This window comes from Myiozetetes cayanensis, unplaced genomic scaffold (assembly GCF_022539395.1).
Source record: "Myiozetetes cayanensis isolate MyiCay16 unplaced genomic scaffold, myiCay2020 scf24, whole genome shotgun sequence".
Taxonomy (NCBI): Eukaryota; Metazoa; Chordata; class Aves; order Passeriformes; family Tyrannidae; genus Myiozetetes; species Myiozetetes cayanensis.
The window spans coordinates 3,299,778-3,371,866 of record NW_026087456.1 but is presented as its reverse complement, the minus strand read 5'-3'; positions in this window follow the sequence as shown (position 1 = coordinate 3,371,866).

Sequence of the window (72,089 nt, the reverse complement as noted above, 5' to 3'; positions counted from 1 at the left end):
TGTGTATCTTCAGTGTTGTTTCATGGTCTAATGCATGTTTGAGGAAGATAAGGAAAAGCAGAGGAATGAGGAGGAAAATCATTGCTTGTATAACGAAGCCTTGGTATATTGGAAAGAAAAATTAGTAATCTTGTTTGATGGAGTTCCCATATTGTACAGCACTTAAATACATAGGTAAAAGCATAAGCTAAACACAAAAATATATAATGTCATTGCTTGATTAATTAATTTCTATCATTTTTGGAAATAACAATGGTATCAGTGACATCACATCAGAAATAGGCTAGACACATGAAACATCTTTAATAGGCAGATGTAAGACTGAGAGGAAAGCTCATAAAGGCAGAGAATATATATTATAAAAGAAAAAATCTCATTCTTCAAGGGAAGAAAATGAAGCCCAAAATCAGAATGAGTTTTGCTTATAATGCTGTCTGTTCTTTTCCCTTGCTACTGCTTAGCCACAAAGTAAGTGTGCTGAAAATGAAATTAACTCTGACATCAACCCTTTGCATCATCTAAATACAAGCTGACATGAGATAGCCAATAGAATCAATTGAATCAATAGTCTCTTTAAAAAAGTACTGAAGAAAACCAAGAAACTGAATTATAAAAAGGAATATCAGCATTGAAGAATAAAGCCTATTTCTGACTGAAGTGCAAAAAGGCTTCGTTATGTGTTTTGTCTGCTTATTTTGAGGACGTGTATTTATATTTATGTTCACTATGAAGGATACTCTAATTTCTAATGTTCTAATTGTATTTCACTTTTAAGGCAGAGAATTTACAGCAAAAGTAGACAGAGTTCACACTGAGATGCTGCAGTGACTGGGAGCAGCACAAACCACAAATATGTGTAAGATACCATTCCTTTTCCTCTCCTGGCCTGTAACAGTCTTGCAAGCTATTTTGCCATCTCATCTCATTCTGCTGTTCACAAGCATGTTGTGTGAAGCAGGCATGCCAAAATCAAAGCAAAAATGTAGGTTGTAAAATGTGTACATAAGATTACAATATTTTTCCTAGCTAGTTCATCTAGCAGCAGAAAAAGACCCTTGGACTGTCTAGTCAAAAAGGAACAGGTAGAAAGAAGCATTGTCTCAGAATTCAATAGTCTAAGTTACATTACCCTACTTAAAAAAATAGTTTTTCAATAATTTTTTTTCTGGACAAAGATTTGGGTATGTTTTCGCACATTCAGGTATTCTGGTGACTACATAGTTTCTAAATTGTAATTGTTTCACTATACACACATTCTGTAAAGTTACTCCTTAATCTTACTCTTCTCACCTCATTTTTCTACAATTACTTTCTTTTAGATAAGATCTGTTTCAGTGCAGAGCAAAAACTGCTGCTAAAGATAGTCTAATAATCATAATCCTTACTATGCTTGCTATGTTTTTCTGTATTTTAGCAATAAGGCTGTTTGTAGTCCTTCAAAAACCTGATTTGTTTTAGAAGGTTGATGTATTTCAGGAAAGTGGAAATGAACAGAAGTCCTTCATATTAATCCCTTTTAAAGTCTGATCTCCTTGTTAATTTTTTTGTACAGTCTAGCTGAAAATATTGTGCCATTTTGACAATAAAACAAAGGACATTTTCATAGCTGTCTAAAGTGTTTAATAATTCTTGCCTTCTCTGTGAAATTAAGCTGATCTGACTTGGGCTGAAGAAGAGATTGAGTGTTTTGTTATTCCTACTGACGGTAGTTGTCCCTTGCAGAGAGCCAGGCAGAGTGGTCAAAGAAGGAAGCAAGCTTAAAGCTGCTCTGCTCACAACTGTTACGTGACTGCTCTCAGTGGGTGTGGGTTCTCCCTTCTCTTTTATACTCTTTCTTGTTTCCTTTTAAAGTTCTTGTAAGTATAATGTCCAAAACAAAGCAAAACACACATTGAGGTCGAGTTAAATGTATAGGAAGCCTTATCATTTTATTTCTGGGTGAAAAACAAGTGAAACACCCCAAACATCCAGTAATGCTCATGGTTGCTTTTTCATGTATGCTGAAGAAACCTTTAATTGTAACAGGAGACCCAGAGACAATGACAACAAGCACTTCTTTTCCCGAAGGCTGTGGCACAGATGATGTCTGTTATTATTAAGGTCTAGCTGTAACCCATCCATCTGTTAATCTTCTTGTGTGTGCCATAGCAGGTTATTGGTAATTGAAGGCTGAGCCAAAAACAAAAAAAGGCTTTCCTTCTTTATAATAACCTTGCATTACCACAGAATTATCTATTTATTATTGTCTTCTATTTTTTGAAAATGAGAGATTTTGTACATTTATGTTGACCTTTCATTTAGAGAAACAGCCTTGTACTTCCAATGGATTTTTGCACTTAGTGGGTCCTTAGAGAATTTGATCAAAATGAAGCATCATGCTTAATACCTCTAAGATGCATCCTTTAAAATTCATTTTAGTAACTCTTAATGAAATGTATCTTGGGCATCTGAAGGGGGGGAGAAAAACCAAACAAAACAAGTCATGAGAAACAAGCCATAATCTTTCAACATATTTTGCATCCCATTCAGGCAGATGTTTGGCCTTAAGACATGTAAAGCAGATGGATCTGATCCTCTCTCGATCTCCCTGCAATTTGATCTGGGGAGATGAGAGAAGCTCAGCAGGAAATTAGCTAAATATGGGAACTAGATAAGCAAATGCAAAGTGCTCTAGAATATTGTAACATGTATATCTAAGACTAAATATTTTCACCCCAATTGTGTAAATTCTACTAAAATACAGACATGACAACAGCTGGTGCCTAAATGGCTGTGATAACCCTATCAGGATGTAATAAGAGCACTTCTATTTCATTTCCAAATTTAATTTTACAAATCTAAGACTATAAGTCTAGTTTGAGACTAAACTGTAGAAGTCTTTTCTTCCATGTTGCTGTACACTGGATACATTATTTAATTGCAATATGTTCTTTCTTACCTTAACAAAAAGCAACTGTAGTAAAGAGTCAGTTGAACCTGACAGCTGGTTTGAAGATCCAGGGCAAAATCTGAAGCATCTTAATTAATTCTCCCAGTGTAATAGTTTCAGTGCCTTAAAGTTGTACTTTCTACGTTAGGCGCCACTGTTGGGGGTAAGAACAAAGATTTTTTTTTCCTCCTTCTTCCAAATTTCAAATGATATAATAAAAAGGATCACAATAAGTATTTTTTCCGCTGGATAATTATTTTTGACAACTGTCATTTGAGATTATCGAAATATTCTTAATACAACTTCTGGTGTATATTTTATTTATGTAATAGCAGCAATAGAGAAACCTGGAAGACAAATTAAAAGCACTATAGAAGGTGAGAAGAGAATTGCCTTTTTTTGGGGCAAGAGCCAAGAACGGCACACAGACCATGAAAGTTGCCAGCAGAGCCCATCTGTTAAGCAACAGAGTAAATCAGATGCTGCAAGTTTCCAGCGATTGCAGGAAAAGCAAACACTGAGAAGAGGCAAAGAAAGGCAGGAAGGTCATTTTGTCCTCAAAGGTCTAACAGAGCTTCTTTTCTTTATAACCTGCTCTTAAGTTGGTTCTTTCCTGCACAGGACTGTGATTGATCAGTCTACTTAAAATGGACCCAGTCTTTGTGTCCCTGGTTGTGTCTGCAGCTTCAAGGGCAATATTGTTGTGGGTGCAACCTTTTGTTGGAGGATGGTTTATGACAGATTTCACTGTCTGGGATCTTCTGAATACTTGTTCACATGCACAAATACTCCCTTGGTACTCTGAGGAGCTAGAAAACGTCAGGTTTTTAGTTAACTTATTTGGACAGAATTTTTTTTTTTTTTAAGACTAGAAATTCAGTCTTGAGCACAGACACCTTACTTCATACACATGAAGTGAGAGATCTTTGAAAGGCACAAGTCCTGAGGGGATATATTTTTTCTAGCAAACCCACTGTCTTATTAATCCAGTCTCTGTCACTTTCAGATCCTGCATTTACAATAAGCATTTCTGTGAGTGATGACTGAAGACTCAAGTCCTTGTTTGGCTTTTCTGTGTGAGTCAGGTACGTTGTCTCTATTATCCAGTTGCTTTAACAGAGTAAGACCTCTGTAAAATATTATGCAGGAGAAGTGTTGCTGCATCCTACAGTGCTGGATTGATTCAGTACTTTTTCTTAACTTTGATGTGACTCCAACTACTTTGGTATATTTTAAGACAATAAATATTCTTTCTAGAGTAAAACAGCACACTGGAGTACTGTTCTTTTATTCTGACATGACTTATCCACAACATACACATCTAATGTCAAGAGCACACAAAAATTTGCGTTGTCAAGACTTTACTATTGGACTTTATAAGCTTTTCCTGACATGCAATTTAGGCCATTAATTGTCATGAAGAGTTGTAGTACAACATATAATTTATTTTAAATAATAAAAAAAAAAAGAAGGAAAAAAATCAGCTCTGTTTGATCAAGTCACAGCAAGGAGCCAAGGAAAAATTTCAGTGCAGAAAAGAGAGTCAACTGAAACTAATAAATGTATAATTCCCCCAATGCATTGCATATCTGAGCCTCAAGAAATCTTGGAGTTACTTTTAGAATTAGATTCCTTATCTTAATACCTAGCAAATTTCAAAAGTTATATTACTGCCTTTTGTATGAAAAATAGTAGCAAGGAAAAAAATATCATGTGCATGTGGCCTCCCCAATGGAGAAAAAAGTAATAATATAGTAGAGCCCTTTCCTATTGAATTGTCTGACACAGTAAATGTTTCTAAAACCCTGCATACCTTTATTTAACTTTTTGCTGCCTTTCAACAGAAAAGAAATTCCTATTGCAGATTATGAACAATAATTTTACAAATCCTACTCTAAAGCACATATAATTCTATGCATTCATAACCTTCTAATTCTCTTTGCAAACCAAATTCTGTAATTCACAAGTGCATCAAGCAAAACATAAAAGTAAAACTCTGTGTGTGTATATATATGTATATATATGTATATATATATATGTATATATGTATATATATATGTATATATATATGTCTACAATGAAGCATGCAACTGTAGTTTTCACTGCAAATGTGTGGTTTGTTTGTTTGTTTGTTTGTTTGGGTTTTTTTTGGTGTTTTTTTTGGTTTTTTTTATGGCATGCCCTTCCCTTTTCATCATGAGCTATGCTGACATGTACTTGCCCTGGACCAGGTTCTCAGAAAATGGTGACCAGAAAAATGTGGTGCAGCTGGAAGTGGCAATGTCTGTGATTTATTCTGGTTTTACTAAGTCAGAGTTGAGGAAAGCTATTCTGCAAAGAAATTTAGAGTGAAAGTAATACAACTAGCCGTCATTTTGTTCACATCTTGAAAACATGAACAGCTTTTTACAGAAATAATAAAACAGTTGTTTCATTCAGTCAATTAAAATATTGGAATGAGTGTATTCCATGAATACTTTGTGAAACCCAACTGTCTAGTTTCAGCCTGCCTGATGGGGCCACAGATGTCAAAGGTCAGTTCTGCATCTCTCTGGCACATTTATTTTTATCTATGCTGAGAGCCCAAACCACAGAGTAGACTGTGGTTTTCAAATCTCTGGCAAAATACTGACTATCTTTACCTTTCTTTTGTTTTTTTTGTATAAAAATTGGAAGACTTTCTTAGCTCTCAAAATGTGTATCGGTCCCACACTGCTTGTGTACCCTGAGAACACTGATATCAAATACTGAAGTAATATTAAAGGAATGTCACCAATTTCTGCCCTAAGGGCATCTTGTTTTGTGAGCCTTTTATTATTCAGTAAATGCACAATATAAATGTACAATATCAAGTATCTTGTCATTTGAAATCAGAGAGAGTAGAAATGCCCGTACTCACCGTGCTTGTCATAGTTCCCCATTCTATAAGTTTACAGTTCAGTGTTCCTACCATTTATTTCTCTGCCTATGAAGTTAATTTTCAGCTGTTTTCTAGGAATGTGTACTTAGTATACATTTAGAAAATTGCTACTGAAATGAGGTTCAAGCTCATACAGTTTAACATTAAGCTTATTATTTAGATATTTGTAAGAAAATTAGAAATTGTCTCAACCTAGATGATCTGGAGCAGCTGCTTGTACGTGTCTGGCTCTAATAAAAGTTAGAAGTTGTATAAGTTTACAGGAAAAAGGCTTGAGTAAATGAAAGGTGAAATTAAAAGAATATTGTTTACACTGTATCCACTATATTGAAGTGCATAAAGCTGGATTAGCAGTGTGTGTTACCAGTCTCTGTTCATATTGTTTGACATTTTGTTAGAAAATGCTTTTTCAGAGTCTTAAAGCACTAAAGTAATCTTTTAATGATGAGATATCAGAGGATATTTTAGAAAAAAAGATAAATGTTTAAAATCTTTTCAGTAAGCATAAGGATTTCTAAATTTTTCATCTGAAAAAGTTTTTGTTAAACAGTAGTTTTAATTAAAATACACTACAGTAAAATGAGAAAGGCCATATACATATATGTGGATTTAAAATATGAATTAAAATGTATATACTTTAAAATGAACCTAGAAAAGGCAAATATTCACTCATCTAAAATATTTAGAAGAATAAAAATGAACATCTATGAAGATTTTTTAAGCAGTCTTCCTTTCACAGGTAGTTTTTGGGCATTTGCTGAAAAAGTAAAGATAGGAGGAAAAACTGAACAGTGCAGCTTTCCTCTCTCTTTTCTAGGAACATTTTTTCCTCTATAGCAATATCCAGCTCTTTTATGAGGGTCCAGTGGCTTCTCTGACAGAGACTTCTCCTGGAGTGAAAGGTATAGCTCTCATATCTATTTATGTGGAAAATTCAAATAAAATTTCCTGATCAGCTGTCACTCTGCATCTCTCGTTCCCAAGCATCGAGAATCCTTTCGGAAGATGGAGCACAGTGCGTGTGGTTTGGGGGAATGCACTTTTTAAACTCTGTGACAGCAAATCGAAGGGATTAAATACAACCATAAATAATTCTAGATTGTAAAGAAACTTAGAATTGTCTGAAGTATCCAAGGCATGCATGCAGATGCTTGTATGGTAACAAGACATGACTCAGACCTATTACATGTGGTTGCCAGCTCTTCCTTGCTCTAAGGGATCTCTGAAGAGAATCCCTTTGAATGCTGCTGATTCTGTGCCACTGGTTTCTGTTAGAAGAGGTTGCAAGCAGGACCTGTGTGCATTCCCAGCCTCTCACCTCTGAATAGCACCCATTTCAGTACTGCTCTGCCTGATGAAATTCAGACTGAACTGCAGAGCTGAAGTGCCCAGCATGATGTGCTCCCTGCCTTGGCTTGGGTTCACGCTTCTGAGCGTGACACCAATAATAGCAGTCCCATCAGGGTGCCTGCCCTTACTGGCTTCTGAGAAACCCCCAATATCTTAGGGACTGGTTTCTTTTCATGGCTGATTTCATGGAAAAAAAACCCTTTCCCTGGAGTAAGATTTATGCAGAGTGATGCTTCACCACCTAAGAATTTTTGCATGTGTAAGAGCCACTCTTGAAGAAAAGACTGTAAAATAATGCATATCGCTCATAACGATAACACCTTTAAACATAAAGATCCAGAGAAAAAAAGCTAAGCATTAAATCCCCCAAATACTTCCTCACTTTACAATACATCTAACAAATATATGGGCTTGTGCTTGATTGTCTGCCTGTGGTTTTTATTTATCTATTAAAATTAAAAGCAGGATAGCTTTCAGTAGTAGCTCAGACTTTATAATACACTAAATTTTACATCAGCACAGTTCTGCATTCTCAATCACATCCTCATGCTCACTCAGTCCAAGCAGTTCCACTTGAGGGCATGAAGACGACCAGCTTTTGTCTTCCTAGTGCATAAGATTGATCAAAGTAAACCATTAATCAAATAGATATGCAAATTAGAAATAATAATATGAGGTGTTAGATAACCCAATCTGCATGCAATAGCAGCTTGATCTCTCAGGAAATTAAAATAATTTAACAAAAAGTCCATATTTAACAGACTGCATGGTGGAATTAAGAATGAAAATCTAACCTATTAATCATGCAAGAAATTGCAATTAAATTGTATTTGTTAATTTCATAGTGAAGAGTTTTTAAATTAAAGCATTAACCATTTGCTTGAATCTTTACTCCCAGGCAATTATAATTCAGACGTGAGTGAAATACAGTCTTTAGGGGTTAAAAACTGTTTTCTAGACAATATATTTAATTTCCTATAAATACTTTCTTCAGAAAAAAAAAAAAAAAAGGGGCACAGACCTCAAATTATGTTTTGGTTTGTCTCTCCCAATATTTTTCTCTTGGTTCTTTTTTTTTTATTTTTATCTCATCTATCCAAGAAGTATGGTGGTTTTGTCTTTTATTTCAAATGCAGAAAAATCAGGCCTTTTCCAGATTTTTTTTTCTTCTGTGATGAAAGTATTTGATTTGTCTATGTTTATTTTGAAACAGGATGTTAACATATAAATGTAAAACCTTGAAGGGTACTGTATTTATAAAGGTAAGTGGTCCTCTGGAGCTAGTCTTAGCTAGTTCCTCCATATTTTTTGAGGCATAAATATTACTCTTAAACTTTGCCACTACAACGTGAACATTGCAAATGTAATCTGAAAAGTACCCTAAATTACGTTTCAACTTTGAATAAAAAGTTAAAGAAAAATTGTAAAATAAACATTTATTCTCAGTATTTCTGTTGAAACATTCAGTGTTATCATTGTTATCAAGTAGGTCACCTTTAGTCTTTAGGGAGAGCTGTGAAAGTCCATCCATACTAACTGGAGATAAGATTAGACAGATATGACCTCAGAGGTTTAAATTTCTGAGGAGGGATTAAGTTAATGGATGATCTCCAAAGAACTTTTATATACTTTAAACTTATTGATCAGACAATATACTCATTATGAGTCAGTGAATTTAGCGTTTACACACTTTATCTGCCTTGAAATTAGGAATCTAGTCTAAGGAACTATGATTTAGAGAATATCTCAAGGGAAAGATTCCTTCCCCTTACAACTTTATTTCAAGGTGGGAGAAATTGTTTCTGTGAAGTGCTCCTGTCTCTTTTCTGTATGGAGAGAGCCTACTAATGAAAAGAAGCTGCTCAAGTTTCTAGATAGCAGAAAGTAGATGAGCTGACTGCCTCCCTTAAGAAACCTTTGAAAGTATAATAAAAAAAAATATTTTCCATACCAGAATCTGAGCCAACTTCTGTATTAATTTCAGGTTTACCTGTAATTGTCTACAGTTTTACTTCAAATAATTTCAGTTATACCTTGAAAACACATATGGCTTCCTCATACTAATGAAATCTTATGGGAAAAAAAAAATCCTCATCAAATTACAATAGCAAGGTACTTCATTAGGAAATTGAATTTTATTGTAGTGTATGAAGTTGTAGTCCTACATAAATGTAATTAGTGTAACTTCATGGCTACCTTATGAGGATCTGCTCTAGTTGCCTTCCAAAACAGTTGCCAAACCTTTTTAATTTTAATCAGTTATAGTATTAGGAAGTTCAAATCATTTTATTATTTGTGTAATCAAATATATTTGTTCCATTCTATCTGTTATGTTATTTTAAAACATGGTGGTTTGGTTTTTTTTAAATTTGCTTTTTTCTAAAGGCAAGTGTAGAAATCTCAGAGCTCCAATTTCATACTTAGGGAATAGAACTGAGTTAGAACATGCATTTTTAATGTAGACAGTTTTGAAAGCTACACCTTACTTTCCTTCTTACAATACTCTTCAATGAGATTGGATTCAGAGCAACTGTTTATTACTAAGTGATTTCTTGTTTTACTAATGGAATGTGAAGATTAGCTTTCATAACATCCTCATATATCTTCTGGATTCTGTTTAAGGAGTATTCCAAATTTTCTCAGCACCAACATAATTTACACATTTTTGTTATGCTAATAGGAGTGCAGCATTATGCATTGTGTCCTTTATCCTGGTGGATTTTGTTCTATCCATTTTTCTTGTGTTTCTAATCTGATAACAAGAGTATATTAAAAACATCTGTCCTTGTGTTACAAGTATTTGTTATTTGTAGGAGATAGGAAATAGAAATATGAAATTAATTTTCATTATGAATTGTACTTGCCCTCAGAAGAAGTTGCTAGAGATTGCATATTTTTCTGCTTCAGAGTAAGAAATGAGATTATATCATATTACATTGATTAGAAATTCACTGTTAATGTGAAAGCTGTACTTGGAAAAAAGCACTCAGCATTTGCTTTTCTGCATTGAAAGAGTTAGGATTTCTCTGGCTCTCTGAAGGCAAGTAGAGTCAGGATTTCAATCAACTTTAGCATATATGACAATTGAAGTGCATAACGAGTTATATGAAACAACTCAGACAATGGTTTACTTTATGGGATTAAATTTATGCATCAGTTACATTTGAATGTGTCTGGAAACTTTTGACATCAAAGTAGATAAAACAAGTTTAGGTAAGCCAATATAAAGATTGGTTTTGGTCAAAATTAAGAGTATCTTCTTTTTCATGATGTTTGTTTGCAAAGATTAATGAGCTTCTGTTGTTATAATATTTGGGAAACTTATTCAAGGCAGAAATAAGCCTAATAGTACCTGTTCTAAAAGCTTTTGTACTAGTCAAACTTTGCAGCCCTCCTCAGAAAACTTGCTCAGAGTGTTTCTGAGTTGTGAGGGATTTTTAATTGTAAAGAAGTAATTCAGGATCAAAAAGAACTGTTGATGAGATTTAAAAGACTGTTGCAATTTTCAAGTTTTTCTTCATTTGGAGTTCAATTTTGGTTTGTTTTGTGGGTTTGTGTTTTTTTCATTCTTGAATCCTATGGCTGCTTTTCTTGACATCCTAATGGTAAATTGGCTGCACTTATCCCATGGGCTTTTTTTTCTGGTTTCTTCATTTTGTTTTATTTTCCTGCAGAAGAAAATATATAAGAATGATTAACTCATACTTGTCATTCTTTAAGTCATTACAGGCTTCTTGAAATGGAGTTATGGACTGTGGGGAACAAACTGAACTTTAACTCTTTTGTAGGAGATCATGAGACCTTTATTTCTACCAAAAGGAATTCATTATCTCTCTCCCTCCTAAGACTTTGATTTCCATATAGAATTTATATGCTGTGGCAGCAGAGCCATGTGAATACTTTTCTTACTCAAGTAGTCATGAAAGTAATTTTTTTCCAACAAGAAGTTTGTTATGCCCACATAGTCTGTTTCCAGTAGAGTCTTTTTGTCTGAGTTAAATTTTGTCACTGTTCTCTGACTCCAAGAGATAAGTCAGAATGTATCAAACTCAAAAATATTGAAGTAGCTACGCCACCTGATTGACAGTGCACTAAAATGTTTTAAAGTGCTCTAAAATAACAAATTATCTAGGCCTCTATATTACATGATTTAATAGTTTATTTCTTGGAATTTTGCAACAAGAATTAATCCCTTCATGCACACCATGATACAATAGGAACAATGTCTTAGAAATCCTGTCATACGAATCTTTAATTCATATTAGCCATGCTGGTCATATTGCTGTGCTGTCCTGGGAAATGACTTTGATTAGATATAGCTACGGTTTCCCAAGTTTCTGAAATAACTACCATCATGAAAAATTCTTTGTCTGTTAATATGGAAATAATCCTAAGTTAATATTGGTCAAAACTATAATCTTGCTGTGAAATCTAAGGCAAGTAGTAACAAGAGAAGACTAGAAAATAGTGTGGATTCTTGATTATAATAAATAAATCTTTTTGTTCTGTTTGAGCAGCTTTTATACCAAAATCTTTTCATTGTACAGGCTGGTAAACTTATTTACTCCCTGTTAGTTGCAAGCCAGAATCTGAATTTACACCAATACACAATCTAACTAAATGTGGCCAGAGGACCTCAGTGTCCATTTTATTCTGCATGTAAGTATACTGATTGTATACTGCTGTGGGATATTAAAAGACACTAATCAATCTAATTTCCATATGAAGTCAATCATTTATGAAGTCAAACTGCAAATCTGAAGTCAATTTTCAAAGAGCTTCCTCCCGCGTACTGCTTAAGTCAAGGAGCTCTGTTCTTCATGGTGGTGCTCTCCTGGGAGCTCACAAATTCAGCCCCAAGGCAGGAATTAGGAAACCAAAGTTACCTACAATTAATCCCCTTTGATTTGCAATCCCACCAGCGCCACTGACTAATGTTCATATATGTATATGTTAATGTGAACAGGGACAAAGGAGGAGGAAACACCTCCCAGGTCTGCAGAGGTACCTGTCTTTGTGTGTCCTACTCTCCAAATAAGAGGAAAAAGTTAGAGTATTTGTATTCTGCTGTCATGTGGAGACATGAATGAGGAGAAAAGTCCTTCTAGGTCCAGCTTCCTCTTTATACACCTGTGAGACATTTTGGTACGAAGCGTGCTTGCAGTGAGTTATCAGGAGAGTGGATGGGCAGGAGCAGGGCTGAAATGGAGATGATTGCTAAAGAGGAAGAGAATTGTATGTAGAGTCAAGTGTGGATGTACAGGCATATTCACTAAAACTATATTAGCCAGTGTTATGAATGAAACTGCTGTAAATAAAAATATGTATGGCTAAAAACATTTATTCACAGAATTCTTGGAAAACAATATGGTTTTAAGTAAGAGGAACTGCATAAATAAATCTAAGTGACATTTCAAATGGAAGAAATTGTTTCCTTACTCTGGCATTTCCAGTTTACTGAATACTTTGTAACAACAATATTTTCATAATATACTGTAGCATGTTCTTATTGTCTCAGCTTTAAAGGTCAGATGTTTTACAAGACTTGACTGTTTCCATAGTCATGATAGCTTGAGAAAACATTTAGTATATCAGTAAAAAGGTATCTTCATATAAGTGCAAGAGAATGCAGAAGAAAAAGAAAATAAAGACTGACAAGACTGCAAATGAATCTTCACTCAGTAAATGGAGTCAGTCTTGAAGTTTTAAGTTAACAACAATCTAGTACTTTTAGAAATTGAAATATCAGAGAAAAAATCTACAGTTCTTAATCACTTCTTAGCAGTTAACTGATACAAACTGAAAATATTTAAAGGTTATTTTACTCTTCAAGTAAAAAGTGATCTGATAATAAAAATATTAAACTTTTATTAATGAATGTAACAATCTATCAGCTTTTAGTTAAGACTACAGCAAATTTCTGGGGAATTACAGATTTGTATGCGTACAATGGAGTTCACATCAGTGCAGTGTGTACATTGTACTCCGTGACAGAAAGTGGGGGACCCAAAAGCCAGATCCCAGCTGTGGCTAATTGATTCATCATTAATATTTGGGATATGAGGTTTCACTCATGGCAGAAAAACGCAGCTGCCAGGGAAACTGAGAAGTGCCCTGAGGGTGAGCATAAAGCAGGCGGCTGACAGAAAGATGACTGAGGACCGAGACTGCCAGGAACAGAAGGGTGGAAGAAAAGCTGCTTTTCTTGGCTTTACACGTCTCTCCAAAATGCATCTTATTTGAGACACAAAAAGGACCTGGTAGTCCTACTGGAGCTCTTCCCATTATGGTTTTTGTCTTGTTCCAAAGGCAATTGATATGGATTACAGCCAAAACATGATAAGAACAGCAGGAGGAATAACAGATGCAAACACTGATGCTGGATACTTAGTCAACCAAGTCAGGCTGGCAGTTATGTTTAAAGGGATCTATATTAGCCCAAGTGCAGTTCTGTGCTTTTCTTCAAGGTTTACCTGGAAACTTTCTTAATCACCAGTTCTGTCCTAAATTCTGGACTATTCATTATTATGCAGAAATAGAGACAAAGGTTTGACAAAAGCAAAATGTCATTGATATTGTGAGACACTGCACCAGTAAAAGTATTATTTTATTATTGAGTTGGAACCCACTTGTGGAGGGTGTGGGGGTAGAGCCATCCTCAGAACCGATATGGCGCAGCCTCATGGAGCAGCTGTCAGTCAAAAGGGCAGCCTGGGAACCTGTCCACAGCACGTCCCCCGGGGCCTCTGAGTGGCTGCACCACCCATCACTCTGGCCTGGAGGGCACTGAATGGCCAGTGAGCTGGACATCCCACCTGGGAGTGGTGGCCATGGTGGCCAAAGCACATAAATAGAGGAGCACAGGTGCTCCCTCTGGCCTTTTCTCTTGGAACCCACCATCAACGTGTGGAGCCGACCTTCCATAGGATTCTTTGGGAGTAGCTATTTTTCTCTTCATGTCTTTTCTTAATCTCTTTTCTCTCTCCTCTCTCTAGCTATTTACTCCTGTTTCTTCTCTTAATCTCTTTCTTTCTTTACTCTTTTCTTAGTCTCTTTTGGGTAACTGAAAATCAGCAGTTTGGATTCTGCTAAGTCGTGTGGATTGGCGTATGTTGGGTTGGTGCTTTGTGGAATGCTTTTCCTAAACCTTTGCCAAAATCCTTATTTCCTCCCATATCAAAAGTGTCTCCTTGGAAAACACGTGGAGCATTTCTCTCTTTAGGCTGCCTAAAGGTATTTAGAACTGAAGGTTCTGCAGAAGTGTGGTGAGAGGACTCTTGGAGTCTTGTGTATTTTAAAGTAAAATGCCTGGGTGAGCATGTGGCTGGCTCTGTGTTCTTACAGATGTTTAGCCAATTAAAAAACAAAACAGTGTAGGCTTGCAGATAAACTTCAAATAAATAGAGAAATGTACAAATACTCTATGTTCAGACTAATAAAATAGACATGTTATGGGTTCATTACTTCCCTGTTTCAAAGACTTAGACCTCACTTAATGCACGTGAAGTTAAATGTGATCCTGTTTAAGAACAGAAGTGATTTTAATTCTCTTAGGAGTGTCCAAGGATACATAGAAAAATTTCATCATAAATCATTGAGCTGGATTATGCCAAAGTGAGATCAACTCTGTAGTTGTTTTACCTCTTTTTTTTTTTTTCATATCAACCCCATTTCTAAAAATTCTTTTTAGAGGAACTTTTGCTCCTATTGTTAAAGATCCTTCCTTTTCTTTACTTCTTTAGATGAGTCACAGAAGAAAGGGGGAAAAGAATAGAGAAAAGCTAATGGACATCAAGATCGTGATGGGTGGCAGACATTTACAAAGCTGCTATAGAATTCAGACTACAAATTGATTTTCCAGTATCTTGATTCTTTAGCATATGTCACCTCTAAGGTAGAAGTAGAATACAGTAGAACACAGCCACAGAATAAAAAATTATGTCAATGAATGTAACAGGATGGTAAAGAGCTTTAACACTAGAGAGGGGAGCTTCTTCTTTTTGTCCTGGAAATTTCTCCACTTAAATTTGAGATGGAATGTCATGTTGAATATTTAAACAAATCTACTTCCCACACTTTTCTTGGGAGGATCTATTGGCATTGGCTAACCAGACATCTGTGACAGGACTTTTAAGGTAAGAAAATATGCCATTATATTTGCACTGCAGTTTACTTTTTTCAAGCACTTGAGAAGGTGATCAGTTTTTCTGATGCATTGGGGATTTACTGGGTAAGCTGTTGCTCTTACCTACAGAGATGCCGGTGACTTCTTTATGAACAGGTGAAAGACTAGAAGTCCCAAAGGCTGCTTTCTTCTTGCTTCCTATAACAGAGAAAGCCCTGTGAGCAAGAGGTCTGATATGAAAGTAGTGGGCTTTATTTTGAAAGGTCAGGGAGTATCAGATAATCCAAGATGTTTACATTATTCTGACACATTAACATTTTCTGGAAGATTCAGAGTTTTGGTTTCTACTTTCTAATTACCACAGCAAGTTAACAGATTTAAAAGAAATTGTTAGCTTTCCTACTAGGTCTGACTGGGATGGAGTTAACTCTTTTCAAAGAGTTAACTCAAAGCACAGCCCTTATGGTACTGTGCTTTACATTTATGGCTAAAAGAGTGTGATAACACACCAGTGCTTTGCTTACTGAGCACTGTGCACTGTGCTAAGGTGCTCTGTCATCTCCCCACCCTGGCTGTTGGCTGGGGTCACCCTGCCACACCTTTTGTTAGCATTATAGAAGGAGGAAAAAGCCAAATTTTTTTCAAATGTAACTATTCAAGAGATAGTACCATTGTATTTAAAGAGAAGGCAAAAGAGGATGAAGAAATAATATTAAAATGAGTGAGCTTTGGTAACAGGAAAGAGCAGAAATCCAATTCTGCATAACAGAAAGAGGAGACCCTAAGCCTCTCATTCAATGCATTATTTGGTTTTCATGTAAAACTAGAACAAAAAAACCTGGGTTTTAAAGTAAAATAGTTAATGTGAATAAACTGTTAATGCCGTCAGATGACTGAGGGAGATGATCTGAAATAGCCCAGAAACACTCAGGCCAGCAAGGAGAGTACAGCTCTCCGTCCAGACTACCCTTTGTCTGAATACTTTGATCCACAGTCCAGAGGAATTTGTAGCTGTTGTCACTTATATATATAGCTTAGAGCACAGTCTCAATCACTTTGGATGAGACAGGAAGAGGAGCAAGTTATTAATTATTTGCTTACTTAGAAGTTTGATACGTCTTTTCTGAAGCATCTTGAGTTGGTAATTCTCAAAAATACAGTTCTCAATTAGAGGAAGGAGGATTGCAAATCCATTAATGTGTAATATGTTATTGCATATGTGGAATTCATCTCATTATCACTTACTTTAATATATTAATCATTATTAAAGACCTGAAAATAATTATTTTCAACCTTTAAGCAAAGGAGATGGCTTGTGAAAGTACAGAAAAGTAGAGAAAATAAACCTTTCCTTCAGCTATACTTTCATTTCACAGAATGCCAAATGCAAAGCTGATCTTATTTTAATCAGCGATAAAATGTAGCTTAAACTTAGAGTGCCTGAGAAACAAGATTGTTTTTTTTCTAAAATGAGGGGCTGATCATTATTTATATTTGCGTATAATCTTTAATCACTGTGGAAAGGGTTGTGAGTGATAAAAGAGCTAAGATAGAATAATTTATATACAGCACAGAAGCTGGTTTCAGAATTACTCTGAGAACACAATAAGCACCAACATGTATTTATAAAACCTAAATTGTAATGTCAAAATAGTGACATTATCAGGTTAATGTAGTCTGCGTGTAAATGACCAAAAATGTCAGTATTTAGCAATGGCCGCACATGGCCTTCTTAGATGGAAATTGGATTCCCTTTAATGTTGTTTGGTTTATGCAGCTCCAGGGGGTGCATTAATCTGAAGCCACAGGCTACAATCTTACTAGATCTCCTAAACCAGAATAAGTTTAGAAGGTACCTCATGTGGAAAACTCAATATTAATGGGATTGTGCACTGTCAGTACAGGCTTAATGGCAATAAGCAGTCAGTAAAAGCAATGTTTTTAATGTTCTTTCATATATTTTGATGCTCTTTAATGGGAGATATTAATCAGTTCAGTTCCGTGGTGCATTTTCTCTTCTCAAACAATGTATTGCTTCATCAGGTTAAAAGGAGATTGTTGACCTGTAATGTCCAGATAAAGTAGGATGGGAATGCACAGTGAAGAAGCACCTGGTTAAGAAAGGTGAATCAGTTGTTCTGCTCTTCCTTGTTCATTCATCAGGACAGTCCCTCACTGGGAGTGTTCCTACCTTTTCACCTTCAGTTCTGCTGTGAAGTTAAGAGGATATTTGAAGTCTGGGTGTCCAAATCTATCACCAGTTTTTGGAAACAGAAAATCTTTTCTGAGACAAATTTATTAGGGTCTGCCTGATGTGGTTTGCTTTCTGAGAGATGGGATGTACAATAAAGCAAAGCATAAGGAGGAATCTTAACGAGATTTTAACATATGAAGTGGAGCCTGCAATACTGATTTAACTTACAAGTGCAGATCAGTGCTGGAAAAAAAAATAATGGCTTCAGGATCAATAAAAAATTTGTCTACTGTCTTTCCATCCATGTGCTTGAAGAATGAATTAATCCAGGTGTAGAATAACTCCTAGGTATGAAGGAAACCCAGTATCAATATACAACATCATACACCAGAATACTCTACTAAACCCAAGAAATACAAAGGCACGGGAAAGGATTTTGAGGTTGGATATGATAATTTCTATCACAAATTGATGGATTGCTATGTGACAATTTTATTTTAATTAAAAAGTCTCTGGTATTAAGGGCAAGACAATTTGTCTGGGTCTCAGACAAGGTGAGATTTAGTGTGGTCTCAAGCAAGGATCTGAGAGGACCGGAAAAGAGTCTTTCAATTGACTTAAAGTACGAATGGAAGGATATGAGAGGTGAATAAGCACAGACTTGGAAAAAACTCTGGGAAACAATTAGATTTCTCAGTATGGTGAACAGGGGGGAAAAAAAAGTTCTCTTTGACAGCTGAAGTGAAGTGAGCTCATCATGTAATAGCAATGTAATATTGCACAAAACCCACATGTAATAACAGCAGATGTAATGAAAAGCTATGAGAAAGGATGGTCTCAAGGCAATTTTGGATCCCTTGCATTTCTAAATTCTGCTATAGCAGAAGGACTTCTGGAAGTGGGACTTCTGACCTTTTGTTTTTCTGTGGGGAGTAGGATTTTACAGTTCAATGTGCTCTAAGAAAATCAGAGCCAATGGTACATGATGGTGATACTCCACAAGGAGAAAGCTGGCAAGTGATCAGTTTTAGTTTTTCGATTGTGTTTCATATATTTGTTACTGAAAAGTGAAATTGTATTATTAGCCTTTCATTAGATATTAGCATGCTTACATTTTATGCAGGTGGGTTTGGTTTCTAAGTTCAGAGAAGTAATGGGATTTTAGATGTACTGTTGTTAAGAGTGGGCTTGAAAGATTTGATCACTAAATGCTATCAGTTGTTTAGTTTTTTAAATTAAATATTTTTCTCTTTTTTGTAACTTTTTTGTTATTCTGCCATATTATGTGAGCTTTTCATTATTTTTTGTGATCTTTGGCTGCCTCATTTTAACATTTAAAGGAAAATTCAGAATAACAAAATAATTTATCTGTGTTGGATTTGATTTGATTACTCCACAGTCAAGTCTTTACTGTGTTCTTCATTTTTGTAACAGTTTTGAGAACTGGTTTTGTTTGATTTTTTTTTCTTTGAAGGGAGAGAGTGATATACTAGAAGATCATGAATCTGAACTTGAGAAAATTCTTCTTATTCCTTTTGATAGCTAAGTGTTACTCTGTTCTTGATAAATGGTCCCATAATAATTATTGAATGATGAGCTTTGGATTTTTATCCCTGTGCTTGTGCCCTGACTAGCTTATTTCAGGTGGGATACTGTTGAGTAACTGAAGTTAAGAATTGCAGTTCAGAAGTCTGTGAAAAGATTTTCCATCTGAATCCTCTCTTTTTCTAGATTTCACTACATGAAGTGGTATTCAGTTTTCTAAGCATATATTAAAAACAGAACTGTAGACAAAAGTCTTCGTTTTTTTACAGATTTTATTATATATTTTGCCATTTGATTTTTTAAAACCTCATTTTAACATGGCGATTTAGCAATGATTCCAATTAAAGCATAGTTGCTTTGTAGTGAGATATAACAAAAATATCCTAAACTACTCATCTCTTGACCCATTCATTGGTGAGAGAAAGATATCAGGTGAAAAGCTGTTAACTGGAATTTTTGTACTTGGCTTGATGCCATTGTAGTCCATATGTATTTTTGAGAAGAAAGAAAGAAAGGCATGATTCTCTGCTACGTCTGGAGAAAAAAATGGGTTTTTCTGTCCATCTTTATTTCCCAAAAGTCATAGGTTGCATAATGTACCTCTGCACAGATTCATTGCACAGGAAGTAAGGGCTGCAACTTGTAACGCTTTCTCCCAATGAGACTGTGTTTAAGCACATGATGCTTAAAATAGCCATGTGGTCCTCATCAAACATGAATGTTCCCATTCTTATTTCAGTAGCTAACATTTCACTGTACACTGTTAATATGTTAAGAGTGAGAGGATAGTTTTATTTTTCCATTTTGTTAAATAAGCAGCTCTTTTTCCTTCAGAAAAATACGTAACAGTGAAAAAGGAGAAGAAAACACTGCATTTATGAAGACGTCACTGAAGTCACTGACATGTGTTTCTCTTTGCATGCTGGAGAATGTAGAGATCTGTTTTGGTTTGATTTGGTTTTTTCACATGTGAAAACTGAGCAGGTGCGAAACAGTAAATCTGAATTCTTTTACAACCAAATACATAATAACTAAAATCCCTCTCAGTTAAATGACACTTTGTACCTCTATACCATTTTAATTTCAAATACAAAGCAATCAAAAGCATTTTTCAAGAGTGCATTTTGTTAAGAAAACCAACTTGGTTTCTCTCTTGAGAAATAAAATCCTAATAATTTTTAAGTATACTTAAATTATTAAGACCTGATCCATAGTCAGTAGAAGTAACTTCCTAACAATCAGAAAGATTTGTTTCTGATTCCACATCTGAGATTTTAGAATTAATTTTAGCACAGCCTTGTAGTAGTTGAACAACTTGCCTATTTTTATTTGCTAATGTTGAGGATAGGTAGGATCACAATTAATTCGGGAGCTTTATTTGGTATGTGGCTAACCAGTAAGGCTAAGCTTTTGTCAGTTTCTCTAGAAAGAGCAGAGTTAAAAAGTCCGAGTGCAGACTTTCATTAATCTCTGACTAGGAAAAGCACCAGCCACTGCTTCCTTATAATTTTTCTAGGTTAAGATTTTAAAGCCTTTGTTAAATCTCCAAGATTAATAAGTAAAAGACAGAATATAAAATGTTTCATTGCAGTCTCTGCAGCTGGTCTTCCACACTTTTATCAATGTTTTAAGGCATACTGCTATTGCTAAACACGCACTGTTTTGTCAGTGTTCCACCTATAAATCTGACAGGGGGTTATTCAATGAGAAGCTATAACACCCTGTATTATTTGGAAATGTGATTTTGCTACTGTGGTCAATTGCATCATCTGAAAAGGAATCACATACTAAAAAGTGCTTTGGAGGACAGTTTTATTTCCTTTTCATTTCCTTGACTGACACTTTTATAAACAGCCTCAGCGTTGGAGCTAGCTGGATGCTTGCAGGAGTTAAGCAAATATATCCTATTTGGGGTAAGGTTTTATGTTCCATTTATAGCAGACTGTATACAGCAGAAAAAGTGGGAAACTGGAATACTCTGGCAGTAGGAACAGTCATTGTGCTGTGTTATATTTCAGTATGCTTCTGTTAGCACAGGATAGACGTTCTGTTAGCATAGAATAGATGGATATGGTAAGATGAAAAGCCATTGAACCATTGGTTGCCATTCTTTAAGGGGTGTTGATGCTGGTATGGCTAACTTGAGTCAGACTCCTCTTGAAGCTGTGATTTCTTGTTTGTTCCTTCCTTTGTACTTCAAGCATTTTGCTAATTAATTACTACACAGATTCCTACCTGCAACATCTTATCAAGAGAGCAAATGGCTCCGCATTGTGTTGTTTATATTTTGAGTTAATTAGTTAAAGATGTTATAACCTTCACTATTGGATTATAGGGCAATCTGTGACAGAGAGGCTGTACCAAAATTGAAGAGCTTTTTCTATTTTTATCTTACCTCATTTAAGTACTGTCTGATGTTGAATCAAGTAAGTGAAACTGGTAATGCCCTTGTGATAAGAAGGCATGGGTAGCATCTTAAATACCTTGTTTTCTGAAGAGATATATGTTATGTTATGGAGAACAACTTGTTTTCCAGATGCATGGAAAATAGATGACATATTGGAGGAATTCTATTTCCATCATTGTTTCTTCCCTCCTACTCCACTTTACTTTCTATCTAGTTAAAAAAGGCCGTACACCAGGTGAATAAGTTATGATGAATGTTAAAAATGAACATGAATTATTGATCTTTTCAGTGCTCCAGTGCTAAGCATTAGGTGGAGTCAAAAAGACTAATTTTGATCCTGTTGCAAAATAATATGAGTACTATAGAAAACCTTTACCTGCCATCCTGTGTCTGACAATAAAATATATTTTCACTGTCTAGCTGTCCATGCAGCTATACCACAGAGTCCCTGCAAAGAGGCTTTGGGATGTTTTCTCGAAAGCTTTGCTGAAATGAAGGTGCTGTTGTCCCCTCACCCACAGACCTTGTCATTTCATTTAAAAAAGGCAGGGTGGTCAAGGACGACTGATTTTCTCCAAAGGAGTGATGGTAGTACCAAGTTTAAGAGCAGAATCGTGGTGAAGCGTTTCACTTCTCACTCTTAAAATCTCAGAGCCAAGTAAAATGATGAATTATTAAGTAATTTCCAGAAAATTGGAAAAGCTTCAACTCTTCCCCTTCACTAGTACTATAGACTGTTATAACAACATTCCTGCAGAAGATGAAAAATGAACCATTACTGTCTTTATCCTGATGAATTCTGTGTGTAGTGAATGGTAATATTTAGAGGGGCCTTCCTCTGTGAAACGTATAACCTTGTGAATAGCAAGAGCAGATATTTCCAGTAGCTTTTTAAGTTTAAAATAAAGTTCCCCTACAGCTTGCCTTTCAAATCTTCCTTGCAGAGTATTCACACTTCAGGCAGGTGCCTGCCTGTTTGCTTGATAGGTTGTGATTCAGGTATGACCCATTCTCCAGTGTCCAGAATTCTGCTTTCACTCTGGGTGCTGGATGCTTTAAATATATATGTTGGAATAGCCAATATTTTATGTTTAAATGAGATTTTGGAAATAGGCCTATATTCCTAATATATGTAATAGCTGATTTTTTTAGCATTCCTGACAGCCCTTCTGTATAGCTCACATAAAAACCTGAAGGCACTTAAAAAAGAATAATCAGTTCTAAGTTTTTTTTATGACAACTCTGTGAAACTATTAGTGCAATGATTTTTTAAACTTTGAGCTTAAAGACATAACTCTGAAAACGCAAACCAAGAGTAGTGCCAGATAAATGATGTTTTATAGTGAATACAAAAAACCTGTATGTCTTCAGTGAATTTGCTTGTATAGGCTTAAGAATTGCTAATACTCATTCACACCTTCAGAGTTGGGAAGCTTGAGGTAGTGTAAAAGATGAGAACCTCTTGATGATGCAAAAGAGGATGGCTGAATGTCAACTGCATGTTTGACAACCACCCCTCAAATGGAGTAGAGAATGAAATGTGGCAGCATTTATTAAACATTAGATAATAGTGCTCAATATATTTATATATTAAACTTTTTATCTTTTTTTTTTTTAGTTAGTCCTTTGAAAATCCCTGACAAATTTGTAATAGGGGCCTGGTTTTTTTTAGAGAATTTTTACAGTTTGTCTGAAGTAGGTTCTCAAACCTTCTGGCTGAAACACATAGGGAAAAAAATACAAGAATGTGACATATGTGGAAGGAAGGACATTTGAGCTTAAAATTTTTATATATATTAAATTGCTTTTATATTCTTAAAGAAGGACACAAGTATTTGAGATCATTAAAAAAAAAAAAGGAATTATCATGAAGAAAACAATTCATTTGAGCTCCTGGGACTTATAATGTACAGATAACCAACACTGACCAATTTTTATAGGAGGAATTATAAGTAAACTGCAGTCTGTACAGTAAATCTCATCCTGAAAAAACTTAGATGGATGAGTCATAAGCCTCTGAAAATGAGATTTCTAATGGAAACACCAAATCAACTTTTACTATAGTGTCAGGAATATGACATTATAATAAAGTACACTGATGTATCTGCATTTGCCTTTTGCAAACATAATGACTCTGGTTTCAGTAGAGAGGGTGCCAGGGTATTCCATCCACATCTGCTGTTTTACAATATAATATAACAATATTCGGGCATGTAATGCGCTAGGATGGAAGATAAGCGACAGAATTCTTTTAATCATGACTAGAATAGCTCTGCAAGTTGCTGTATGGAATATGGCATTGACTCTCAGCCGCGTGGGGACAAGTTGGAAGTCATCGATGCTTTTTATAGGAAATATTGATGACAACACCAGTAGTGCATACTGGGAGACGATTTGGCTCATCTGCTGTCTGACCCAGCAAAAGCTCAGTGTGAACCCATCCATCCTGTGCTGCTTTACTGCTGGCATTTAGTTTTGAATGTCTGCCACTGTACTTGGCAGGACCTGGGCTTTTCGTTGTCCCACGCTCCCAACTAGGAAAGGCAGTTCAGGAATCTGAGTCCAAGATGTGGCTGAACACACACAAAGAGCCATGTTCAGTCCCACTAATCCTAAACAGGGACAGAGGACAGGAACTGAAGACAAGTGTTCTCATCCTTGACTGACCTCAAGAATTCATGGTGACACCTTTGTGTTTGCTAGCTTTAGATAATTTTTTTCTTCCATCACATCACATTTTAAAATCACATTTGAAACGTGAGGACTTGGAGCTGTGCCCATAAGGCAAAGTGAGGGCCAGTGCCCAGGGAGAGAGGGTGCTGGAGAGAGTGAATGGCTCCAGATCTGCTGCTTGGATAGATCAAGGCTCTTTGCCACCATCTGCAGAAAGAGCAGACACCCTCCCACTGCCTTGAAGAGCAGACTAGTTAGATCCCAAAGCAAGTTAATGCTCTATAGGTCAGACAAGCTGAAAAAGTAGGGAGGCTTAAAGGAGGGAATAATTTTCATGTGGAGTACTAAATACAGGTACAAACCAGATTTGCTAGCAAAAGATGTTGGGATATTGCTCACATTTATTTTATTTATGAGTCATTTCTGTTAACAGAATTCAGTTACTGATTATTATACTTAGCAATTTTTTCCTGCTTCTGTCTCTATACTTAATCTGGCTGTTCCTTCTTTTGAAACTTAACAAAATATTAATTTTCACTCTGTATTTTGATTTTCTGTAACATATTCATGTTTGCTTACGGAGAAGTTGAAGATTTTTATTACATGTTTGAAATGGTACATAAAAATCAACAAAAAATGAGGTATGTGGCTAAGAACACCTACAGTTATTGATATCTGAGAAATCTAGAAATTACTTTCTAATCAATCTTGTAAAATGAAAAATATGTGAAAACTCTGTTGTAATTGTTTAGCAGAGAGAAGAACCTACTTCAGTTAATACAATAAAAAGAAGTTTAGGTCAGACGATGTTTGCACCAGCATGTGCTGGTCCATTACAGTCCCAATGAGAAAGGCAGTCACTGCTAAGTATCATTGAAAATTCAAAATTTATTAGAGCTAGTGCTACAGAAAAAAGGGAGGGTATTTAGATAATCCCACAACCTTTTAGATTCTGTAAACTGCAGCACCCAACATTTGATATAGCGGGGTGAAGAGTGCCAGGAAGCTCCTATCCCCATTTGGTCAGCTCTTGCATGATTTTTTTAAGAGAAAGTGACCCTTGGTGATTTCTGCTGGTTTTTTATGGTGCTCACAAGGGAACTTGTGCCAACTTTGTCACTTGGATAATTTTAAAGGTTTTTATCGAGATACCTTATTTAATCTATATTAAACTAGGATTCAAAACCTTACAGAGTAATTGCACTCCTAGTTTTTATTTATGGAGAAGACAAAATATCATGTTCAATAGACTTCTGTTTTCCAGAGTTAATCCTGTCCACAGACTTACATCGACATCTGTGGAACTACTGCACATAGCTGTTAAGTGAGAGGAGAATCATCCACTCCTCCTTTATTTTGGCCTAGGAAATCTAGTTTCCCCTCCTAGCTAGTAATCATGATGAACAACTGTGTGTTAGGTTGGAACCCAAAATGTATAGCCTTTCTCTTAAAGGAATCCCAACCCTGCCAGAATGTTGTTTCTTCTTCCTTTTCAATTTCAGAAACCACTGGAGTGATTTTAAATACTTAAAACTTTTTCAAGTGGCCTGGGGCATCCTAGGAGCTGGCAGATAAAAGGTGGAACTGACAGAACACGCTCACTCTCGTGGGGCAGCATTTGGTGAACTGGCACCAAACACATTGAACACACACCATGTGCTCATTGGTGTTTCTGTTGTAACTGAGTAGAACATTTTGGTTAATGTATCCAACTGAGTTTTTGAAATGAAGCAGCTTAAGGCATATCATACTCTGCACTTTTGAAAATTGTGGTAGAGGGTGCAAGTTGGGAAAAAGTCTGGTTTCCATTCATAACTCCAGCTGTGCAATGGTTATAAGGGTTGTTGCTTGTTGGTTGCATTGCTTGCTGCATTCTGTCTCACACTACTGTGCTTTATTTAGTGACTTTTGCGATTAGCTTAATTTTGCACAGCACTGATCCAGGTAAAAGATTTCCATTGGTTAAAATAAAGATATCTTTTAAAGAGGTCAAATACACAGAAAGTTAGAAGAGCTGTACTGTTTTCATCTTTTCATTCATATGTGTACTGAAAGGGTTTGTTTTTCAAAAATTTATTTGTAGCTGCATAAGCTTAAAAATGCTACCAGAGAACAAAATGTCAAAATAAATACTTTTCCCATGTACACAAACATGCAGAGCCGTTTTTTGAATTCAGATCCACTTGAGAACCAATATAAGATATCTGGAAGGCAGCAAATGCAATTACTTCTTAACACCCCTTCCTCTGGCTCCAAATGTCAAAGATACATGGAAACAAATGTTTAAATTAACTGAGAAATATTTTCACTTCTTCTGTAATATTAACATTTAGACCTTTACTGATTCTCTTATTTTGTTATGATTTTATTTGTTTGGAAGCTCTGGAAAAGATGGTTTTATGATCAAAACTTTCAGATCTTAAGTAATATATTTGAAACAAGTGTCACAATGTATTAGTCTGAGAATGACAATGTTATTCTACTAGTAATCTGAAGCATGGTGTTATTCAACTGCTTTCCTATTAGTGAATTTAATTGAGCCCAAAATTATGAGACAGTTGGGTAATTCAAACACTTTGGTAATGCTGTGGAATTATTATATTCTATTTTTATTGCCTCATCTTGACTTCACTTGTCCTTTATAGCTGATCAAAGCACAAGATTTCTATTTTTAGGAACTTTTTGATGAACAAAAAAAAAAACACAAACAAAACCATTTAAAAATAAATAAGTAACATTTGTTTTCATTTCTTGAAAAAGCAAGGATTAGGAATTATGTATAATTTAAACTCTACATGTTCTGCTCTTCCGTACTAAGGTAGACATCCTGGGATTACAGCCCAGTATTACTGTGGTCTTGGAAAATGCCATACCAGACCTCACCAAGAAGTTCTATCTGCTTAGGTAATTTTAGTGTTTATCTTGGCCTTTCTTAACCTTTTATTTCTACGAGACTGTCCAGAATCTCGGACTGATCACTTTGAGAAGAACCCACCAAGAGCTCCACTTTGATTTCCCGCATGCAGCACAGAGTTCTGTTTCTCTGCAGTAACTAGCTCCATGTCTCAGTGGCAGGTATCAGTTTCCAGCACACTGAGGGTAATTTTCTACGCATCTGTCACAGCTGCAGGGTGCAAGAATGCTCAGATGCAGAGGCAGCCTGGTAACTTACTTTTAAAATCCCCAGCTGTGCATCAGTACAGCTGGAAAAGTGGTAGTGGTAAAAGTGAGTAAATTAGCAACAATCAGTCACTTGGCTATTTGAAACAGCTAGGCATGGAGCTTTTGAATATGGCTGGGTACTGTGAAAGATTTGTAAAAAAAGGTTGGTAATTCTCTCCACGGCATTAACTCGTGGTTCAAGGAGTCATATTAACGTTCTCTGTGAGGCTCCTGCATGTCCTTCTTCTGAGGTCTGTCTAGAGACAGCATTTGGATGGAGAAACTCTGGAGGCTTTAACCTGGATGGAGACACTGTAATGCTGCTTTTATAAACATATTATATATAGCATGGCTTTTATATATTCCCACACCCCTAAAGCTCCTGAGGAAGGTAAGTCATAAACAGGGGCTTTTCTCATGAGTAAATCAAGCCGGAGGAATCACGCTTGCATGATTCTGCTGCCTCCAGATTGCTATATTTTAAAAGTTTTGAAAGTAATTGTTCACAATTTAGGCTTAACAAGAGTCACAATAGCTCCATTTTTCCTTTGATTACTGTACCACATAATAATGAGGTTTATAATAACTCCTGTGCCCTATGAATATAACTTATAAACATAGATTCCTTACCTCTGTTCCATCCTCAGTCCTATCATGCCTTGATAAATTTGACATGCCTGCTCTTGCTAAAATAATGGAATTTCCACTTTTGCTAATACAATGAACTTTAGAAAGTGTTTAATCATAGATGCTGTGCTCTGGAGGACCTTCAGAACTCAACTAATTTGGAAAGTTGATATTCTGAAGACAAAATAGTGTCTTAGTTATTAAAGGAAATTATCTGTACAGGGAGAAAAAAGCTCTAAGACTTTTCCTTCCAAATCTCAAGTGGTTAATGCATGACTCTGCATGAATCAGAAGGATTCATTTGATTCATGTGCTGACCTCTTTCAGAAAATTTAATTTCTCCATCTCAAACATATTATTTTTCTCTAATACAAAAGAGCACTAACCCAAACCTTACTGCACCCTTTTACAATTAGTTACCCTTTTGTTGCATTAATCTTTAACAGTAAATGGAAGGATTAGTGTTTGAACACAATACAAAGTCTGAATACAAAATCATTGCAAATGCTCTCTGTATTTTATTTTGTATTATAGTGGGCTACTGAAAAGTTTTTGACTTCATTTAATCTCTGATTTTGGTTACGATCCCAAGGGTCAAGAATTAAACCAAGCATTCTGTCTCTAGACTTAGTAGAGATCAGGGGTATGTTGTAATTACATCTGAGAATAGGAGATAAGCTTTTATCCTTATTAAGACTGATTATTAAAAGGATGCATATGGCTAATTGACTAATAATAATTCTCAAATCTTAGTGTCTACTTAAAATGAAGATTTAGATACCTTCTACCACAGTTGCTTTCAGAAAGGTCCAGAATAAGTTTGCTTCCATAAATCCCTCCAAACAGGTACAGTTGACACCTTCTTCATTCTGCTTTTAAATGAGTTTTTTTAAATTAATCCTAAGTCAAAAGCTAGAAAATAAGACAGAAATGTTTTTAAACCTGTAAATGATGGGTCATGTCTAAGTACACATTTGTTAAACTAATTCAAAATGATATTTTTCTTTACCTAATGCTGAGAAAGAAGGAATTTTAAAATGTGGGTGATATCACTAGATCTTTGTTTTTCATCTGCTTGTATGCAGTTGAGATCCTCTTTGGTAGGTAGATTTTAAGAACTGTCTTATTTTGATTTGACTATAAATGTTTTTTTCTATTTCTGGTATAAAAAACCTTTGAAAATCTCTTTAATTTCAAAGCATGTCCCCATTTCACATGTTGGGAAAGTGAGTCCTTTTTCCACCTATTCCACTTCTGTGATGATTCTAATAGATGTTAGCTGAGGACAACTTAGAGAAAATACAGTGACTTCATTAGAATTTTAAATTGTTCTATTTATACATGACCAGTTATTTACAAGCTTGTAATTTTCTGTATATATCACAATGTAGTAGGTGCGAGAATATAAATTAAAATCAGAAACTACATGAAATTTGATTGAGCTTCCCAGGAAGACTTTAGCAAATCTTTTAGGAATTTTAGCAGATCTTCAATCTGTCGAAGGGATATCATAAAAATTATTTTGAGTTTCAATTTGGCCTCAGCCCTAACTGTGTTGCTTATTGATTTTAATATTTGAGGGCAAACTTGCTTCATAAGGTTAGAGCTGATTAGGGCTGTATTTTGTCTGTTAGAAAGGTACCTTTCTGTTCCCTGGAGTGCTGGAAAGAACTTCTGCATTGAAACTAACACAAGCCAACACAGCTCACATTAGAATATGGATCTATACTAAAAGCTATAAATTTTAGCTTATCAGGAGCAAAATGCACTGCTGCTTTAGTGATCAAATGAATTCGGATTGTAGACAAATAACTGAAAAGATGTGGAGAAATTGATAGGATGAAATGTCTCTACTCATAATAGTGGAATACTTGGAATTGTGAACTAATTCATAAAAACTGTGTACCATTTGTAGAAAATTAGAAGAAACAAAAAGATTGCATTTATCAAATAAATAGTTTTTCGCAGATCTGTTTCCAAAGAATGGGTATTGTTAGAAGAAATTAATGAATCCATGAATACAGTACAGATATACAGAAATTATAAATGGTGATGAGTTCATCATTTTAATGAACTGTGTTAAATATGTTTCCACAAATTGCCTTGTTTGACTTAGCTATAATAGTACACCAGAATATGGTTGTTATTGAAATCTGCAACTGAAAGGGAAAAGATATCAAAAATTAATAATCTTCACCGAAATGTAAAAAGTACAGTTGCTGCCAGTCCAATCAGCAATAATGCAAACCTGTTTGAAAAAAAAAAATCTATTTTATTTTTTAATGTATTGGAGAAAAGTCTAATAGATGAAAGTAAGAGATGAATTGTAAGAACAATTTAGAGGCAACAAGATGCATTGAGTTTTACAGTCAGTTGTGAACCTAATAAGATCAAGTTTAAATACTAAATATGCAGTAAATTCAAATGTCACATTGATCACCCACTATTAAGGATTAGCAAAGATGATGTTTTTCATTCATTTGGCCAATTGAATTCCAGAATAAATACTAAAAATATGAATGTCTCTTTTATCTAAATGAGCTTAAATTTGTGAAGTCACCTGCCTGCTCTCTCTAACCTCTTAAAAGGATTAGTTAAATTAAAAGAAATCTTAGAATGTTTGTGTCAAACAAATATGCTTGAACTAATACCTGATTTTCCATGCAGTATTATTACTGGAAAGGCTACTAGTACTCAGATAAATGATGTCATTTTCTGTAATAATGTGTACTAAACTCTTTAGAAGATAGATGGTGTATGAAATGGTCACTTCTGTGTATTGTTCCAAATCCAGCACAATCTGTAATGCTTCATTATTGCTAAAAGACTGCCCCTGAGTTCAGCCTTGAGGGGATAAACAATGTAAAGAAACACTAACTTGTTTCCAGGAAAAGAGGGAACGGCTCTATTATATGTAACTTGTTTTAATAAACAAATAGCCACGGCAAGCATGTTCAGAGCAATTGGCTATCATGTCTGTAACCTTCCAGGGATGGGGGTGAGACCTCTGATCACCAAACTCTCTCTCTTAATCACCTCAGCTGCTCTGTGTCCTTTGACTAATCATATTATACTAGTTTCATCTTGGCCAGCTAGATTATTGCAAAGCTCCAGAAGGCAGAACTGGGATAAATGTTCTGATGCCTTCAAAACTCGAGGGAAGTTATAAAAAAAAAAAAGTGTAGTCAAAGTATTTCTAAACCCAAAGAGAAGATTAAGTGTGGATTCCAGCTATTTGGTGTAAGGGCTGCAAGGAGAGTTGAGATTCTGGCATTCTGGAAGTGAGGAGTTTTATGTTTGGGAGCGTTAATAACTGTGGATGGCAGCATTCTGTGCTGGTGCTGTAAAGTACTGCATCTGCCAGTAAAACTCTGAGAGACAGCACAAATGTATATTTAGTTTTATTAATGAATTTTGCAGTGAGTGAATGAAAGAAATGTATGCCCAATCCCAAAGTATGTTTGTATTGAAATTGCTATAAAAACGAATACCTTTTGCAAATGTTCCTTAATTGCAGCCAGAGGTGCTCTCTGATAATGAAGCATTTTCTTCTACAGGTGTCTAAAAGCTATTGTGTGAAAAAGCATGCATGTTCTCATTTCCTTTGACTTAGAAGCAATGTGTTCTGAACTTTGCCAAGTATTAGTTATCTCTCTAATTAAGGTGACAATGATCAAAAAAGCCTTTTCTGAGGGCTTCTCTTTCTGGGTCCTTCTATAAAAGACAATTTGTTAACTTTACAGTTCCACATTTCAAGAACTCACAGGAATGCCCCAAGAAACTACAGGATCTAGCTAACCAAGCTGTGCTGATTATATTTATTCCTTCATTTGCCATTACTGAAGATGTTTTATCAACATGAAAACTTATAGTATTGAATGGTCAGTTTATAAAAATCCACTTTACATGAAATACTAAAGAATTTGCATATAAATAGATTTTTATATTTAAATGCCCTGTGGGTGAATGTGATCCAATACCCCTCAGAAATCAAAATCCTGAACTGTCTCATTTAAAGTTTGCCTGCTGAAAATAAGGTGAAGTTGGACAGCTTTTGATTAGCATGACATTCCTTTCTGGAGAGTGCTTACAAGACCAACAAATCACAATTCAATTAAACTGTGCCCCATGCAGTACTTTCAATGTATTCTTTGCGGTTTCTTTTTCCGGCATTCACAGTTACCTTTTTTTTTTCTTGATTCATTTGGCAAGGCTTCACATGTAAACTCCCGTGAGAGAGACAAATGAGGGACGTTTCAGAAACCTGATTGCAGATCTTGCTGCTTAAGGACAAAAGCATTTCCCACCTCTGCCATTATGTCAGTGGGCTCTTTAACAATTAAATAAAGAGTAACTATTAGGCTTTATTTACATTTCTGCAGTGGCTTTGTTTCCTATTATTAAAGGATCTGCCCGTTTTTTCATTATCAACTCCTATTTTTAGGGCAAAAACTTAACACAAAGCCATGCCAGGGTTTTCCAAACAGTGAAATCCAGACCACTTTATGCAGATGATAAACTGATTTAAGCCAGGGTGACGTGGCCCTGAACCCAGGAAGCTGTGGTAGCTTCAGACTCTGCTTCAAGGGAAGCATTTGGGTACTGCTACCCTATTCTTGCTGCATCCACAAATGCACTTGGACTAATATTGTCCTCAGTCTTCTAGGACCTTTGATTAAAATCAACCATCTCTCCTGCAGCTTGCACCTTTCAACATTAAACTGTGAATTCTTCAGTATGTTTTTGCAAGACGTGTACGTGCACTCACACACATGCCCTGAATAACTATATAGACTCTAGTGTAATCTCCTTAAAAAGAGATCTTGGCAGCAGGTGCCCATTTCCCATCCCAAAGAAGCCAGTGGGTGTGTTCCAGTAAGCCTCCTCATGCTGAGCTGCTCTGTGTGTTCTACGGGATCTTCTCTGGCTCCATGTGGCCCCTTTATTAACACCTGAAGATCATTTGAGAAGAGTACAGTGAGAAAACTCACTTCTCTAGAACAAGTAGTTTAACGTGGCAAGACAATTGCATTTAACTTTTAACACTAACTAAAGTCTTATAAATTGGATTATCGCCTTAAACATTTTAGGTATTGCAAAGTAAATCTAAGTAGAAAAACAGCAGCTGAGGGGAGGTTATAGGAAACTTCCACAGAGGTGTTTTCTGAGAGGAAGGGCATCAGTATTTTGGTTGATTATCTCAAGAATGAGATACTCAGTTTTCCAGTGACCAGGTGAGGGATGTGTTTCCTATATGCTGTAAGCACATGGAGTGCTCACAGTGTGTAGTGCATGGAGCTGAGTCTCCCAGGTGTTTTGGTTCTGAGAGCCATTCCCACTAGTTCCAGGGTGCATTAAAGGCCTAAAACAGTGCCAGTGCTAGGAGGAAATCAGTGATGGGAAATACCCTTCCTTCTGCCAGCTAAAGTGCCAAATGCATCTGAAGTGACCTTAGGTCAGATGAAGCAGGAGCAGGATGAAGGAGCTTGTTGCCATCAGGTGGGAGCCTGACAAACACCAGTAGGATGAGGGGTAAGTACCTTCCCAGTACATGTTTGTCTGTGGGAGAAATGATTGCAAAAAGAAGGAGGAAAAATTGAGTAATATATGTTAATTTGGAAACTAATGAATTACATGCAATTATTTTTAATTCAACTCCATTAGGCTGTTAGGTATGAGTGTCTGTGATGCACCCCCGATGGACTCCTTTAAATGGATGCAAAGAATGACATTCATCTTTAATCTTTGGATCTGTATTAATGCTTTTTCACTGAGTATGTGCTGTGTACACTGGGAGCACTCAAGCTTTGATTAAACTAAATGCAATCCCTGAGTCTTTCTAATGAACTGTAAAAACTCACTCTAATTTACATTCAAATATCACTATGCTCTCCATACCGTAATTATATTAGTAATGATCTATCTGAAGGCTTCTTAAGTTTTATAGGACTTTTCTTGTAATTATAGAAATATGGAAAAGAGATAAGGGAGAGAAAATAAGGGAATAAGAAAAGAAGGAAAGAAAAAGAAGGAAGCTAGGAGGGTAGAAGAGAAAAGAATCTGGAAGGACAGAGAGCAGAAGAAACTGTAGTACCACGGCAATGTAATCGTAAAGCCTGGTCAGAATCACTTTCTTGCATAAAAAGAAATCAGGAAGAAAAATTTTACTGTTATATTAGAGTAGCAGCCTTTCCATTTAAAGTTCAGGACATTACAGAATAAATATATTTCAGTATTTTTTCTTCTTCTGTGAGCAGTATGAGAGCTGCCATTTAGGATCTACAAGGAGTTAAATTCTAGCTGGCTATGAAATTACCTCAATTGTAAGTCAAGCTCCTGGGACAGGTTTTAAAATGCTAATCCTTTTTTTTTCCCCCTCTGCTTTTGATGAACAATTTCTCACGCTCATGTCAATGAGATTTAATGTAAAAGTGTTCAGAAAACAAGCATTTCAATCATAAGCATATCCCCAGAGATAGCACCAATACAAAAGTAATTTTTTATTTGGTTAGGGTTTGAATTGTTAACTCTTTGTGTTTTTTAAATCAAAGTTGAGGACACATAGTAATAGTTATTATGATATCTTGGGAAGGTAATGTAGTATGTCATGTTATATTTGTGTCCTGTGGCATGACGTACAATACACACAGAATTTCATTGTTATTTAAAAATATTCTGGTGCTTTGTGATGTACATTCCATTGCAGAAACGGAAGTTAAATTACAAGAATAAGAGTCTTTTCTGACTCATTGTAAGGTTATATGATAAAAATTCAAAGCATAATATTATTTTCTGATTTTTTTCCTCTAAAGAATATTCTCTCAATGTCTATTGAAACACACAAAAATACTGATTAGACAGTATTTTGAAATGGATTTCCTTTTTCTGCAGCTCCTTCTTTCTCTTTCTTGAGTAGGTGTTTGAAAATTTTGTTCCTGAATTAAAATTTGGGGTTTGTTTCCCAGTAAACACTTTACAAGCATATCATGCCAAAAATGCCTGAATCGGTGAGAAGAAAAAATGTTGCCTTGTTTTGATAACATTTTTTTTTTCTGAGGGATTATACAAACCTTTCATTATCATTGATATTATTATGCTCCCAGTGATTTGCTCTGTCATCTTAATTCCTGTTACCAGTTACTAAGAGACAAAGCAGCTCTTGAGGATCAACACAGCATACTTCCACAAATTATTAGTCTTATTTTCTTCTTTATTGCATTCTCATTCTCCTAAACCTTGCTGTGAAAAGGGTTATTATTGTTGTGACAATAAGATGGGATAAGGAAACATATTCAAAGTTGTAGCAAGGGTTTAAGGAGAGGCTGTCACAGACAAAGGGAATGACAAGGCAAATGAGCGTAGTCACAGAGTTTTGGATGGATGGGAAGATGAACATAAGAAATGGGAAGACTACACATATAATTAACAATAATAACTTGTGTAAATAATGTGTGACTGAAATGTAAGACAGGTCTCTACCCGCAGGCACTGACAAGCTCTTAGACACAGGACAGCAATAATGGTAAATAACTTGCTACTCCAGGAGAATGATTATCACTGTGTGATGTCTAATGCAAGCCTGGCATGTTAAAAATACCCTGTTAGGTTTTTAGATGTATTTAAAAAATAAGAACTGAATAAAATGTAAATAAATGCACAGAAGAAGATAGGAGGCAGATGGAAATGTTAAAAGAGCAGCCTTAAATGTGTGCAGGAAAAGAGGAATTTGATGCTAGACAAAGAAGGTAGTTCCAGCATAGGGGGATGACATTAGCTAAGCCTACCCAGGATTTTTTTTCAATTTAGGAATTTTTTTTGTTAGGTGATGTGAGAGATGGCCAAGAGTGGACAAGAGCAGCATTACGATACAGTAATTAGATATTTGGGAAGCAGTGATCCTTACTCTTGTCTTTGTTACCTGTGCAGGTCCTGAGTATCTCCACTGATTATAGGGGAGGAAACAGATAAACCAAACATTTCACAAAGACAAAGAAATCTGATTAAAAATGTTTGGACTGGACTGCTTCTATGAATACTGCAGTGTAGGAAAAAAAAAAGAGAGAGAGAAAACAATCACTCTCTTATGCTCTGAGCAAACATTTTTGTTTCATTGACAGTTAAAAAGATTTTGAAGTTATATTTAAATATAAAGTATTGTGAATAAAAAAAAACCTAACGTTTTCAAACATTAATTTAGCTTAATGTTGGGAATTTACAAGTTAAATTGAAATACATAGACTACAGTAGTAAAGGCTATCTTCAATGCTGCTGAAGTCATTCACAGCTGTCTTGGCAATTGGCTTAATTTCTTTAAGATGACAGAGTGTCCTTTTTATAACTGTTATCATACATCATTATGCAAATTCACAATGCCATATAGAAGGATAAATGACAAAGTGCACTTTCATTTAAGCCAATTCAAATACTAGTTATTGGCAAATTCATTTTGTTCATCCCTGATCTCACCTCTCTGGCAATAAAGAAAAGATGAGACTACTTGTCTAAACAGTTAATACATAATTTAAAATCAGAATAGCAAGAACATTGCTGAAAAATCCACAAATGAATTAGAAATCAAGTTTGTGTACAAATACAAATTAACTTTGGAGGCACCCATATTTTGTGAACAAATACCAGTATTTGTTTATACTGACTGTAGTGGTTTGCAGCTTGAATTATAGGAGCAGACAAATAATTTGAATTGGCAGCAATACATTCTGCCCTCAACTTGAGTGGATTTAGTAAAGCCTCGGTGTTCAGCTACAATTGTCTTGAGAGCTTGGAGGCATTGCTTAAGAGTCCAAGAACGGACATCAAGACTTTGCACACTACTTGGAGGGGCCAGAATACCTCAATGGAAAAGAAATCAATGCCTTCAGTGAAGTTATTTTAGATCCAATACTTAACAGGTGGAGTTAGGAAAAGTTTAGATGTCTCATTAAGTAAGCACAGGTCAATGGCAGGTTAATAAAGAATAACCAAGTCTTCTGGATCCTTATACTTCAAGGGAAAATGTATTAACTTGGGGTCAAATTTGAGGTTTGTTATAAAAAGCAGTAAGAGAATGTTGTTAATATTTCAGTGACAAACTTCATGTTCCTTACTGCACAGAACTTGGTACCAGACCCATATTTCCAAAGTGCTACGATTAAAGCAGCTTCTCTGTCAGCTAGTGTGTAAACCAGTGAGAACCTCTTTTATATTTTTCATTGCTCTGTCATCTACAGTCAAATTCAACAGAGATTTGGAGATCTCAAAGATATGAAATTCCTTTCAGTTCCATGAGAAATGATAGGTACATAGAAGTGAGGGCCCACAGGCTGGAAAAGCTTGCAAGATGAGCTTGTTTCTTCCATATGATGCACTGGTTCTCCAGAAAGCAAGTGCAGCAATGTAATGAGGAGTGCTGCACTTTACAGAGGAAAGGAATATGTATGAGAATTCAGAGACTGAATTCAATCGTTGAAAGCTGAAGGTAAGGTTGTTTTCTGGTGCTGTGTTCCAAAGGGCCTAATTGAGATACAGGAACAACCAGCTAAGTGAGAAAGAAAGACTAAAGAAAAAATCATGATTGTTGTCCTACAAAAGCAGTTTGAGTTTGCCAAAAAAAGCCAGTCCAAATCACTGAGGTCACAGAAATGCACAGAGAGGTTGGTGTGCAGAAGACTTTATGAAAGGTAGATCCCAGACCTCCAGCATGGTGCATTACATCACTAAGGATCCAAAGTGCTTTCAGTTCTGAAGACATTGCACAGCAATATCTGGGACTTTGGAATGCAGTTCTTAAAAGTGAACTTGTAGGAGCTCAAACACTGCAGCAAAGGTAAGACTTTGAAAGGAAGAAATAAGAACTGTGGTGCACTGTGTGTTTATGAACATTTGCAAGTGTTCTCAAACTGACAGAAGCAATGCTTTAAGAATGACTGGCATGTGTTTGTGTTAATTAAAGATACTTAGGTCACTTTTCAGATCACAAAAATCATAATAAACAATAATCTAATTTTACATTTTTGATTCTTAGCCTATTTTACCATTTCCTTTTGTTTAATGGTGGCTGCCTGTGCACTTAAAACTGAGGTTATTCATGTCAAGTAACAGAAACGTCATGCAGACTCCTTCCCTTTATTCTGAAACTGAGCTAACAAAAAATCTTCCTTTCAGTCCTTAGGTGGGTATCTTTATGTCAAAATCCAAGCCTGGCCATGCAGTGTAGCCAGAAAGACTTACTTCCCAATAAGCTGCACAACTGAGACTGACACAGTGCTTAGAATATTTATCTCAGAACTGTTGGTGGGGCTAATGGATCGTAGTATGATTTTTATGCGCTCTTTTGATGGTTTATGAATTTGTTCTGGAGCAAAGCCACCCATACTGTAAGTCAAATTATCATTTCAACAGAGAGCTCCAAGTAGCTTTGTAGGACCGTGTTTGAATAAGATTCTCATATAATTTAGATATAATTGTCCATCTGGAACATACAGTAAAAGAATCCTGCCTATGAAGTTTGATTTTGTAGATTGAAGCTAGTGAAAATTCTATGTATTAAAAAGCTAGTATATAATAAATGCATAATATTTGTGTAAATTAGTTTTTGCTAGATACATTTTCATATCTTCCACTTCAGATATTATTACTTGACCTAGCTTAAAACTAATTATCAAACCTTGCACAAGTGGTGGTAGGAGTAGTTTAAAATCAGAAAGACATTCTATCTGTATCTGTGTAGCAGTGACTGAATAACAACACGGAAAATATAAAATCAGAAAGACATTACATCTTTGCAGGTTATATGTTACTAACATCTCTGTGTCACTAATTTGATGTGACTGAGACTCCTCAGAAAAAGATTTGTCATTCTGTCAATCGCATTCAGCTGCATGAGGTGACAGAGCTGGTGAGCTGTCTGTTAATGCTTGGAAGGAACATGTCGTGATGGTGTGATTGAATTCTGGAAATACTGACTAAACAGTTTTTCATATCTTTGTAAATGGTTAAATGGAGTGATAAATGTCTCTAATTTCAAAACTGCAGTTTCAGGAAGATTAAAACCATAGCAATACTCCATCAGTTATCATATTATAAAATAAGTTGTGTGCAGGATGACTTTGTGACCTGAAGGCTGCAAAATTGAAATACAGAATAATTTTAGATACTACCTTCTTTAAATAAGAAGGCACGCAAAAGACAAGCAATTAGATGACTGCTACTTTGGTTGAGACTAATTTCATATTTTTAACCAATTTTCTGCTGAAGTTGTTCAAGATGGAAATGATATTTAAAGCCGAAACCTTGTGGCTTTATGCATCTCCTCAATTCAATTTAAAAACTATATAAATAAAATAAAAATAATTAAACTACTGTTTTCTACAGTGATTGCTAATTACAAATTATTTGTATAATGTTTAGCTGGAATAACTGGAGTATAACTGCATGAAAAAACAGGTTTACAGTATGGAGAGGGATAGGCTGGAGAGATCTAACCAAAGATGCAGAAGGATACTGTGGCTTCATAATCCATGTGTTAAATACTTATTTAGAACGATAGTAATTGTACAATACCAATAGATATTATTCTAGTGAAAAATGCCATAAAATTAAAAAGAGGGTATGATTACACAAAGACTAGGAAGTGACTGAGCTCTCACAACTAACATACCTGCTGTCTTTATTAAAAAAAAAATGCCCACGTGAAAAATTTCTTATTAGCAGTGAAAATAGATGAATTATTAAGAAAAAAATAGGGATTTTTTGTGTAATAAAGAAAAGGGACATTTCTCCTCTTGCTCCACTTCTATGCATCCCTAGGGATTTTGCCATGGATATCAATGTTTATGGTAGGATGGGGTCTTGGGTGTAATATTGTACTGCTTTGATGTAATATGAGACCTAGAAAAGTTTCTGTATTGTTAAATGCCAGATTTTCCTGGCTTTTGATGGTTAATTTTCTTGATGGTTAAGTTTTGCTATCACTCCTTTCTCTGGCGATGCTATACATATATATATATATATATTCCTAATTTTACTGTTTTTTATATCTAGGAGTTGAGCTATTATTCAAGACTTCTGCTTGCTCTTATTTACTAATTGCAGTAGCCATAAAAAGCTCTTACTAACTGAAAATTACCTATCATTATAGTCAGTTGTTTGAAATTACTGACGCTTTTCTCAATTTATGACATCTGCAAGGATATAAGCTCAAATAAAGAAGTTATAACCAGTCCAATAGGGTTCATCATAACTTGCTCATCAGGTGGCTTGTTCTACTACCTGTTACATTTATTCCCCTTTTGTAAATCTACATAAATAATTATTGTGTCTTCATGCTGTAGTATGTATCATTTCATAGCAGCTCATTTTTCTTGGAAACCAAATAGCATTATTTGCTCTGTTCTAAGAGAATAAGGGCTATAGATATGGATTTATGATTTACAACTTCAGTCCTCTCAAACTCTGGCAGCAATGGCATTATGGTTCAATTAAAAGTCACCTATCAAAACAAAAACTGGCATGTTAAAAAAGACAAAAACTTGTCCTGACAACATGAGCTGCATGGCAAAATGATGAATTGCTGCTCTGTGAGGAGCAACATTATAGCCTAGAGTTCACTGTCTGCAGTTTAATTAGGCAGGCAGAGATCCATCAGTGAACCAAGACTCGGATTCTGCTGAACGTAACTTATCTCAGGTCATTGGTAGGTGTTAGGGTTTGGGAGGAAGGCATTTATTTGTTTCCACTTCCCCAGGCAAAGGATCAATTCAGAAAATTTGAAAGGTTTTATTATAAAGCACAGGAGAGAAATAGATAAAAAGGATTGGGAGAAATTTTCTTTTACTGCCTGAATGATTATATGAGAAAGATGAAAGCTTCCCTGCTCTAAGACTTTGTGTGAGAGGGAATAATGTGCTTGAGTCTGTGAGAAACATGAAAACCAGTAAGGCAAGGAATACATCACAAAGAGACATTGAGACTGGACTGATGAGTTGTTATATGATTAGTTTTAATAGCAAGGGGATAATATGTCATAAGCTGGGGTTAGCACAGGCTGCTAATGAGTGTTTCAAGTGATTTCTAGTTTACACGTACTTGGATACAAAACAGACTTTGGGCTTCTAGCAGCTTTAAGGTACTTCAAAGTTCTTCCCAGAGCAATGGCCGAAGGAGACAACAGTCTAGATCTTAACAACAATTCATCTAAAGGCCTTTTGGTTTTCATGTCATTGCAATGTGTAGCGCAGGCAGAGAAAAGAAAAATAGCACCTAAAGTTGTGAAACTCGAATTAAGATGCTCTTTGCAGGCCATATTTTAATGTAAGAATTGCAAATGAATATGTTGAGTGTTTGCTGAGATCTGAGGGCATTCTGATATGGTAATGATGTAATCCTTGTACTCAGCATGAGTTTGCAAATGCTCAGCTTCTTTTCATGGGAATTGTGTGGCTAATGCTTTCTTGGAATAGCAGAGATTAAAAACCAGCATCAGACTGAATCAATGCATTCACGTTCTTTTACAACAGGTTTAAATGTAGTCCTGAGATTCAATGACTTTGAAAATGAATAGACTTCTATCTTCTACTTACCTCTGCTTAGAAGCTGCAGAATTATATTCTCTTTTGGGACATTCTCCAGTGTGTCATTTGGCATCTGTCCTGGGTGTTTCTATAGCCTTTTTCACACCTTTTTATCAGATATTTATGATATCATACCAGTTTACAGTCTGTCTAATTTATGTTTGCTTTTTGATAGTGGTCCTTGTGAAAAGTTTCTCCACATTTGACAGCTCAGTTGTTAGGACAGCCAACAATTCAGTAGGATAAGTCCTTTTCCAGGGAAAGCTTTTTACTGGTGTTGAGTCTTTACAAACACAGAGCTGCTTCTCCCTGCCAGCCCCTCTTCTCACTGCCTTGGTTTGGTGCTGTTCATCTTAAGAGTCTTTCAGTACCTTATTTTTAGGTGACAAAGGGAGGGGGCACTGAAATGACAGGTGAGGAGTGGGAGACAGACACTGGATCGGAAGCCTGGCTCAGCTGCAGTACTGCTGGCTGCTTGATGGAATTCACTACAGTAATTTGATTTGATGGCAATCACTGTTAAATAGTTAAAAGATTTTGTCGCTTGTTGTTTTGAGTAGAGCTGACCAGAATCTTTCTGATGGAGTATGTCGCAGTTAGAAAATGCTGATTCATTTGAAATGAACTCTTCTGTGGAAACGTGACAGTCTGAAGAGAAATTTCTTTAAGGTTTAGTTTCTTTTCTGTGAGGCAGTGGCTCTTCTCATAGGAGTTCTCGTGTTGAGAAGCTCTAATGTGTTCCACCCCACATCCCGTTGTTCTGGGGAGATGCTTTTAGAGGTAAGAATATCTAATAGACTTAGTGTGGCTGTGTGTTAAGAGTATTTTCTCCACAAATATGGAGATTAGGGGTATATCTAGTGAAAACAGAAGGGAATGTTCAGCTTATTGAGCACACACCACGGTCTCAACTACGACACTATAGCAGAAGTCATTGCAAAGTCAGCGTTTGCCGGTTGTTGCTGAGTCCCAGACTCCAGCAGTAGATGACCTTATGCTGAACAGTGAATGTAAACTGAAACCCTGTCTTTCCATGGCATAAAGCTCTGGAAGGACAACAAGAGTTATTCTTTGTTTCTTTCGTGAGTAAAAAAAGTTACAGTGGAAGGTACAGATACTTCTCTCATCCCTCCCTCGTGCTAGCATATTGCTCCAAGGACATTAGAGAGATGGGCTCCATGAGCCATGATAGCAAATGCCAGGCATGCTGGGGAGGAATTGGATGCATCATTTGCTTACTTCTGGCACCTATTTGGATGCCTGGAAAGGAGCTGTGCCATTCCCAGTTTTCTCAGGGGATCTGTTCCTCTCTGAGCAGTACAATGTAGCCCTGACTTTAACATTATGAAAACTCTTTCTAAAAAAAAGTTACAGATTAAGCTACTGTCAAATGCATCCATTTCTCTTAATTTAAGGATTTTTAAAGGTAATTCTGGTTTGAGTATACATGAAAGTGTTTGTCATTTCTTTTAAGTTTGAGCAAATATAGCTGAAGACAGGAAACATCCTTGTTTAATAGAATTTTTTTGAGAAGGATTGATGGACTTTTCAACATTTTTATTTCTCCATGAGGTAAACATTTTTTTTGACTGATAGCATTTCAAGAGAATGGCATCTGTAGCCTTTTCCCCAACAATGTCTCTACATAGTCTATATAATTTACTATTCTACTTCCCAGGGTATTCTTTTATTAAGGGCACTAATAACAAGAATAGAACAGACACATTTAGCTTAAGGTTTCTTTTCAAATATGATAGTTTCTTTTCTTTTCCCTCCCTTTTAGTAGTGTCGTACCTTTTGCTGATATTTTTTAACAAATGCATTATATTGTGGTATTGTTGTTTGATCATCTCAAAAATAATGGTTTGGTGGACTTTCCATTGGCCTGGCACTAAGAGGAAATACTGTAAATCTATTTTTAAAATTGAGATGATTCTTAAAATGGCATTACTGTATCTTCTTATACCTAAGTAGAGAGGCAAATGAATTAGCTGAAAGCATCACTAGGCTTATGCAGCGGTATTGAAATAATGTTAAAGGCTGGAAATGTTCAGTAGAATGTTCAACACTTTTTGCAAATTTAGACTATTATAATACGGTCTATGTTTGTGTTTATAAACATTTCAAAGAACTGGTTCCAATTCTGAGCTTCTGGGTTCTCCACAGCATTTTGATTCCTGTTAAGAAATGTGAATGTTTTGTTTCTTGTATTTTTCTTAATACATTGCTGGAATGTTTATAGAAAGTGATTTTGCTCTTGTTTAAGATAGCTTGGATGTATGAGGCTAGATCATGCAACCTGCTCATGTAAGACATTACATTTGCTTTGAGTTTGCATGTCATAAATTAAGCAGTGCAGTTTTTCTATGTATTTGAACCAAAAAAAAAATTCCTTATATCAAAGGATGAAATTGACTGCATCGATAACATCTTCTAAAGTTGCATTTATGACCTTATCCTTTTATCACTTTCAAACATATTTGTGCCACTGTCTTTTGTTGTATGGTTATAAACCATGCAATTAAGCTAAATTAGGAAAATAGTAGAGCCATTCCCCTGCAATGGGATCCACAGTGGGCCAAATTTACAATTAATAGTGTTTTGCAAGGAAGTGGTGGTGTAAAGTCCAGAGAAAAGCAATGTAGCTAATGCTGCCTAATTCAAGATGTGGAGTTATATGATAGAATTTTCAATTGCTTTGTTTAATGAACTATAATAAAAAAAGACCCTGTAAGTGAATAGATGGAATACGTTAATTTAAATATGTTTGTTTACATATGTTTTGCTTTGCTTAAATATGAATTAACATTCCATGTCATATTATAGGTTATGTTCTTTGAGACATAGTAAAAAATCCTAATTTTTTGAGCTGAATGCAGAATTTAAGTACAAATCAAATACTCTGGATAATGGTAAATAGCTGGTTATTAGAAATACTAGGAAATGCTGGCGGCAAAGTAACTTTTACTGTGAAGGAATAATAACGTATATGAAAAAATTGATTAACTGTAAAAATATACAAATTTATTTTAAATATCAGGTCATCTAACTTTCTGTACCAAGAAAAAAAAGTGGTTTTTTCCTGTCAAGGCATTTGTCATTTGTTTTTTAGTGAGTTATACGTCATGTCAGCTAGTACATCAAATACATGCAATTCTTAAGGTCTCTAGCATGGCTGTGCAATCCATTCTTTAATGCAAATGTACCAAGTAAATGTAGTATTCCTTTTGGAATATATGAATGTATATCTGAGCAATGTGTCTGGTTAGGCAGGTTCCCTATATTGTTGTTCTATGGTGCTGGAGATACTCCTGAAAAGGAGTTAAAAATCAAAAACTGTGACAATTCTTTCTTTCTTATGACTTTCACCAACAAGCTATTAAAGTTTTAATACTGTTAAAATTTTAGTGCCCTGGTATATGTGATATGGTGTAAACAATAAGCTGTAGTTTTTCTTAAGTATTGTTTAGTGGAATTAGCATTAGTGGAATTTTCTCAGTTGCTTTGCCTAATTCTCTATGATGCTTTCAGTATTGGGCTCAATTATCTTAGAGGTCTTCTCCAATCTAATCTTCTCCAATCTAAGTAATTCTATGATTCTAAGTAGAATTTTCATTGAATGACAGAATCTTCAGAGTCTACACAGTCTACTTTGTGAAGGCCTCAGATACTCCTACCGTAGCACATTTGGGTGATTAAAGCTGTGTAAATGTTTTATTACCTTGTAAATTAGGATTTTTGAAGAAGAAATTATCATAGAGCATGGCAGAAAGAATGGGACAGCTGAATTATATGAACCTGGCATGATTTAATCACTGCTCTGATGCAAGAAAAAGGTTATTTTTAGTAGATTATTCTGTTCCACAACAGATCTGAATTTGTCTGTAAACTGGGGATGGATGGTCTTGTTTTGGAAATCCAGATGATGTTCACGCCCCCACTACAATTTCCCAACAAATCACAGAAGACTTTATTGTTCTTTCTAGGCTTCTTATCGGTGTGAATTTATGCCATAAATTAATAACTGCAGGCATCCAAGCTTGTACCACAATCACAGTGAATAATTGATAGTGCTTACAAGTTTTGATGATTTAGTATCTGGGCAAGCAAATACGCACGATGTCATATGTTTTTTAGGCAAAGATTTATTTAAAGACCAAAATTTATCTGGATCTTCAAAATGATAAATTTGGTACAAAAATATTTTAGCAAAGAATTGTTTGTCCTTCTCTGTATCAAGTGTACTATCGTGTTCTAAAAGCATGGTCATTCCAGGAGCAGAAAGCGCTTTTAGTAAACACCATAAAAATGATATAATCTTGTAACAGGATCCTTATACACCAGCTCCAGTGTTCAGTTGGGTATGGTGGGGTTTAAGGTCCAAGCAGTCTCTGTTGGTCTCTAGTTGACTACAAGCTGTTTGATGCACACTACTGTTATTTGGAAAAAAATACATATTCAGAAACAACTGCCCTGCAGTTATTGTCTGAGGAAGAAGGATTGCACTCAATAATACAATAATCACTAGCTCTTTGGAAAGTACCAAAACTGCTGTTATTAACTTAAGGATGTTCATTCAGACCTGTTGAGCAGAGATAATTGTTCAATATTACCCAGTATTAATGAGGTTCGTTTGGGGAACTAAAGTATTGCCTAACAGTGTGAAGATTCACCTAAGCTGCATCTCCCATGATTTCCTGATGTATCCTCGGTGCCTGGCTACAATACATTGGCTGGTTTTATCTATAGGAATGGTCTCCCTTTTTTTTTTCTTTTTTTTTCATAATTAATTTTTGTATCTTGCACATACATGTCTCTGAAGGTGAAAGAGAGGGGTTTTCTGGGTGTGGTTTTTGATGGTATGAAGAAAAAAAATTAGTTAAGGTGACTTAGTCTTCTTCCTTCCCACGCCTGGAAGTGTTCAGGGCCAGGTTGGATGGGGCTCTGAGCAACCTGGTCTAGTGAAAGATTTCCCTGCCCTTGGCAGGGGAGTTGGAATGAGATGATCTTTAAGGTTCTGCCTTCCAACATAAGCCATTCTATGTTTCTATCTGAGCTAAATCCAATCTGTCTCGTAGGTTTCCTGAGATGGAGTGAATTTTCATTTTCCACTCTCAGCTTTTTATTCCCATTCTTGGCCATGAATCTACTAGCAGTAGTCTAAGGCATTATTGAAAGCACCACATCACAAAAAAATATGCTGGTTAAAGCCTGAAGGTTACTTGTACACTTATGCTTCAGTACTTTTTCTGATTAAAAGAGCTAATGAAACATTAGCTTGTAAAATAAAAAGCTTCCTAGTTAGAGAAATGATAATATGGTTTGTGAGGGAAGAAATTACTGTTCTCTGTCAGCATTTCTACTTGAAAGACACTATGACAATCAGTGTTTCCCATCCCTACCACACAGTTTCTGACTGTAAATATTCTCCAGATAGTATGTTTCCATATAATGTGTGTGTTGCTTTGCAGCAGTGTGAAAAAAAAAGGAAGCTTGGAAGATGTCTGTCATTTGCAATTTGCCTTAATTTATTTTATGTTTGCTTAATAATGTTAAATGTACAGTTCAGAGGGGTTTTTTTTAAATGCTACTGCTTTCCAAAGAGAAAAAACAAATGACGGGAATGTGTATTCATCTCTGATTTGTCAGAGACCCAGAAAGAAAAAATGGCCTGTTTCAGTAACAAAAATGATTCTGGGTTTGAGAAAGCAACAGAGACTACATATGAAAAATGATTAAAACAGATTTTGAAAGTAAACAAAAAAAAAGGAAGGCTAAAAAAAAAAAAGTATTACTGTTACTAGATAGCCTGAGTTAATTTGTTAAAATACTTTCTAGCACTAGGAAAGTGCAGTTAATATTCTAATTAAAGCCTCATCCCTTACCTGGGAAAAAGCACCTTTTGCTTGAAAGATGAGTCCATGACCAGAAGCTACATCCAGGTTAAAAGCCATCCAGATTAGCAGAACTTTGCTTCTGTTTACAGGCTTGGTGTTCAGCTCCACTAATGAGAGATCAACATTAATAAGTATTTTTTTTACAGGAAACTGTAATTTATTGAATGCAAGTCAAGATTTGGTTTATACAAAAGCATTGAAGAATCAGAAATATTTTTAAATGGTAGCAAAAGAAAAAAACAAAAATGAAAGAATAATATAAGTGTCATCCTGTGTGCCAGTTCTCATGACTTGTTCTTATTATGTTTTTAGGAATCCTCCAGAATAAGCTAACAGAGCACACAACCAACAGCTAAAAGGAAAGAAGTATTTGATTTTATTGCCTTTTGGAAAATCTGCCATTGCACTTTGATGTAACAGCTGTCTAAGAGTCGGGATATATCATAGAATTACAGAGTTGTTTGGGTGGGAAGGAAGCTTTAAGGATTGTCTGTTCCAACCTTCTGCCATGGTCAGGGCCATATTTTCCCAGATTAGGTTGGGCAAAACCCCATTCAGCCTGGCCTTGAACACTTGGAATGATAGGTTATCCTCAGCTCACCATCATGAAAAATATCTTCCTTATCTAAATCTACCCTCATTCAGTTTATAACAGTTGCTCCTTGTCCTGTCACTACAGACCTTGTTAAACAGTCTGTCTTTAAAGGCTCCCGAGAACCTTCTCCTCTCCAGACTGAACAGCCCCAACTCTCTCAGCCTGTCTTTGTAGGAGAGCTGCTCCAGCCTTCTGACCATTCTTGTGACCCTCCTCTGGCCCTATTCTAACAAGTCCCTGTTTTTCTTGTGCTGGGAGGCCCCAGAGCTAGATGTAGGACTCCAGGTTGGCTCTCATGAGAGTGGAATAGTGGTGGAGAATCACATATATACAGAAGAAGTGCTAGGACCAGGTCTGAGGTATGATTTTGATTGACACTTTATATATGTCACAGGTGAATAGGCAGAGAGATTAGGTAGGACTGGGGATTATCTGCAATAATGAAGAAATCTGGCTGTGATGTCACACAGCTGCTGCTCTCAAAGGTTCCTCTGAAAATTTTGAGAGGCAATATGTTTAAAAGTGGTTGGTACTAGATTACTCATTCTCCTAATCACCCACTCTTCCTCATCCCTTCAATGGTAATATTAGGGACTGATTTAAAAGAGAAAAAAAAAGGAAATATTAAATACTTTTATAATTAATATAAAGTATATATGCTAATGCAGAGCTTTAATAGTGAAAGACTCAAAATGGAAATAAGGGGTTTGGAGAAATTATTTGAAAGAGCAATTTAAACAGCAGCTACTAGCAATGTGTCTCCACAGTGAAAGCAGAGAAATCGGCAGAGCAGTAGGACAGAATGTCTAAAGAAGGAAGTACATTTTTTTGAAATTTATTTTGTGGTTATCGCAAAGTAAAGAGCTTACTTATATTTATAGACTGCAGAAAGGTTCTCAATTTGAGCTGATCAAGAGCTAATCAGATCAATGAGCCAGTCCAAGAACTGCATACTGAATTGAACTGGCTGCTCAAGCCAGCAGCTGTGTACATTGTACTACAAGAGCTACACGCTTCAGTAAGAGCCTTTCCAACTCCATATGAAGTTAACTGAGTATCCTATTTGAGGAGAAGAGTCTGTATCTGCTATCCAGAGGGAGCTAAAGGAGCTCTGTTGCTCGCAATGAATAGGCTGCACCACTTGCATGGGCACCTGCAATGATCTTTTATCATTGCACAGAGAGCAGATCATATTTTCATATCAAAAGGGGAAAATAACCTTTATCTGGTCATAAATTGATACCCCAATGCACAGATACTTGTGTTTCAGTGTTTGTCAAAGTATACAGAGCTCCTGTATTTGACTCAATCAAACTAAGAGCCTGAATTAGAAAATCCTCTGATACACTTTTACTGACACAAGGAAAATCTTTAATAAGCCACTGACAGTTACTTTTTTGTACAGAGGGCTGCTTTAAGTAATTATGTTTCGTACATAATAAAATGTTGCTGAAGGTGGTTCTCATGAGGTAATTTTTTTAATCTTTATTTCACTGATTATTAAAAAGGTTATATATGTGCTGTTGCTCAAGGTTTGCACATTGCAAGATTTCTGGCTCTGTGGGGCAACTCTCCATTGCTTATGAATTTCAATGGGAAAAAAACCTATTTATCCTTTCATCTACAGCCCTTCCAATGCGCCTGGAGGGCTACAGATGATAATTCTTGTTACATAAAGATGTCATAGTAGTGTTGCTGGAGAAGAAGAAAAGAACGTGGTTTGTGTGTACCTATGCATGTAAAGATACACATGCATGCTGATGTATGGATGTTTTGAAGGAAGAATGGTTGCTGAAACTAGAGTTCTAGTACATGTCTAGTCTGTATTCCTAGAGAAAAGCAGACAGAAGCTAGGTAGCTACATTGTATATACATTAACATGATTTGGTTTGCAATAGCCCTCTGAAATTACCTTCTTTAATAGAGCTGTGATTAATATTGGGTTATCTAAACCTGCAGGTACAGCACTACTGGTTTAGTCTGTGGGAATCACCATAGGAAGGTGTCTGTAAGGCAAACATCACAGCTACCAGCTCTTTGCATTCCTGCTGAGGTAAGATATTGTAGTATGAATGAAGATCACAACTTTTTAGAGATGGAGGATTAAGGACTCTGTAGAGCCTCTGTTCCTCAGTATAGTTTGGAAGTCTACATTTAGAAAATTTCCTAAGGAATTATCAGATGTTTGTTTGGGATATCCAGTTTTTCAAATGTGAAAACCCAGCAGAAGGCATTTTTTACTAAGTCAGTCCAAGTTGCAGTACAAAAAGAATAGTGAAATTTAATGTATTTCTACAAAGATAGCACTTGGAAAGAAGTGCCTGTGAGTACCTGTCAGAGAGATTTCTAGGAGTTTGCATGTGAACCCTTCAAGATAAGCACTTCCTCCTTCAGGAGCTTGAAATATAATAAAATAAAAAAATATTAAAGAAAAAATCCAGTTACAGAGGCCAACTTCCTCTCAGAAAGCTCTTTACAAAACCTACCAACGTTTCTCTCCTATCTTGATATCTTTAAATCTGTTCCTTTGACTCAGCAAAATCCTACAAAAGACTCCAGCCTTTTCACAGAGATTCAAAAGAGCCTTTGCTAAGCCAGAATGTCATAAATGAGTCTTGTCTTAGAGGCTCTGAATATGATTTAGGTGTCCTCTCTTTAGGCTACATTTTTCCCTAATGAAATTTCGTATTATGTTGGGCTAACTGGGGTGGATCACACTTGACAATGTTCACCCTGCCAATTCTGCTAAGCCATGAAACGTGGGTTATTATGTGAAAGCAACATTCTATCATGAAATTATTATACTGTTATGTCTTTTTTTTTTGTCTTTTTTTTTTTTTTTGGGCTAACAAAAATATCAAGGGCTTTGCATAAGAAACTAATATTTGCAGAAGTGATAAAGAAGGCAATACTTTTAATATTTAATGAACAATAAAGAAAATTTAAGCAAGAAAGCAATATAGCTGCACTGTTTGGGAGATACACTTGCATTTAGTTAAAAAAAACTATCCTGATGAAGAAAGAAATCATTCTACTTAGGAGGAAAAAAATCTCATAGTTTTCACTCGCTTGGTTCAACTCAGGTTAACCTTTTTTAGTGAGATATGTTATTTTTCAGACACTGAGAACATTGTAGCTATGTCATAAGCCATGCTACCTTAGCAATTACATTATAAAATAGTAGGATGTACTTCCCTATGGTTTTGAAGAAAAGCATCTCAGCAGAGCATCCACAATGGGGGAAAATACTCAATACTCTAATCACAATGGAGTTACAGGTAGTGACACTCTGGTGTGAACCACAGCCTGTTTGCTTACCTCAGCCTTTAAAGCCAGCAGATCTTCAGTACCTGGCTTCAGAACTAAATCAATTCCCTGTGAAATTCCTATTTCTGATGTTCTGAATGCAGAGGCACAGTATTTATGGCTCTGGTTTTGAGATCTCAAGCTGTGCAGTGGTTCCCCAAGGCATCTTTTCAATGACAAAACGCTGCTTTGTGGCTCTGGTTCCCACTGGGTTTGTGAAAGAGGAAGAAAAAGGGATTTATTACAGTTACACCAACTTATGTCAATAGAAAGATGCCTTTTTAAGTGATCTTGGGTACTGTGTTGTGTCCTCTGAGGTACTGAAAACACAGCAACAGCTCTATATGAAAGTATGGATTTTTGAAGAAAACGCCGTAGTGAAATTACTTAAAAACCAGATTGATGTTTGGAGTTTTGCATCTTCATTTGTTCTACTTTTGCACATATTGCAACCCTTAGTGAAAGTCAGTGTTCATGTTAACAGTTTGAATCCCTTTACAGAAAACCACAAAAGTTTCCATTAATGCTCTTCCTTTCTCAGTCTCACTGTTGCATGGTCAGGGTCAGCCCCTGCCCTCGTTCCAGTTTAGGTTTCTATTATTCTGTGAGTGGCAGTTTGTATTTTTCACATGTATCACATGCCTTTTCCCTCCATCATCACTGTAGGGCTCAATGCACACAGGTTATTGTCTCTGAAATGAAGCTGTCAGCCTTCCCCTGACTTTCATCTGGGACTACTCAGATGAGCTTTTCTGAAGAGCCCTAAATCATGCTTTCCAATTCAAATTTCATCCAAATTTGGTTTTCACTTTCTTGACTCTGTCCCTCTAATTTCTAATAAAGCAATTATTAGTTCTGATGCACACACCAGCTTGATGGAGCCAAGGTCCAACTGGATCCAGAGGAGAGATGCTGGCTTTTGTGCTTTACAGGCTCTGGTCTAGAATCTTCCTTTGGCTTCACAGAAACTGTTGTAGGAAAGTCAGTGTTTGGAAACCAGGTTCTAAATTACAGATTTACACTCATGTAGCCTGACTCACTTTATTTTCATTAATTTGGTGTTCCCCACACTTGCTCCTCTCTGCACCTCATGTTAAAGGTTTAATGGTTTTCACTTTTAAGAGATAAAATACTGGTTGTTGGATAATAATGGCTAAAATAATGAGCTACCAAAGAGAGGGTGCCTTTAAGTAGTGTTCTTAAATCAGGTATGGAACAAAAACTAAACCCCACAGCATTTCAACTAGGAGATCCAAGCATTTTAGTTTCATGTAGTAACTGTGGCTAATATTTTTGCTTAATAATGGACTACATATTGCATTAAATGTTTAAATCTATTAGTGAATAAATTACGGGTACTGTAGAGTTCCTCTTTCACTCATTTTAATTGCAGGTTGCAGACATCTAAACAAAAGAATGGGTGCAAATAACAGGTAAAAGGAGAGTCAAAACCAATTTACAGGAGGAAGGTAAAGTCAAACTCGCGTTTTGTCTCATAATGTGGTAGATTTTACCCTAAGAAATCATTCACTGATCTCTATAAGTGTGCTTGTATATTCTTGTGATTCTATACTTGCATACACAGAGGAAGCTCCCAGGAGACGTCATAGGACCTTACAGCATCTATGGGTGGGGCTACAAGACAGCTTCAGAGGGACATTTTACAAGGGCATGCAAGGACAAAGGGGAATGGCTTTAAGGTAACAGGTTAAATTGGATATTAGGAGAAAATTCTTCACTGTGAGGGTGGTGAGGCATTGGCATAGGTTGCCCAGAGAAGCTGTGGATGACCCTGGAAATGTTCAAGACCAGGTTGAATGGGGTTTTGAGAAAGTGAAAGGTGTCTTGGCCCATGGCAGGGAGGCTGGAACAAGGGGGCTGGAAGGTCCCTTCCAAGCCAAACCATTCTGTGATTCTATGTACATTTGTAAATGTACAGGCATATATTTAGTACATATAAGTAACTTGCACACAGGTAACAGGCACATGCCCAGTTCCTAAGTAGTATCAGTGAGCTGGCAACACAGCATTCCCTATGAATATATTGGCTAGGTTGAAAGCTCTGTGCTGCACCTGGCATTCAGTGACTGGCACACTTACAGGGCACCATCTCAGGCTTGGGTTTTTTGTTTAACTGTTCATGTCCAGATGAATGATTTTTTTCATCTCCTGCTCTAGTATTCATGGCAGACAGCTTGTTTGCCCATCTTGCCGATATACTGATATACTTCCAAATCGAGGAGCATTTTAGGAGGCAAGGAGAGACAATGCTTTTTCAAAGGACAGTATTTCCTAAACAAAATTAACAAATGCAGGATCACGGTAGGGTACTGACGTGCAGTTCTACCACACGTTGCACAGATGTGCAGATACATCTTCACAACTCCACCAACTCTCCCAGCCAACTGTGAGGCAGCAGCACTCCAGAGGCTGTGCCTGTATTTGATTCAAAGTAAATGTACTCTGCATTACTGTCCAGGGGACAGTACAGTACTACTGCTCTTTTTTAAAGAAAATATACTCTGAGTTTTCTTTTCAAGCAAAGCATTGTGATAAGAGAGAAAAGCCACTGATGATTCTTTTGCTAGTCACATTATGAAAGCAGCTCTTAATATTTTATCTCTTGCTGCTGTCATTAAGGGAAGACAAATATAAGTATGAACACTGTCATGCTGGCACTCAGCAGCATCAGTCTGGAAAAATACACAGGCATTATTTTAATCTTCACTGTTCTAGTGTTATTTAGTTCATTTAATCAAATAGTTGAGTTCCGGATACATAACGCTACTTGCAGCTAATATATTTGGCAAAATGCTGCTACAGCCTGTTCAGAATGTTTTAAGAAGTTAAGCACTCAAAGGCTGTATAAAAGGGCATATACTTAAATAGGTACATAAATTAGATTTAAGAACATGTAGCTCTACAGGTTTTGGAATGCTTGTTAAACTGCTGCTTTCTCTGTTAATTAAAAGCTCCCACTGCCAGTTGTGTCCCTATTTTATTAAAATGCTCCAGTGTTTGGAACCTCTCCATGAACAAATAAATATAAGCTATGCTCACATATAAAAATATGCGTGCATAAGTACATTAAAAAAAATACCTTTTGGTAAGAGAATTCTTTGCTTACTAATCTGCCACCAAATACTAATCTACCAGAATATAGTTGTTTCTGCTCATAAATTACTTTTTTATACAATCTCACCAATATAGTCTGAGGCAGGATTTCCTATAAGGATATAAAATACACACCATTTTGCTAAGAATTTTGTGTCAGGTATTTTAGAAATGCAACATGTTTAAAGCATTTTTAAAGTGTACATAATTTGTATATCAAAAAAATATAAGTAATTTTCTTATTCTCCTGCAGGATATAGAAGAATAAAAGTAGATTATTACTCACAGTAACAAGCTACTGTGTTACACACAAACACTCTAGGCTCCAGAACTCATCTTTTCAGGTACATTCATAAAAGTATGGCAGCTGGGGGGTCTGGTTTATGCTTAGCAAAACACACAGAGACATCGAGCCTTTTTGGCAATATATGTGATTTGTGTTTCATATTCACAAGAATAGGAAAATGCTGAGCAAAGGCCACGGTGCATTATACCTCATATCTGTTGGAAAAGGGTGATCCAAAGATGGTGTTTATTGTAACATAGTGGTGTTATTTATGAATAATAGACCTCTCATCTTTTTTGTGTGTGAGTGTGGCTGCTGTTTTGCTGTTTTTTCCCCAGGTGTCTCAGCTGGAAGATAAAATGGATGGGCTCATGCTGGGAAGTCAGTGGAGATAACAAGAACGCTAATATCCTGGCTATATACCAAAGTTTTAGTAGAAACATACTGTAGGCTTAGATCTGTCCTTCAGTTACAGCAATGGTGATACAGATGAACCTGTGTAAACGCAGCGAGCCTGATGCCGTTTTATCTGCCTATTAGTAATTTTACTTAATGCTTTCAGAATTTATTTTTTAAAAAACGATGTAATATCATCCTCCCACACTCACAAAACACTTGGCTTGTATCTCACCACTATGGGGAACTGTACTTTCAGTGAGTACCAGTTTGCAATTCAAAACCTGAATTAAGGGGGTCTCTGCCAAAATATGTGCGATACGGTCTGAACAGCACAGAGGCACCTCCTTAAACTTAATAGAAGACACTTCACATGGTTACCTTAAATACAATGACATAGTTTAGTTAGATCAGTTGGGCATTTTTAATTGTTTCTGGTGAAATTCACCTACTACCTTTAAGGTTTTTAAACTGAGGATTTTGCCATTTCGAGGGGAGTTCTTTGACCGAGTAAGTAATTTATTGCCTGCCTCTTCAAAAAGCTGAATTTTAATTCCTTGGTGGAATTACCATCTGGTTTTTTTTTCTCTCAGGATTTATTCATAAAACCAACAGACAGAGTCATTTAAGGCAATAGATCAATCTCAGTTACACTTCAAGAGAAGTGTTATAATTTTTCTAGATGGGAATAAAAAGTCCAGTTCTGGCCTGATGTATTCAGACATGAAAATAGAAGTGAAATTCCTGGGAATTAAGCATACATAACCAAGGGTAGAACTTGGTCCCATATATTTCAAGACAGAGTTTACAAAAATAACTCAGGATTTTCCATCAGCTTGCTAAAACTGAATACAGAACCCTCTGTCCATCTAAGCTCAGGTGTGTCCACTGTATTTGCTTGTTATTTAATGGTATCCTGAAAGGCTCCAGTACCTTAATACTGGCTGACATATAAACGTCTTGATAGGTAAGTGGGAGATAAAATCAAGCCCATGCTTTGGTACTTTAGTCCTGATTGTCACATGTACCAAATCAAATATTATAGCATGGAGAAAAGCAAATAAAATTACCTTAAAAATCCTGAGACTTTAAACCAGCAAAATATGTACTTCCACATATGTGGAAAAAAACCCTCATAACTGACAAAAATACACACATTCACTGTGATGGCAAAAAGGCACAAAAAAAGAGTTAACACTGGTTCAGTTGGTATACCTTATCCTGTTTGCTCTACCTGTTTTGCTAGAAGAACATCTTAGGAGCACTGGTTAATATCATGTTCTGTTCTGCTCACAGGACCAAAGTCCTTATTACACAAAGAAGAGGACTAGTCTACACAAGGTAATAAATGAGGTAAACTGGACGTTTGAATAAGATATAGAAGGCCCAGAGCCAGGACTTTGCAAGCTTGAAGAATTCAGGTCACCTAACTTGCCGAGGTCAAATCAAGGAGGACGTCCGTGGCGACCTCCAGAGGGATGAAGGCTCAAGAAGAAGACGCCCACAGTAGAAGACTGCCCATGTCCAAAAGGATTCTGGAAAGACTCTGCCCAGAGACTAGCCTTCTTATTAATATGTATCTTAGAGGATGTAACCATATATCTAAAGTGTATAAAATGGCTTGCTTTTGCACTTTCAAGCTGAGCAAGTTTGTCCAGCACGAGCTGGCTTGCTCCCAACGTGGAATAAACAAATACCTTGCTGCTTATAGATGCAAAAGTCTCTGAGCAGCTAATTATTCCGAGGTTTTTCAGCATCAACTGTAAAAGTTACCATCCACAGTGTCCTGTTGCAGCCCAAGCCCTGTTCTCACACTTTGGACAAAGTCTAGCCCTGTTCTGAACCACTGAGGTGACACCTGGACTGCAGGTATGTGATCATGAGTGGCAGAGGAATGAAATAAAGGGCCTCTTGGAGGAGGAGGAAAAAAGGTTTTGAAGTAGCTGTGGGACTAATTTTAGCAGGACAAGGAAATCGATAGGAGAAAACAAAGAAATTTTTTATATGGAGGCATTTTTGTCTCATACTGCTATCTCAAATTTCCTAAGTCATATCTTTCAGAAGAAGGAGGGAGGAGATGTGTGGTTTTTTTAAGAATTAGTTATTTAGGAAACTGAGTCCACTTAATGAAAATGTAATGGGCAGTCCTTGTGGCATAACTATTTCAAATTACTCTGAGGGTCATAATTTCTTTTTATTTTTTTCATAGATTCTATATGTTTTGTTTTGATTTTTCACTGACTTTGATGTAGGAAGTGTTGAGCAGCTCCCCAGTTCTCATTACAATTAAGGTTTCCACGATAGTTTGTATGAAAACCCACAGGTATCATCACAAACACAATGTGGGAATCACAAATAAAACTCCATAACTCAACCACAGATATTCAAAGTGGCTTTGGCTGAACAAAGCACAGGAAAAAAGAACTTTATTTATGAGAAATTAATAATCTTCTGGGACCTGACATCCCTTTACATGTGCTTTTCTCTGGTTTACACATTTCTGTACAGTCAATGTTGAGAAGTTTCTATGTGAAGTATTAACATAATTACTGTCTCTCTTCTTGTTAAAATGGCACTTTTTAATAATATAGTACGTTCAATAAGATTTTAACAATAACTGGAAAGGCCTTGAAAGGAATTTAATGAAAATTTTTGCTGTCAAGAAGTATTGTCACTTTCTGATTGACTTGTGTCACATCTCTCTGATTACACACTCTGAATGACCTCTTAGGGGTGTCTAAGTGAATCTAGGTTTTACTTTTAGCTTATCCTCACAGTCACATACAAATAAATATTTTTAGTATTTGAATCTATTCTAAAAATGTAATTCACATAAAAATAGTTTTAGTATCTTGTGTTGTAAACCTTATAGAGAAAATTCTAGCTATGGTGTAACAGGTGTTAGGCTACTGTAAATAACGGGTTTAATTGGCCAACAGAAGAAATTTTAGTTTCCAGGTAAACCAGCATATGTGAAACATTTATTTTCCAGTACGTGTGCCGGAGGAAATGTGGGGAAAGCCAAATTCACTCACAAAATATGAAGGGGAAAAAAAAGCATTTAGCACTCAAGGAAACAAATCCATAAAAATCAGAAGTTAATGACCAGGATCTTTCTGAAATTTCAGCGCAGAGGTTTGGTTTTCTTTGAAATTATACATCACTGTCCAGGACCTTAATTATGTTGTTTCATAATCTTGAATGTCTCCTGTCATCTTTTTTAAGGCTGTGCCCCCAAATAGTGTAAATTCTTTTGGGAAATTAGTAGGGAGGAAACAACCATACCAATCAGTGCAATTGGCTCTGACACAACAAAGGTGATATATTTGAACAAAATGGTTCCTACTGAGATCCACTTCCACATAAATTCCCCATAATTTCTCTGAGAGTACCTAAGGCCTTTCCTTCATAGGTTACAGTATCTTCCATCTCTTGTAAGCCCTATGTGCCTTAGTACATGAATATTTGGTTATTGTAACCAAGTGGGAGGCAGAATTGTTTGGAAAAAATATTTGAATTTACATTTTTTGAATATTTAGTTGTGTTTTTTTTCCTGTAAATGTGACAGTGAGAAACTCTTGATAAAGGGCAGTTTTTAAATTGATTTCTGTTTGTCTCAGAGTCATCCTTTGAATTCAATGGTGCAGTAATTGATGAAGTAAGTAATTGCAGTAACTGGTGAATTATTGGTATACAGACCTGCAGCTCCTACAGGGTATATTTTAGGAGCTGTGTAGATATTTTCAGTAGCAGAAAGATAGGCAATTTAGTTAGTTCTAAGACACAAACTGGAATATTCCTAGAACAGAAAAAAAAATGAACAGGAGTAGTACCCACTATTATTTTAATCACAGAATCATAACAGTTGGAAAAGACCTCTGAGATCATCGACTTCAACTTTTTGACTAAACACCACCCTCTCAACTAAACCATAGCACCAAGTGCCACATCCAGTCATTTCTTGAACACCTCCTGGGATTGTGACCCCACCACTTCCCTGGGAAATCCATTCCAATGCTTAATCACCCTTTCTGTGAAGAAATTCCTCCTAATGTCCAACCTGAACCTCCCCTGGCACAACTTGAGGCCATTTCATCTTGTCCTGTCACTTGTTAACTGAGAGAAGAGGCCAACCCCTACCTTACTACAACCTCCTTTCAGGTAGTTGTAGAGAGCAGTAAAGTCTGGACCTCCTCCAGGCTGAACAACCCTATCTACCTCAGATCCTCCTCATGGGACTTAGCCCCTAGACCCTTCATCAGCTCTGTTGCCTTTCTTTGGACGTGCTCCATCACCTCAGTGTCTTTCTTGCAGTGAGACGCCCAGAATTGGACACAGCACTTGAGGTGTGGCCTCACCAATGAGTACAGAAGGACAATCACTTCCCTGATGCTACTGACCATACTATTCCTGATACAGGCCAAGATTTCATTCACCTTCTTGGCCACCTGGACACATGCTGGCTCATGTTCAGCTGGCTCTCAACCAACAGCCTCGGGTCCTTTTCCACCAGACAGCTTTCAATGAGAGACTAACACCAAATAACTTCAGCAGATCAGGATCTCTCTTTCAAATACTGTGGTCCCACTTGTTTATTTTCAAAAATTGTCAGATCCACATCAAACTAATTCCAGAGTTGAAGATAACTGTACTCCAGCTGATTTCTCTTTGTTCATTCACATCTGCATGTTTGCTGTCTTTTTCTGGTTTTAGTTCCTTTGGTGTTATGATCTGGGAAAATACAACTGTGTCATAAGCAAGTGCTCCAGTCCTCCAGTTCAGAAAATAAACCCTTGTTTCTTCAGAGAAGTATATGCAGTAGGTTTGTAGCAAACTCCTAGATATATGTGTATATTTTTAATGTGGATATATATAAATATGTACCCACAGGACTCAGGGATTAAACTGGATAAACACTTGAGTCTGTTTCATGCTTTATAAGTGTCAAAAATCCCTTTAATGTGCTTCTCCCTTCATTTAACTCCTGATTTGTCTCTGCTTTCCACCACTTTTACATCTGTTTCTCCATCTGCCAGTGCTCTTACAGCAACAACAGCCCAATCATCTGACTTTAAATGCCGTGGAGAGATCAAACAAAATGGAAGTTGGTCAAAACTCAGGTGCTGGCTGCAGTTGCAGCTCAGGAAATATGAGTCCACATGCTGAGTACTAACTCTGCAGTGCTGTCTTTGGGACTTGCTGAGACTCACTTTGGCTTGAGTTCACTGTAGCTCGTTCCCTTCTGTGGTAGCAATTGTCTGTCTGTCAGAAGATTATTACCTGCCTTGTTTAAGCTTATCTCTATGCATACCAAATGTAGTCAAGATCTAGCAGACCTGTACAGTCTCTATGAAATGAGCTAAAAAACCCTTTTCTGATAACTGGGGCTGTAGGACACAGTTTTCTGTCTGTAACAGTGAAGTGGTGAGGATCTTCAAGCTGTAGCTGGGATCCAGTAGGGGGAAAAGGACAAGTGAGCAACTTGCTTGAAGAAAGTATGAAAAAATAGCCCTGGACAGATCTAATACTGAAGAGAAAGAAACCCCACTATGTATGTCACACTCCTCCCAGCAAAGCCCTCAGAATGCTACTAATAAGCTGATGCAATACTTTCCCCTCAAAATTTCTTGATGAGTATTATTGAGCTGTCTAAACATAAGATGTCTAGTACCTTTTGACGTCACTTGCTGTATCTGAGACATCCACTGTAGAACACTGACATGGACCTCAGAGTAGATTGACACTGTGATAGAACTCAGCTGGGGAAGCTGACTGGGATACCCAAGGATGTCTGCAATGGAATTAGGTGCAGCTCTCTCAGGAACTGCACTGCATTCTTCGTGGCACGTTATGTAAAGGCACAGTCAGAAAAGCAGAGTCTTGCAAAGACTCAGTATGGGTTTTTAACTTCCCATGGTCCTTGATGCACCGTGCATTTAAATAGGGAGCTTTACAGAGTATGGCATCAGCCACCAGCTTTCCCAGGCCAGCTCTTTGGACCTGGCCAAAGATCAAGGAAGTATAGAGGGGAAAGAATGGAACAGAGAAAGAAAACAGAAATGCATAGACCTGAGGTTCTGTCTTTTATCAGGTCACTGAAATAACTCCAAAGAGATATGAAGTCCGGTGAAAAAAAAAAAATCCTCTTTTTTTTCTTTCTTTTGGTCAAAACTTTCAACTAGCTCTACTAAAATTGAGAAACTAGGGAATCCATTAGCTCTGCAATACTTTCTAATAAGGTTCATTTGCAACAAGGCTGTTTTCCCTGTGCAGTGCAGAAAACCAAGCAAGTCTGGCTCAGTGGCATCATGGTAGGAGCTGTCAGGAAGAGCTTGCAGTCTTTGAAGTGGATAACCAGACTGTAGGGTAATTCCAGCCCCAGATAGAAGGCATGTAAAATAACTTGTGTATCAGTACAGGAAGAATGGAACCAATAGCAAAAGTGAAGGATATATGTTTTTGAAACAACAAAAGAAATTTTTTAAAACTCAGTGTTAAATGGGCTTATTTTCCCAAGTTATAAACATTTTGACTTTCAGGTTCACTTATTTAGTTTAGATTTAATTCCACTAATGTTTATTTTGGGAAAATTGAATTTAGAACAGAATTGTCTAAGCACCTTTACTGGGTTGAGGAGGGGGAACATGGAAGACAACTGATGCCTTTGAATTATTTTCCTGCGGTCAGTACAAATACCAGTAATTGTAAATTCTAGGAGGTTCATATTATCTGCTCTGCTGTTGCATGGCAAGGAAATAATTAACAATGGGATCTCAGATTTAATGTGAATTTTGCATCTCTGCAGTGCGTCCTTTAGTTCTTATCACTATGGTCATCAAAGCACTATAGAATTATTTTATTCCAAAGTAACTATGCACAACTCTAATTTTTTTTAATATTAAGTAATATCTTTACTTTAGCTGGGGAAACATAACCCTAAATCATGTCTAACTCCAGGGGTTCTCACTGAAGGAGTGTCTGCTTATCTATGCACTCCTCCATCATGAGGTTTTCTCTCCTTCCTGAGGATCCAGCCTGTGCTGATTCATCCAGCATGCTCAGCCTGTACAGCAATGGATGGGCACAGGGGAGACATCAGTCCCCAGCTCTGGTTCCTGCCAGCTTCCCTGCAGCTGATCAGCCTAAAGGCATAACCACGTCTCCCTGCCTTATTCCTGTCTGCACACAGATAACTGGCTTTGGATCACAGGCCTTTTAACAACTAAGGGTCAATAAATTTTATACAGCACAAGCCATGACAGTAACAGGGATACTGCCTGTGTATATCTTTTCCAAGGGCTGCCTATACAAAGCCCTTTGGCAATTAACAACCACCGTTAATGTCCCCTGTCAAGAATTTTACCGCTCTGACATCGACCACTTTGGCCTTCAAACAATTCTGCAAAATGTTCAGAGCAGACTTGGCTCTATCAAAGAGTGAATCATTTTCTGATTTGTTTTGTTCTCAGGAAGAATTAGTATGAGTGTCTCTTTCGTCCCTTCTGGACGCCTTACATTCCCTAAAGAAAACTGTGCAGACAGTTAAGCACTAGGTTATCGGTGCAGAGAGGAAATCAGGAGCAGCATGTTCCAGGGAGAGCATCAGCATCACTCTGGATGTATTCTTCAGAGGAAGATCCAACAACAAAATCAGTTGCTGGGCACATTTGCTTTCCCCATAGGATCTGCATTTCTATTTTTCTTCATCTATCACTTTTTTTTTTCTCCAACTTTTTTTTTTTAATGTCCTAATTCAAGAAACCCTGGTAAAAATTTTAAGTAGCTCAGAAATAATAATAATAAAAAAAAATCATCAGGTTTAGGACAAAGAAATTTTCTGTAGTTTCCTGCAACCATAATAAAATAACCAGAAAATTCTGTGGGCAATCGATCCTCAAGAGCAGAAGAAAATAAAGCTTTGTCCTTTGAGAAGTATATTCAGGACTCAAAAGTCACACTGGGCTTCAATATCATATGAAGGCACTGGAAAAATCTTATCTTGGTCTTCTGCTGTTCTATTCACTTACATTATACCCCTGAATGAAAGCTACTCATGATTTTCACCTTAAGATTATATTTCCTTCTTCCAACAAAAACATTGTGTTCTTTGAGAACTTTAAAGTGTTTTTTTAAAACACTGTACTAATCTCTCCCAGTAACATAACTGGGGAGATCTACATCCCTGCAGATATACATGTTGAAATTTATGCTCAAACATTCTGTTGATTTTAATGAAATATTTTAAAAACAGATTTATGTAAATGAAAAAATAATCAAATTCTTTCTAAGTTGAATAGTCCCAAAATAAAAACACTTTTGTGGACAACTTAGTGCAGTTTGCAGTCTATGGTTCAAAGTGTTAGTTACTCTCTTCCACTATATTCTTCAAAGAACAGTTGTTGACTGGACTGTGGAAGATAGTCCACATGCTTGCAAAAAAAAAATTATAGGTCAAGATTTTTGTAATATGAAATTTGGGATGGTTGACCATGGACAGATGTCAGAAGAGATGAGCCATTTTTGTTTTTTAAAGCAGATAAAACCTAGTTCAAAAAGAGAACTAGGAAGGTAACACGTGGCAGTTATTTGCCCAGAAATGCATCTTGAAGGCAGAGATTGATATATACCGAAAATTTCAGAACTCTTTGCCATTAAATAGGCATGTCACTTTGTGTAATCCAAAATACTGGGATTTGGGGTGATGGGGGTATGCGAGTGAAGCTTGTTTGTACTAATAAGGATATATATATATGTTATGAGTTACAGTAAATGATATGACTAAGAGTGTTAGCAGAAGTACTCAAGTGTTTAGGTAGGAACTGTTAAAGCTTTCAACGATAAGGTCTTTTGAGTGGAATCCTGCTAGGAATGGTGTTCCTATAAGAAGAGCTATGTTCCCAGTAGTTTGACTCAAGGTGGTTTTTGGCAGTGATTTTTGGAGACTTGCCATTTTTCTAATGTGTTGTTCACCATTAAGGCTGTGAATGATAGACCCGGAGCAGAGGAATAGTGTGGCTTTGAAAAATACATGGGTTGAGATTTGTGGGAAGGCTGACTGGGGTACATTTAATCCAACTGTTGCTATTATTAGGTCTAGTTGGCTTGATGTACAGAAGGCAATGATTTTTTAATGTCATTTTGGGTGAGGGTGCATGTAGCAGATAGTGTAAATAGTGGGGAGAGGACACTTATGCAGAGACATAGGGGTTGGGTGTTGCAGAATATGCAGTGAGTATGAATAGGTAAAAAAATCCACCTACTGCTGTGGTACTGGAGTGGAATAGGGTGGACACTGGAGTGGGGTATTCTGTAATGGGTGGAAGTCATGGGTGAAGGCCAAATTGAGCAGATTTTCCTGTGGCAGCTAGATAAGACCTAAGAGGGGGAGTAAATGGGTTTGGTCTGGGGAAGACAATTGTTGGGTTCCTCAGGTATCTGTTGAAAGGTCTAATCAAGCCATGCAAAATCCAATGTCTCCGATACAAAGTGAAGCTTTCCAAAATACTGTTTCTTATTTACACATTCTGAAATATTAGATCCTAGGATGTAAAATGTGTGTCTTAAAAATTCCCATTGTTTACTGCTTATCTAATATATCATGTATTAAATACAAAATTACATGTATTTATATGAATTAGATATTGATTTTAATTCTGTTTTTGAATGAAAACAAACAAAAAAAATTTTTGAACTCATCTTGGTGATGGAAACTCATGTAATACCTGACAAAAAAAGGGTTTCTCTGGATGCCTTTTTTTTTGACTGGGTTGACTGGAACCATAAATACCTTATTTCATAAACCTGAAAAATGCAAGGGCATCCATTATTTTGGAACAGTTTTGCAATTTCTGTTTTGCTAACAATTTTTAATAATATGAGAAAAGGAAAAAGATTATGCAGTCAACACCTTTGATGATGTCAGGAGATGTTGAGAAACCTGGTACCCATAGTATTCATGGCATTTAAGGGTGCTTGTCACAGGAATACAGGAATACTGCAACTATTTCTTGACTCTTTTGTTGTAGTAAAATAACATAAGAATTTGTTTAAGATTCTTCAAGAAATTTCACTGTTGTTAGAATCACAGAATAGGTTGGAGGGGACCTTAGAGGTCATACAGTTCCAACCCCCTGCCATGGTCAGGGACTCCTTATGATTATGAGGTGTTGCTGCTAAAGAATTTATTGTATTTCAGCTGCCCCTCAGCCAATCTTCTGAAATAAGATTGTTCTGTTTTCTACAAGCTGAAATGTTAGTTTGCCAAATCCATTTCTTCCACATGCATTGTCAATATCTGTAAATAATGCAAAAGGCGGCACTTGCAAAATTCAAATTCTATCACATCACCATTGCTTGTGGACTTTGTTTATCTGAAATACATTTTCCTTTGCAACTGCAATTGGAAATGGTCTTCAGATTTATGTGGCAACAGGTGATGAGGCAACAGGCTTTTACTCATTCTTTCCCCATTTCATAGTTGGTACCAGACACTTGCTTTCAAAAATAAAATTAAGAAATTATAGTATTTCATGCTGATCATTCACTCTTAACAAAACAAGGCTGACATGCATTGGCTGCTCTTAACATCACATTATGCCAGTGGTAGGGGAAGGAACTGACTTCATGTGTCAGACTTAACGATGCATTCAGCTCAGATATACGCTGCAAGTTGTCAGAGCACTAGTAGAACAGTAATGGCAACTCTCCAGTATTAAATTCAGGTTTTTTCAAGCATTTAATCTGCTCAATCAGTTTTGCATAAATTCAGAGGAAACTCTGCTTTTGTTTTTTTGATCTACTCGACTTACCAAAAAATATATGTTGATATCCTGTAAACAGGTTTTACTGCCAGTGAGGGTTTTGTGGCGCACACAAAGTTGCTGTTATTTGAACATCTATGTACAATAAATAATAAATGAAATACCCTACACTAAAATGTGATGTAGATAAGTCACCTGAGTCCAAAAATTAAATGTGAACCAGATGCTTTTATGTTTTAAAGAGCTGGCAGGATGTCATCACACTTGTACAAGGACACTGTCAGGACAGCTGTTCTACACGCTGGGTCCCAGCTGCAAACGTGATGTACCTTTCTGAAAGCAATCCAGAATTGCCATAGATCGTTTGCTAATAAGTTTCTCTAAGGCTTCAAAAGGACTCTGGTAATGATTAGATTTCTGATATAGCAAGATTTACTTACTGTCAAGGTCTAATATACAACATATAAGAGAAATTAAATTTGTAGTGAATGGTCACTCGTGAAAACATTGCATTTGTCATTGGCTGGGTCACCAGGCTATGCCAATACTTCTGTATCATTTCTTTTTAGTAGAAATAGTACTGTAATAACTGTCTGGTGATTGAAGGCAAGGCCACAGAGTAACTCCTTTGAAACAGAACATGGAGCAGTGATGAAAAAAAACCATGATTTTTTATCTTTTGAGATGAAATTTTTATAACACTGAGCAAGTCACACCTTTAAACATTTCTGGTACTGTTTAAATATCTTATTAAATGGGATCAATAAAAGATTTAAGGTCTTATAGTTCATAGACTAAACATAATACAGAAAAATACAAAACATCTCATAGTCCTTTTCCTGTTTGTTGATGTTGTTTTGGGTTTGGTTTTGTTTGTTTGTTCATTTGTTTGTCTTTGTTGTTGTTAGGTTTTTTTAGGTACCAACTGTACTTCTGTTTGTCATTTTAGCTTAAATATTTGTTTGCAGAATCTTTTCTCTTCTAAATTATTTCATCTGGGGAGATTTTGGGTATCAATCATTGCAAAAAGGACCAGCAGCAGGCAACAAATGGCAGTCATTCATCATCTGAAACAAAAGATTCCGAGTTTGTAAAAGGACAAACTCTAAACTTGCATTGTTTCATCAGGAAAATCATAACCAAAATAGATTAATTTTAAAAGTGTACCAGAGGGAATTTACAAAGTACACAGGGCCAATAGAAATAAGGTTGGTTTATTCCCCAAGGGAAGATGCTTTGTTTGCTGCTTTGTTCCACTAGGTAGCTTATTGCTCATATGAATGGAGAAGGGAAAGAGCAGAAAGAGGGGACAATAGCAATTAAGGATGAACAACAAGATGGATTTATGAAATAATAACTGAAATGCCCATGCCTTTCTTGCCAGATCTATCAGGGCATCCCGTATTTATGGGTACCCAGATATTCAAAATTAATGTGTCATAAGTATCAAAAGATATGTTTAGAGACATGACAAGAATGCAAGAGCTTTTTAAAATATTTACATTTTATGTGTCCATACTTAAGCCAGGGAATTCTCTAAGCATATCTGGTGTAGTTAATGCAGACTTCCACTCAGTTATGTTGCCTTCTGTGAAGAACTGGAAACTTTTTATTTTAGTCTGGATCAACAAAGTGATGAAGAAGATAATGCTTACAGTCACTCCATCTGTATCTGTTCTCTGTTGTATGGAGTAGGAACATATTCTTTGGATTAGAGCATCTCTGAGGTCAAGCAGGAGTGAGAGGTTAAGGTTGTTCAGGTGAATGTTCTGTAAAGAATGAAGTTATGGCTTTCAGCTCCTCAAATAATCAGTATAAACCAGCAAGACCCACTATCATGTCCTCTGCCTATCTGTGCAGTGATGGACTAGAGCACACAAGGAAAAGGTTTGGAATATAAAATTTTGGATGAAGAGGCACCACTCTTACAGAACACAATTCAACCAGGAACTTTCATGTTGGATTTCTTTTATATTTCTGGTAAATAAAATCCCAAATGGATTGCAATATATTATGTTGATGGGAAAAATACATATGCCATTTCAGGAACTATCTGTAAAATTAATACTTAAAAACAAAACAAACAAACAAACAAAAACACCAAAAAAACCCCAGCTGGTTCCAACATCTTTTCTGAAAGACATTAAGAAAACCAGAGGTGCTAATTCCTGGTAGTTCACAATTCTGTGAACATATGAAGTGGAATATGAAAGTAACTTTGTCTCAGTTTTTGTGTAATCCTATTATTTAAAAATAGGCACTCAAGCTGGAGCTAAGTACATGCAGCCTAACTGACTTCTTAGTGTCATTAAGGAGAATACGTTCTTAAGACAAAGATTAACAACATGAATCATTTTATGCACATATACAAGGCCCAAGTATTGTTGCAGTATTGAACTGAAAAGCTTTATTATATACTGAGTCAATAACTTTTGTGTTATTTCAAGTGCCAATCTAATACTGTAGTAAACATGAAAGTATCAAGTGTAAGACTATATAGTATGGATTTCAGCTTGTTTGTTTTTTAAAGCAACACTATGGTCTTCATTAATGCAGTGAAAAGCAGTTCCAGAAGTTCTCAAAGCAGTTTTTACCACCGTCATATGGCATTGCCTGGTTGGAGGAAAATCATATGAAGGCAGAGTTATAATTTTCCTTTCCAGGTTTTGTCAGGGGCCTGGAGAATTTCTGGTGTTGAAGTTTTGGTGTTTTATCTCTCTGCAGTATCTCGTGCTTTCCACTCACAAGTAGGGAGTAACAGAAGAGATGTCGTAATTATGGACATTTGGTTTTTTCAGAATTCTGGAAGAACAGTTTTAGCATGCTGGGTAGGCAAATAAAACTGCTTTTCCTTACCTTTTTACAGTGCTGCATTAGATGATGATGCAACATTAGAAAAAAAAAACAAACAAGAGGTTGTATGTAAACATAACATGACTAAGACCTTGTTTATATTAAACTGGACTTTGCATATGGAGGTTTTTTTTAGTTTTACCAATACTGTTTCTTCTTGATCAAAGCAACAGTGTGTCTCGATGGTGTATTTTTAAGTTCAGAAAACTGAAAAGTATATTAGAAAGTATAAATTATAAAAAAAAAAAAAAAAATAACAAATGTGCTGATTTTACCTTTTGCCAGGCATGCCTGTATTCTGCTTATTAGGTAGAATTTTTTTTTTTAAGTGAAGTATTTGATTAGCTTCATGTAAATGGTTTCATAGTACTCTGTAGATCACTGTGCAGTAATTCAGATAGTAATATTACATGTATACTGAAATGATGGGTAAGATGCACAAGGATGCATTAGAGTCCATTAATTATTGTCATCAACTTTGGGATTTTGTGTGTGCGTGTATCTGGCACAGACAGATAGCAAAATTTTCAAGTGAGCTAGTCCAGCTGTGAAGTAAGGGGTAAGTGGGAGAAAGTAGATATTTTCTGTGTTTTAAGTTGATATTTCAAATATGCCAAAATGTACCCCTTAAGCGTGTACCTTTAATTTAGTATTTTATAGCTGTATATAATGTGATGGGTTGTGGCATTTTAAACCCAGGTATGACAGTTTTCAAATGTTTTCTGCCTGTCATCTTATTCTGATGGCACTCTGCATTAATAGCTTTGCACTCTACCTTGCTATACTGTATTTGGATTAGAGATGTTCCAACACTGAAACATTCATGGATTCAGTAAGGTTGTGCTGAAGAGGAGTATTGCTCTAAAGGAATTGCTTTTTTGATTTGGAAGTTCTTTACTGACAGGTTTTTGTACACAAATAATTTTATTTATATTAGATTTCTTCAATCATAATGCACTTTAAGCATCATATGTTGTCCTCAGAGAGAGCACAGATTTCCAGAAGTGAGAACTTTTTATTTGAGGTTCTCAATTATGGCATTCAACTGGTCAAACTGGATGATAATTTTACTTTTTGGTCTTAATATTGCTTTCAAAAGAGGCATATCTTTCAGTGCTTTCCTTGGGGCTTTTTTTCCCCTCTTTTTTTCCCCTTTACCTTAAATCAAGGACAAAACTGCTTAGCTTCTGTTATGACAGCATCTGTGCTAAATGTGTTTGACTCTCACTCTGCTTTCTTTTTCCTAAAGGAAGTGAAAAATGGAAATAAGCAGAATTTTAAAATTATTCTTCAAGCAGATTTGTGTGTGAGGTAGAGAAGCAATGAATAGGAAGTACCTGAGGAATGATAACCACTAAACAGTGAGGCTAAAACAAAACATAATATATGAATAGCTGCTTTAGTCCAGACACAATCATTGCTCCCATATCTGTTCAAAATACAGCCAAAAGGGTAGAATAACATGTAAAATTTATATTAAACTCTCCCACAAATACTCTCCTGGAGTCCTATCATTTGTTGCCCAGGACTTTCAGGATCGCATTTTTATTTGAACTTGTCCAAGTACTCTTTGGATCCATGTAACCTCTCAGCATTCACCTCATCTTGTCATAAATGCCATATAAAACTCATTATTTATGATTTTAAGGTCCGTTATCAAGGAAAACACTTCCAGAATTCAATTCCCTGCCAAGGAGGAATTAAAAACCATGCAGGCTTCTGGTGCAGTGCCAGCAGTTCTGTGGGGTAGTACTTGTTCTGTAGCTATGCCTATGCATTATTTACAAGGTTTCAGCATGGTCACTGTCAATGTCCCAGCTGGGTTTGATGTGCCTTGGGTCCCTCAGGAGCCTCACATCCACAAAGAGAAAGGGGACATGAGTCTGCAGCAAGGAGAGACAATCCTTCTCTGTTGACAGCTTTTGGTGGGCTGAAACATTACCGTCTGCTGGGACTGGTGTTGCCAGAAGTTGCTGGAGCTCACCAGAAACGTGCATAATAACCATAAACAAAGGATACAAAGCCAGGAAAAACCAAATAAACAGCTGGGCCTGAAATACATACTCAATATCACAGTGTTTGCAACAGAAGCTTCACCTAAAATGAACCAAATTCTTGTAGTGGTGGAGGGAGGTCTTTCCTACCCTGGTTTGCTCTGCCTTATGGGCTGGCTGGTGGGAGCGCTCCCATGGCCAGTTCAGTGGGCCTGAAGCAGCAGCAGTGGCTGGTAAGGGGATGGGGGGAATTGCAGATTTGTCAAAAGGACAGCTGCACTCCCAGTGACTCCAACCATCTTTGGCCAAATTTCTATCTGCAAAATTAGGATAATAATTTCTCATTATGCTTTACAAGGCTTCTAAACACTACACGGCTCAGCATTGCGAAAGGACCGAATTTATGCTTTTCTGCGTTGTTGCAATTTTTTTTTTACATTTGCACTCTATTTAAATGGAAGCCATATCAGGAATTTAAAGCATGAGTAAATGTGCTCTCAGTCAAGTTTAACAACAACCTTTTTTTCCTTCCCAAATTGCCTATAAATTACCATGAGAAACAAGCAATACTTATACCAACTTCTATGATATTTATGAGTAGGCGTCAACTGATTTTGTGGAATTGGCAGTTCTAATCAGTGCTGTCCTGCTGTAAGAGTGAATTATCACAAGGCTCAACACTTGATGTAAATTCATCTTTACAAGGCATTATCAGTGACAAAATTGTAAAAAGAACAGAAAATGACACAAGCCCATTTCACTTTGTGCCAAAAATATAATGAGATCTGAAAATGGCAACAGAAATTAATCCATTTTGTGACAAATCTAAGATTTTAATCTTATGGAAGGATCTCCTTAAAGCCATATATAAATACTATTAAAATACTGTTGAAAGGAACAGATGGCATTTTTTTTTCCAGGGGGTGATCTGCATGTGGATGAAGTGCAGTGTTATTAACGGCTTATAAAATCATTTGCAAATATTTTAAACACAAGTATTAGCATATCTCAAACTTGGCAAATGTCCTTCTTTGAAGGAAATTGAATTCTGGAAATATGCTTTCTCTGATACTAGATATACTACTGTAATTAATGAATTGCTTGGTCAGTTCAACTGAATATTCAGGTAACATTGTGATACTGGTTAAAAGTCAGGAAATGCAGAAAAATACTGATAAGATTTTAATGACATTGTGCATTTAAACATTGGCCTTTAACATGCCACACTGTTTGTGATGGACAGCCTGCACTGACACATTTTTCTGGAGTTTACTTTATTGCTTTAACAATGGATACTAATTATAAAACTGATAATGAAAAGGCATAAAAATATAGCACTGTGACCCTAACTTTGATCTTTTTCATCCCTTTTTTTACCACTGTTCCTT